General features: G+C 41.9%; 2 protein-coding genes across 3 annotated transcripts; both read right to left on the reverse strand.

Moving 5' to 3' along the window:
- Positions 1 to 5,093: 5,093 nt before the first annotated feature.
- Positions 5,094 to 30,113, reverse strand: LOC147640942 (PGR5-like protein 1B, chloroplastic). Of its 2 annotated transcripts, none has more exons than XR_015268628.1 (11): positions 29,553 to 30,112; positions 14,956 to 15,074; positions 14,664 to 14,760; positions 14,423 to 14,523; positions 14,203 to 14,259; positions 13,772 to 13,848; positions 13,570 to 13,621; positions 6,344 to 6,454; positions 6,158 to 6,255; positions 5,685 to 5,980; positions 5,094 to 5,612 (listed from the first exon to the last, which is right to left on the reverse strand). XR_015268628.1 is itself a non-coding variant. In XM_086816779.1 (11 exons), exons 1-11 carry the CDS (start codon positions 29,770 to 29,772, stop codon positions 5,568 to 5,570), a joined length of 1,062 nt encoding a protein of 353 aa, XP_086672905.1. In that variant the 5' UTR covers positions 29,773 to 30,113; the 3' UTR covers positions 5,094 to 5,567. The 2 variants fall into 2 exon arrangements, 1 of the variants encoding a protein (XP_086672905.1); XM_086816779.1 differs by having other exon boundaries at positions 5,896 to 5,980; positions 29,553 to 30,113.
- A 23,365-nt stretch (positions 30,114 to 53,478) lies between these two features.
- LOC147640943 (pentatricopeptide repeat-containing protein At1g11290, chloroplastic-like) lies at positions 53,479 to 58,483 on the reverse strand. The gene is made up of 2 exons (XM_086816788.1): positions 58,179 to 58,483; positions 53,479 to 57,894 (listed from the first exon to the last, which is right to left on the reverse strand). The coding sequence occupies exons 1-2, from the start codon at positions 58,331 to 58,333 to the stop codon at positions 55,119 to 55,121; spliced, it is 2,931 nt and encodes a 976-aa protein (XP_086672914.1). The 5' UTR covers positions 58,334 to 58,483; the 3' UTR covers positions 53,479 to 55,118.
- Positions 58,484 to 72,089: the final 13,606 nt, after the last annotated feature.

Here is a 72,089-nt window from a genome sequence, read left to right on the forward strand (position 1 = left end):
CGAGCATGTGTCACAATAGGGGTTTCAGCACGAGGCGATGCAAAAGCTTGCTAAAAGTGAGTTACACATTTGTGCTCAAGCTATAGTACATTTTGCATCCACTCTCCATTGCCCTTTTGCACTTATGAGATGCATTGTTTTTGTCTAGTTACATGTAAGCTTTTATAGAAGGCTTTAGATGAGCATACCTTATCTAGGATAGGCTTGTGTATGGATCCAGCTTGCCACTTTTGCAACTTTCTATAATTATTCACTTAAAGCTGATGCTTGGCATAACATATTTGGTCCTCTTCCTAAGGAGACAAGGGATGAACATGGCTAAATTCTCCAAGAGTTTGCAGGCTGATTTTTGGTTGAATCCTCTCTTCTCACCCATAAACCATTTGGCATAATCTGTAATCGCCCCTTACATTCGAGATGTAAAATGGTACCAAGTGATATATCCGTATCTTCATAAATTTCATATGTTGTCAAAGCAAGGAATATATGACTATATCAACAAACCATGCCTCTAAAATACTGATGCGTCAAAAAACTATTATTAATCAGGAGTACTATCTTAACTGATAGTTATAAATCATCTACTAGCATGTCAAAGAACAAACTCAGCTATATAGGAGCATGATCAGAGAGATGTAAAGAGTAATCCACCCACATTCTACATTATCAGAGAGCTATATAGGAGCATGATCAGAGAGATGTAAACAGTAATCCACCCACATTCTACATTATCAGAGAGCTATATATGAGCATGATGAGAGAGCTGTAAAGAGTAATCCACCCGCATTCTAGATGTAAAAGAATCAAATACCATCTGTCAAGCCTTGCGTTGTTAGTTGTATAAACATCATGATGAAAGATATACCCCTTCTTATTAGGGCACATGGTCATCTAAAGTCCAAGTGCATCCATGTGACTTATTGCATTTTACAAGGCAACTCTTTCAATTGTAATAATGTGTGAATTGCCATCAGTATTATCATCACTTATCAGAGAGTTATTAAAATTCCCACACATGAGAACATTTGTTAAACCAAGGGTAATGCTACAATTATGACCATTCTAGTCGGAGAGTTATTAAAATTCCCACACATTCATTAAACCAAGGGTAATGCTGCAATTATGACCACATTCTAGCTCTTTGTGCAAAAATTGTGGAAACATAAAAATATGCAAACTCATATGTCTCACCCATTGAGCATACACTGCACGATGAGTAATATGCCTTCCAAATCATTATAACTATTAGCTTCTTGTTTGACAAGAAAAGCAAACTAAAGAAAGTAGAACAACCAACATAATATGTACAATATCCATTAAAAAAAATCAAGTCTAGCTAGCCAAAGCATGTTGCTTATGTTCTTGAAGACATACTATGTCTAGCTTCATTTCATATATATAGTCGCACACCAACCTCCATTTATCCAAGTTGTTTAAACCCTACATTATATGACATGTATTTGAGGGGTGCCTTCATGATCATTTTTATTAAGAAGTTAAAATTAAGTGCAAGCCATATCAATGTCTTCTTACATATTTTGTGGCATATTCTATAAAGTTTGCATTTCACCTTGGATTATTACAGCCCAAAGCTTTCGTGTATCAACTTCTTTTGACGAGCAAGGTTTACTCTAGGAGGTAGATGTTTTGGTCCACATTCTGGACTAGTCAGGGTCTGACAGAAATAACATTTTTGGGGTTTAGGTTCTCCCAACCCTCCACATCTATCACATTCTCATCCTTATTTACAACATTTTTTCATAATTTAGTAAGTTCTAGTAGCAAGCAATGAGATTGATGCTTGCTCTTGCTCACCTGTGTTAGCAACATGCAATGTATTCACGGTTTTAGCTAGAGTAACCTTTGTCTTCCTTATTGATAATTCCATAATCAAAGCCAGGGGAATAGAATCATTAGGTGGTCGCAACGTAAGAGTGGGACAATCAAAGGCCAAATGTCTAAACATATGACATGTGTAGCATGCTCTTGCAAATACTCCCCATTTCAGTTCATAATATTTTTCTCCCATATTGACATCATCAACCTCCATTGCAATGGATGGTGAGGTGGATTTCTCTATATCCCATAAACTACAAAGTCCTTCTCTGTTACCCAATATATGTGGGGGAGATAGACGACAATGTCCAACATCGGAGCCAATTCTAGCAATGCATCAATGAAATCTATCGAGAAATTAACCACCTCAACCCATACTGGGCATTGATGCTATAAGAATACATGATATTCTTTCGTGTTTCCCATGAAAGCACATGCACCTTCTACTATCACGGTTATAGAGAACAGTGGGGATTTTTCTAATAATTGATGCTTGTATATTGGTTCTGAGAGCACCACTTCACGAAAGCCACGTGCAGCATAATGAACCCCATCGACATAGCATCCACCAAGCAAGTTCTTAACCCACTGAGCAACATCACTTGCACTAGGGATTTTCTTAGGAAAAAAACAAAAGGACCGCACATTCCAAAAATTTCTCAACTTTGGGCATAGTTTGCACCACTGAAATTTTGTATTTTAAGTTTATCCCACGTAGTCTAATTTCCTTAAAGTCCACCTTGGATCCAAAGAAACCATATCCTCCTTGGGGGGGTGTGCGGAAAGACTCACACAGAGCCACCCCATGGGACCGGTCTCTAGGTGGTACTCGACACTTGAATTCCACTCCAGAGGATGCTCTTGCAACAAATGCTCATAATGCTTCCCTAATACGACCGTTTTTGACTGGGCCCCTTTGGGCCGTCTCGCGTGTTGCTCTAGCAGAAGGCATCTGCGCTGTCCTCATTGTTGGGGGTAGGGTGTTGGGCATCTGCCGGGGGAGGTGGTGCTACTAAGGCATTTGGTCCGCTCTGTCGGGGGTTGGACCGACCTGTGGAGCTCACCTAGCCTCTGGAGGACAAGGCAAGCTCTGGCGAGGTGACCCATCTGCCACCAAATGAAGCATTGGCCTGGAAGGCCCGAGTACTACTGAAGAATGGGAGCTCACCTAGCCTCCCAAGGACAAGGGCAAGCTCTGGCGAGGTGACCCATCTACCACCAAATGAAGCATTGGCCTGGAAGGCCCGAGTACTACTCCACTCGCTGAAGAATGGGAGCTCACCTAGGACAAGGGCAAGCTCTGGCGAGGTGACCCATCTCCCACCAAATGAAGCAGTGGCCTGGAAGGCCCGAGTACTACTCCACTCGCTGAAGAATGGGATCCCCTCGGAGGCTTTGAAGCGACGTGACATGTGGCTATCTCTGGAGAGGAAATGCTAACGTGTTGAGTGAAGGAATCCCGACCACTCGTGCCAACATCGAGACGCTTGTCATTGCTTGGGATTCCAACACTTGCGTTATTGTTCTCCGAGCTATGCTCCAACAAAAGGGTATTTCATGAAAAGGGACCCTACTAGGCTGCTTGGTAGCAGAGAACATCACCACACCCACCTCCCCCAAACCAAAGTCTCACTCTCTTCCCAGCAATCGATAGTGGGGTTATGCCTATCAAAAACAGCAATGGGTCAGCCCAAGTTGAGAGTTTACATATTCCCAAGAAGTTTTATTTACCTCCTCCTCAGTAAAACCTAAAAACTTGAAGAAGACCACTCATTTATGTTTGCTAGATCCTTCTCACAGTTTTTTCTTTTCCATGGTTTGGTATTGTACTACCTTACTGTCTCATAGACCCTCTAGGCCTCTTGAAGATGTTATTTATCTCTCTACATATATACCTCAAACTAAGGAATGGGCTGGCTTGCTCATGATGTGTCCCAAGTAGGTAACAAAATAGGGTTGGTGGGTTTGGAAAGTATTTATGCTCTCTACATTAGGAATCAATATGCTCCTAATCAAAAATAGCAAAGCATTACATGGAGTCTTGAAAGCAAGTACCAGTATAACGTGTAAATGAGAGATGTGGCGCATTTACATGTACACTCTTGCAAGGAAAGTGTGCTGTAGCAACTTCATTTTGCTTATCATTTGCAAATGCCTTTGTTTTTTAAAAAGTATAATTATATAGGTTCCAAGGTTCAAACCCTAGACCTGCACATTAACAAGCCTAAGATGTTCACACTTGGGCTGTAGCCCACTGGCTACTGCAAAGCTACATTATGCTTGCATAGATAGGAAGAAAATTCCCCACGCCTGGAGACAAGATTGACTCCTTGTAGCCCTTGTAGGCAAACAACTGCCATTTTAGGAGGGCAATACTAATCATCAAACAATAGCATCTACTCTGTTTTGCAGATGCAACATTTGCACATTTTAGTGGTGCATACATAGGTGTTGCTACAGGCTTAAGAGGGATAGGTTAGAACTGTCCTCACCTGGAGAAATGAAACACTCAATTCTTCCCTACAAAGGAGACATCAACCTTGCCCCACCATGGTTTGGACCTTCTAGAGGTTTATTCTTTTGCTGTGACAGATCACCTTGTATCAAACTAGTTTGAGACATGCACACAATTCCTGCCCTCCAATCAGCAGAGTTTTACTGAAGGATACGTAACCCAATCAAAGTTTCTCAATGAAAGCTCAATAACAAGGCCTTCCTCTCCCCTGTGGACACAGGTTTTCACATGTGCGTATCCTTTGGGCAGTATTTTTATCTAATAGGGATTCAGACAAAAAAAAAATCCTAGTTTTACATCTGCTGGATAATTTTTTTCCATTTTCTTCTTTTTTTTTTTGGGGGGGGGGGGGGGGGGGAGGGGGGGGGAGGGGGGGGGGAGATGCTCACCCTTCCCCAAGCCCCAGCAGACTAAACTGATCTTTTTACTTCCATTTTCACCAAATTTGAATTCAAGCCTTGATAACTGTTTACACCACATTTTCATGGTGCACACAGCCTTGTTTACACTATGTTTACACCTCAACATTTTCTAGTGCGCACAGCCAATTCAAAATGCTACAAACATTTTCTAGTGCGCACAGCCAATTCAAAATGCTACAAACATTATCTAAAAACGGCAATGCAATTCATCTTGTTGGATATAATTGACATGGAAAAGATGCATGGATGAATGAATGGAGTTTACCTGAAAAGGATGGATGGGAGTCAGGATTGACCTGGAAACATGGACCCATTGCATATTAACAGAAACAGAAGGACCCACTTTAAAAGGAATCAGCTATGTGTATACACTTACCAATATATTCTCATGCATTTAGAAGCATGTCCTTAGAGTCAGTTACAAATGAAACTAAGTCCAAGCTTTTGCTTGCTGGATTAGCAATACAGAAAAGCAGACGAGATCATTTCACACGCACTTGCAAGTTTAACCAGATGGAAACATTGCGGGACCCCAAGGTGGCAAGATAATAAGCTTGTATGGCCCATTGTATGTCTACTCAGACCACTCTGCCTGCCATAACGCCGTTTTCTGTCAAAAATATGGCTAATATGGCAGGATACTGATACTTCATTGGCCCCCTATAGTACATTCACAGGTCCAACTCCCACCTTCAACTGTTTTAAGAAGATTTCCCAGAAACAGACCTTCAAATTCCAGCCTTCCAAAGCACTGGGTCTGATTCATCAGAAGAGAGTGTGGTATTAAATATGCTTCAGTTGGCATTTGCACTTGATACAGCCTTTTTTGGCTTTGGTTCCTGTCACAACCAACATGCATGCATAAGTTATATCCAAGGTCCCTAAATAGGGATCAACATGATGCTTCATACCTGCAGCTCACCCTTTCAAGTGCCCCAAGAAACTTTAGAGTCTTTACAGACATCTCCCCTGCTCATGGACAAGCGAGATGCCCCGCCCATGAGCGACGGTAGGTGGGTGAGATCTCCCCTTTTGACGGGTGGGTTTATGCCTGTAAAGCCCTTACAACCATAGAACCACAAAATCAGAATTTTAGAGTCAAAAGGAGGAGAGAGATTTTACTTTAGGCCCTTTTGATTTATCTGAAGCTGTGCTTTCTAGCGTGATCAAACGTGTGTTGAGTTCGAATTTCAGCATTGAACTACATCTGAAGCATGACATACAAAACAAGTCATGGCAAATTAGTGCAGTATCACAGAGCCTTGATGGTCAAATGCATCTTAGTGTGTCAAGGCTCCCTGAGCAAGGAAAAAAACATTCAAAAAACTTCAGAAAGACCACCTAAGAAAGACGTTTATCCCATTTGGAAACCCAGAATGCTTACTTATCACATTTGACGACATTGACATCACCTCCACTTGGTATTGTCAGAATTGTTCCAAAAAAGGAGTTGTTGGATGCTCCACAATTAGGACATGGACCCTGTAAAAGATGTAACAAGATCACTACAGGTATTTATGGCGACAATAAGAAAAATAATTGAGCAACTGACAATATCCTGAGCACTAACCTTGAGGATAAGAAAGTCTTTCAATATCACATTAGTTAGAAACTGAGCAGTGAAGAACGTAATAGGAAGCACCACAAACCAGGTGAAGATGAAGCTGAACGGCTCTGGCAACTGCATATGGAACCTAGGATTTGTCAGTACACATGTAAATCTGACACTGACAAAACTTCTTGTGAATGCAAGGAAATCACAAGGAGCAATGGAATAAAGGGCATTTGAAGCACACAGAAGAAGACTTGGGGCTGAAAAGTGAAAGATGCTTTTATTACCAAAAAACTAAGCCAGTCCACCCCATTTGAGCGTATTTCTCAAGCACCTTAGAAAGCAACTAAGACCATCGATGAAGTTTACGACGTAGTGTTTTCACATTGCAGAGTTAGTATGTCATGTTGCACTCCAGTCAGAGTATATATACGGCATTGATTGATCAAGACATCACACTCCTGATCCTGAGGAGAATCAGATTCAAGGTCTTCATTGTGTTTGAAACCTAGGAAGTCCTGAGGAGACCGATGAGGTCCTCTCCATCACATCTCTTCTCCAGAACATCACCACCCCTAGCCCCAGGAATTGAGACATCCTACCTGCCTACAGTATTTGAGTTTCAAATGAAGATCAGGTGATAGGATTTCTAAAATGTTTCTGTAAGAATAACTAGCATCTACATCCATCTATGTAGTTGAATCCTCTGATCTCTTTTTCCAAGGAAGAAGTGTGTTGACAATGTCTTCTGGAACACGAGGGAAAAGTCCTTTTGCAGGCATGTCCACGTTCATGGGCACTATCAATAGTGGCCTGCAATTAGTCTCCTTGTGCTTCCCATAAAAGGCAAACGCTTGTGCAATCTTTCTGTCTAGCAAGCCCTTCGTATTCTCCTTTGGCAAGCCCTTTGTTTTCTTTCAATAACCTTGTTTCCTTCAATGGACTACCTAGAGTCATAGGATACGAGTTCCAATGTATAGGCTTTGGTTTCTGGTTTCTACTTCATGGCAATCTGTTGCCCTCCACATAAATAGGGGCATGAAAAATCTCAACTTCCAGAACATTGATACAAAGTATGCAAACCCTAACTTCTTGGATGTGCTTTGTGTGAGGGAGAAAACAGGCGTCAGGCTCCTAATGCATGTCTTCTTGTGAAAGTTGCATGTCCATGTTCATGGGCACTATCGATCGTGGCCTGCAATTAGCCTCCTTGTGCATCCCATAAAGGGAAAACACTTATGGAATCTTTCTCTCTAGCAAGCCCTTTGTATTTTCCTCTAGCAAGCCCCTTGATTTCTTTGAGTAGCCTTTTTTTTGGTCTACCTAGAGCCATAGGATACAAGTTCCAATGTATAGCCTTTGGTTTCCGCTTTCTACTTCATGGCAACCTGTTGCCCTCCAAATAAATAGGGGCATGAAGAATCTCAACTTCCAGAGCATTGATCCAAAGGCATGCAAAGCCTAAATTCTTGGATGCACTTCGTATGAGGTGAGAAAACATGATTAGAGCAGTTTGTGACTGCCCAAACCCAGCTAATTAATGTTATCTACTAATCATCTTTAGGATTTTGCTTCTTGCTGCAAATAGGAAAGAAGACGCAATGAAGCTCCTCTACACTGAAGGCTCATAGTTCATCATAGACCAAGGCCGCCCTCACCTTGATCACCCTCAAGAAAATGGTTTACTTCATTCGCTTTGATTCCTCTTCTCCCTCGACTGGTAACGATTTTCTGGGCTGTTTGATTAGGTTTCCTCCTTCACAAGCTTGGAAGAGGGCACAATAAAGATGTGAGGTATTGGCTCCACACGATCTTCTTGATGCAATATGAGCTCTTCCCACTGCCTGCCACTGTTGCCATGTTGCTATGAAATGCCCTCTCAACCACTCACAATTAAAAGTATCCCCATTCAGTTAAAGGTTTGAGAAAAACAATTCTTGCTACATTGCTTGTAATCTTCTAGGAAAAGGCTTTCAGCAGATGTCACCATCCATTGTTGTATTTAAAGTGTTCACATTCATCAATAAGTGAGTGTGAACATCTTTGATGTGGACACCAGGTTGGTCAAGGCTGGGCACCCTCTACACTCATATGTACCCTGCGCCCCCTCTATGGCAATTATGGGGTACCCATGACCATTTGGGTAAGTGTAGGCACCTTGGTCTGCCCAAACACTAGGCAAGAGTTTCTCTTCATGGCTACCTACCACCCTCTCCAATCCTCTGCTGAACTAGGCACCACCCCCAATCAGCTGTACCTGCAGCATCATCGCCTGCTCTACGGCTGATATGGGGTACCCAAGACCATTTTTGGGTTACCTTGGTGAGCTGCCCACTCTTACCCACCTACCACCCTCTCCAATCCTCTGCTGGACTAGGCACCACCCCCAATCAGCTGTACCTGCACCATCATTACCTCCTCTATGCCCAATATGGGGTACACATGACCATTTTGGGTAGTATGGACACCTTTGTGAGTTGCCCGAATGCAAGGCAAGAGTTTCTCTTCATGGCCACCTACCTCACCTACCACCCACTCCAATCCTCTGCTGGACTAGGCACCGCCCCCTATCAGCTGTACCTGCACCAACATCACCTACTGTACGGCCAGCACGGCGCCCATACGAACTGTACGACACCTGAACAGAGGATAAGATCTCAGCACCTGTATGGCCTGTACCATTTGTCCCTGGTGCTGGTGACTTCATTTGTGGGTTCCCATGTGTCTAGTGGCTATAAAGATGTACATGTTGTGACTGCTGGTGGTGCCTGTTGTTGAAGACCACAGATCGTTTTGTCCCCAAGTGCATCCTTGCTCTGTGTGAGACTGGGCTTGGTCTCCATGTAGGAGTCTACGTGAGACTGGGCCCCACCCCCGAGATCCACAGAGGCTTCACAAGATCCCTTAGGGTTTGTGTGAAGCTGGAAGCACCCCGTGCTAAGTGACTTGCTGTTTGTGACTTGGGTAGAGGATTCCATTCCCTTGCTTAGTGGCTTGGGCCTGGGGTAACTGTTCTCTTGGATTTCACATTGTATTTAGAAAGATGGTGTTAGGCACACTATATCTTGTACCCAAATTGTTTATTGGAATAAAGAACTCCTTTTGGCCCCCCCAAAGGAGTTGTGTGGTGTACTCTCTCTAATTTGTGTTGTGTGAATTGGTTAAGTGTTGCCTGGTGTTATTCTCTCTAATAGTTATTTAACCACAAGATTGGGGCTCTTTATCTGCCACATTACATTGGTACCAGAGTCGAGGTTACCTTCCCACTCTGGTGGTGGTCTTATGGTAAGTAGCTATTAACGGGGTTAATTAAGGATGGCTAACCATTCACTTTCACATGTGAGTGCTTCTCCAAGGATTGCAAACCAATCACCATCTCAAGTGAGTGCTTCTCTTGAAGCTCACCTAGTGTTAACCATTTGGAGATGGACTCGCAACAAGCTATGGTGAATAAAAAGCAAGAGATAGAGAGAATCTAGAAGTAGATTGAGGAGCAAGAGACCATTGAAGGCAACCTGACTGTACAACCAGCCCTCGAAGGTAATCAAGTTGCTTCTCAGCTCAAGTTGATAAAGATTTCACCACATTTTCAGATTTGGCTAAGGGGATGAGAACAGTAGACACAAAAGAACTGTTTGAATAGGCCTCATCAAGAGAACCTCCTTTGATACCAATCGTAGGAGTGGAGATCAAAGTTACAATACACACATAGATGCAACAAGCAAGGAGAGATAGATGGAAGCACAACACTCAAAGTAATTGATGAGAATGAGTAAAGTACAAGTGAAGTGACATGATAAGGTCACTTACACACTCTCATAAGAGTGCGTACATATTCTTGGGGAGAAAAAACTCCTAAAGAAGGAAAAAGTGCTTCGGCCCATTATTAGCCTACGTCCACACATCACTACCATATAAATGGCTACAAGCGCGAGGATACATACAAAGAATAAAGGCAAGATGCATTTGCAGGATAAACACAAGATGCATATTGATGCCATGGACAGTGGTAAAGGTGGATGTTGTTGTACCTATGGATTGTGCCTATGATGGCAATAGGGGCAAGAGGAAGATGCCTATGTTGTAAAAGTAGGATCAGCCTAAGGATCTTCGACACTCTTCCAAGAAGCTTATGGAGTTCAAGACTGGGAATAAGCAGGTTAAATTTGCTGCTTATCATGGGGATTTGAAGGTAGATAAAGGTTTGGCATTCATCTCACAATTTGAGGTAGCCTTCTTGGAAGAAGACCACATGAAAAATTTAGATCTTAGGCAAGTGGCCCATCACCTCAAAGGCACCCCAAGCTCATGGTGGTGGTTGACAAAGAAGTTGCTTAGCAAAGCCCCAAAAACTTGGGAAGGGTTTAAAGCCAGTTTTCACAAGCACTTGTTTCCACCAAACTGTGAGAAAAAGATTCTCAAACAGTGGGAGGTCTTTGGTCAAAAAGAGCAGGAGAAAGTGTGGGTATATCATGCATGGTTTTGGAAAGTTCTCATGAAGGTTTTGCCTTTTGTGTCTCTAAGAAAGATGAGGAACTTTGAAGCTGGCCTCCAACTCATTTACCAAGATGGCTTGGAACTCATGCAACTTTTCAAGAGCTCTTTGCTTTAGCCCTCGCAGTTGAGAAGGTTTATGAGAAGAACCTCACCAAAAAGATTCAAGCAAGCTTGGAAAAGGACAAGAGCAAGGCTGGTTCGTATGTGCAGAAAGCTGGACAGCAGCAAAAGAGGGATTTTTGGGATGCCAAAGAGCCTACGAATGCTGAAAATGCAGGTGAGAAGAAGCCCAAGTCCAAGAAGGACAAGCTTGGTCTCACACGGCAAGAGAAATTCGAATATGTTAAGGAGGGCAAATGATTTAAGTGTGGGAGCAAAGATCACATCTTGAAAGGCTGTCTAGAATAGAGCAAAGAGAAGGGTGAAGCCCCTCAAGTCAATAATGCACGACAAGTATGCAAGGTATAGGGGCAGCTTAAAGATCAGCCAGCCCTCTTCCTTTTTGATGATCGCTCCACGGACAACGGACAACTATCTCGACCTAGATGGTTTCCGCCTTAAGTTTTGAAGATGCACGACATGGGAGTTGACATCAACGCAAATTCACCTTTGATAGATAAGCATGTGAAGGTTACTCCCATCATTGGAAAGCTTCGTATGCATATTCAGGGCTATATGAATCATAAAGATTTCTTGATAGCCCCTTTGCATGGATGTGTACTTTTGGGGAAGCTTTGGCATCCACACCTGAATCTGAGAAAGGATTACCAAAGCAAGAAGATTGTGTGTACTCATTGGCTTAAAGAGTATGTAATAAATGCACGCACTCTTGGGTATTGTACCCCTCTTGTATCCCACATTCAGATTAATAAAACTATGAAGAAGGGTGACGTTGTTGAGTGTGATAATGTGCATATGGATTCTCTTGATGCTAGTAGGCTGAATTTTCTTCATGAGTTTGGTGATTGTTTTGCCAAGTCATTGCCTGCTAGTGTGCCGCCGGGGCAAGGCCAGAAAATCATACCATTGATTTGATCCCTAGAATCTCACTACCTAACCAACCAACCTATCATTTAGTGCAAGCCAATAGGAGGAAATTATGGCACAAGTGAATGAGCTTCTTGAGAAGGGATTGGTGAGGCCTAGTTCTCACCCATGCCCCTTGTGCAAAAGAAAGATTTGCAGTGTGTTGACTATAGGGCCCTAAACAAGATCACCATCAAGAATCGGTTCCCCGTACCAAGATTGATGACATTTTGGATAAGTTGCAAAGTGTCTCATCCTTTATCACGATTGACCTAAAGAGTGGTTATCGCTAGGTGCGGGTGGTAGGCCTTTCCGCACCTCTATAAGTACACAATAATGCCGTTTGCGCTTACCAATGTACTTGCAACATTCAATAGGTTGATGGACAGGATATTCCGGGAACCCATGACGTTCACAAGAACCTTCTTTGATGATATTTTGGTGTTCTCCAAGATAGAAAGCATGTCACCATTGTGTTTGAAGAGCTGAGAAAACATAAGCTCTACAATTAAAAATACACTACCTTAGGCACATGTATCCAAGGATGGTGTATGCATGGACCCTACGAAGGTGCATGCTGTGAAAGAATGACCAAAGCCTAAAGAAGTGTGTAGCTTCCTCGGGCTATGTTCATTCTACAGGCGGCTTAGATGGCATTCTTCTCACTTGGCTTCTCCTTTGCATGCTCTTACAAAGAAGCATTTAAGTGGGCTACAGCTGAAAGTAATGCTTTCAAGGGACTGAAGGATGCCATTGCCTCAGGACAAAGGCTCATAGTGCCTGACCTTCACAAGCCATTTAGATGGAAGTGGAGACTGCATAGGTGCTGTCCTTTGTTGTTCAGCTTGTTTACATTGTTGTATGGCCTGTATCTATTTCATACTGCTGGTGACTTCATTGGTGGGTTCCCGTGTGGCTGGTGGCTATGAAGATGTACTTGTTTGCTTCTGCTGGTCCCCGGAGATGTTGAACACCAGGAATCCTTGTCCCTGGGTGCATCCTTGCTCTATGTGAGACTGTGCTTGGCCTGCGAGATCCACGTAGGAGTCTACATGAGACTGGGTCCTGCCTGCGAGATCCACACAGACTTGATGTGAAGCTGAAAGCACCCCTTGCTTAGTGGCTTGGGCGGGAGACTCTATTCCCTTGCTTAGTGTGTCTTGGACCTGGGGTGACTATTTTCTTGGATTTCATATTGTATTTGGAGATCTGGTGCTAGGCACCTTCTACCTTGTGCCCAAATTCTCTATTGCAATAAGCAAGTCCTTTGGGTGGCTGGACCATTCCAGCTTTAGTGTGGTGTTCTGTGTTTAATTTGTGTTGGGCAAATTGGTGAAGTGTTGTCTAGCATTGTTCTCTTGAATAGTTATTTAACCACAAGATTAGGGCTCTTAATCAACCACATTACATATTGTACATGGCCTCTACCTGAGGGAGGGAAAGAGCAGGTGGGCGGGAGGGGAAGGGGGGGGGGGTAGAGTTGTAAAAGGAGTCTTTCTGACCCAAGCATTTAAGACCGAGTTAATAAAAACAAGCAGAAGCAAATATAAGTAGCTCAAGTCCTATGAATGTTATCCTTCGTGGACATGAAATACTTAACCAAAATAGGGCAAATCAATAAAAACAAGCAGAAGCCAATATAAGTAGCTCAAGTCCTATGAATGTTATCCTTCATGGACACGAGTTACTTAACCAAAACAGGGCAAATCATCTTGTCTCACCTCTAATAAATATGTTATCTCAAATCCCGTCAAGTCGTCAAGAAAAAACACCCTGTTCCAAAACTGTTATTAGTAGAAAGAAAGGACTGCTACCCCAATCATCAGAACATAGATTCCGTAGCAGTGAAGAAATGTTCAAGTCTTTCTACAGACCACAAGAAAGTCTTCCAAAAACACACATTACTAAGCTGTGAGAACTTACAAGGTAAGAGCTATGAGAGCAGCGGGCACATTGAGCAAGAACATCTTCAAGTAGTCCACAGTGGAATCACTATACACCTGTAAGAAAATTTGAAGTCCCATATGTGGTAAGTTCAATGAACCTAAGAATCGTTTTCATGCATTGAACACACACACAACACACACACAAAGTGGCATCCCTAAGTTGGGAAACAGTCTTATACACATGGTCATGACACAAAATGCTCTAGCAAAAAGGCACATTAATCCTTGACATCTGATGGATCTGTCCATTTGCAAAGGATTACAGATAACAACAGGCACTTATTCTTCAAGGTATAAGAAGGAATGCATTTGATAGCAACGCATGACCCATTGCTACTTAGTACATAGTAGAAGCAAAAAAAAAGGTGGTGTCTTCTTCCACACACATCCAAATGCATTTTGTAGTACCTTCTTGCTTCGGAGGCTACAACGTGGTCCTTCAAGTGCCACTTTGCTGCCTGCTTTCTGGCAAAATATGAAAATACAGACTTTTACCACAAAATCAAATGATAAACTTGCATATCCATCCAGAAAAAGTGTGATTCCTGAACTACTTGTTTGCTCCAGTTTAGAAAAAAAACAAATCTGAAAAAGAATAATGGAAGTTAAATTTGACTACATCAGCCACCTTCAACTTGAACTTTAATTCATCATACTCATCATCTGACATGTTAGGTTTCCCAGCCGCATACGAAAGAGACGCTTCCATAAATTTCTGCTCATCAGGACCTGACATATCACCAGACATAGCCTCTGAACAATATCATACACTCAACCAAATGTTACAGGGCATGCTGTATACAGCAAGCTAACAACCGCAAACTCGCTTGTACTGTGGACACAAAAAAATTTAGATCGGTGAACCTTACTTAAAATAACGACACTGCTGCCCTCCCATATAAGCTCTTCTTTAAGATTATCGAACTCTTCATTGGACATTATAGGTTGCTTGTCATAATAAAATGACTGCCATGGAATCAATGCAGAAAATATCAATAATCTGACGGTCTGCTTGTATCAAGACAAAACTGGATAAAAAAGAGTATAGAGAGCAAGAGAAATCAAAGCTGCAGAATGAAGAGGCTTTCCATTTTCCATCACCTCCCAAATCAATCCAAGCTAAATCTCAAAGAGTGTACAGACTAGGCAATCAGTAATAACCTGAAGAGCTTCCAAAAATTCCTGCTCAAGTTCACCTAGTGAGCGCTTATCAGATTTTTTGTCAATGCTGCAGTACTGGAGAATCTTATTATCACTCACTTCCTCCTGAGCTACTTTGCCTGCACACATCATGACATTTGTGTTTTAAAAAGGGACAGCACAATCCAAAGGCATCCATTTTGGCTGTATAAGAAACCCAAAAAAGGGCTATTACTAGCGCACATAATGCACAAGTAATGCTATTTGCACTTAAGTTTTCAGGAAGAACAGGTTGACTAGCGGAGGACATGCCAAACTAACTCAGAAAACAGAAAGTACCCAGCCTAATGCAAGCATGGGTGTGCGTGTGCGTGCTCAACAACAAAATACAAGTTGCCTTACAATAGCTACTTAGAGGGCATTACCAAACCTCAATTAGCTAGATTGGGATGCAGTTAACTGAGGCTCTCTGTCATTCATGCAACTTTCCATGTGCTGCTTAGAGCTAATTCCAGATTTTCAGCATTACTTTTTCAACTTCACATCTTGGAGGTTCAGTTGAGGTTGTAGACGGCTAAGTTTCACTTGCACAGCCAGTCAGCTGAGTGGGTTTGCACACATCTTGCATTTTTTGGTTAAAGAACCATCACATCTAGGGAGAGGGGCTGCAAACTGATTACTTTGCAATACCAACGGCTACGCGAGAACCGGTGTCTATTTAATCAGAGAGGTTATTTCAATTACTCTTGGCCATAGTAAAATATGGCCTCCCTAACGGATCCATGGTAAGAGCAAATCTCCTTGAGGCTGCACCCACCAGGATTCTGTGGTCTAGCTCAACATTGAATACTAAAATATTAGCTAGGGGTAACTTTTGTCAAAATACGCAGCGGAGATGATAACAAAATCTGAGATCACAAGAGCAAGTAGAGTGCAGATAATAGACAGCACAAGAGAAGGAGAGAGATAGGCATGTAACTCTTCTCTATACACAAGATCCTGCAATGAAAACAAGATATAATAGGTGGGGGGCCATAGGGCCATTTTATATGGCCCCATGAGTGCAATCGGCCAGTAGATGGACAGCCGACTGGACATGAAATGCCCACGACCAGAAAAACATCAGTCGGCCAGCATATCATAGTCGGCCCTCACACGTGTGCAGTCGGCCAGCAGCAAAGAGCAACTGGGACTGCCTGTGACCAATCGGCTAGCATCTGGTACAGCCGACAGGTCCTACACTGCCTCCCACACCCTGGAAAAATAGGGAAAAATGGGGAAAAATACGGGGAGTGAGGAAAAATGATAAAACACCTACAAAGGGCGGGCACACCCACAACAAAGACCCTGGTGTCTGATAAAGACAGGAGATGACGTCTAACACCCCCTCTCAGCTCCTGGCTGTGAAATCAACCCGAGGGAGCTAGAGTGCCGCCTGAGCGTAGCCTGAGGTAGAGACTTCGTGAAGAGGTCCGCCGCATTGTCCTCCGTCGAACAATAAAGTAGCAAGATGTCACCAGCCAAGATCTTCTCACGTACAAAGTGATACTGTATCTCTATGTGCTTGATCCGGGCATGGAAGACCGGGTTCCGAGCAATAGCTATACAACTCTGGTTATCACACTGGATGAATGTGGGCTCCTTCTGTGGAAACCCAATCTCCCCTAGCAGCCTCCGCAGCCTTACAACCTCGCAAGTAGCACCACAAGCAGCCCGGTCCTTTGCCTCTGTCGAAGATAGGGCAATAGTTAGCTGCCTCTTACTCCTCCAAGAAACTGCTCCTGAGCCGAGGGTAAAACTGTAACCTGAAGTGGATCTCCTCGTGTCTTGATCTCCTCCCCAATCTGAGTCACTCCAACCTTGGAGTCTAACTCCATCCCCTCCTGTGTAGAAGAGTCCTAGATCCTTCGTACTCTGCAGATACCGCAAGATCCGCAATCCTGCGTCCCAATCAGACTTCAATGGCGTCTGCATAAAAGAGCTCAACAGCCCCACGGAGAAGCTCAAGTCCAATCTGGTGTTCAGCAACCAGATCAATCAACCAACCAACTTTCGATACTGCAAGGCATCAACTAGCTCACAAGGATCATTAACAGTTAACTTTGTGTTCGGGTCCATCGGCGAAGGAATAGGCTTGTAGTTCTCCATCCCAAAGGCCTCAAGCAACTCATGAACATACTGCTGTTGAGAGACAAAAAACCCCCACTGTTGAGAGACAAAAAACCCCCCCTGGGTTTGCCCAATCTCCAATCCCAAAAAGAAGTGGAGTAAGCCTAGGTCGGTCATCTCAAACTCCTTTGACAAGGCAGTCTTCGTCACGCCAATGTGCTCCACATGACCGCCGGAGAATGAGATCATCCACACATAAAGGATGATAATCGTAACCATGCCGCGTTCCCGAAAGAGATACAGGTTGGGATCTGCAGCCGATCTTTGAAAACCAGTCCGAACAAAGAAGGAATCAATCTTCTGATTCCAAGCCCTGGGAGCCTGCTTAAGACCATACAAGGCCTTACGTAACCTGTAAACCATCTCTTCTGATCCTCGAACAACAAAGCCTGGAGGCTGCTCAACATACACCTTCTCGTGCAGGTCATCATTAAGGAACGCAGATTTTACATCCATTTAATACACTGGCCACCTCTGAGAAGAAGCAAGGGCAAGAACGGTCCGAATCGTGGTCATCCGTGCTGTCGGTGCAAAGGTATTCTCGTAGTCGATGCCTAGCCGCTGAGCATAACCTTTAGCCACAAGTCTGGCTTTGTGTTTGTCCACCGACCCATCTAACGCATATTTGGTCTTAAAGACCCATTTGACACCAATGACTGACCGTTTCGACGGCCTCGGTACCAACTCCAATGTTTTGTTCTTCTCGATGGCATCAAGTTCCACCTGCATGGCTTTCCTCCAAGTATCCTGTGAAAGGGCTTCCTTAACGGAAGTGGGCTCCTTGTCCCGCATAATACGAGACATCAAAGCATAGTTTACCTGAAGAAGCTCCGCTGTATTGCTTTTGTCGGGGACTCTGTGCGATCTTCGAGGGCCATCCTCTTTGGTTCACTCGGAGGGTACCTGGGTACTCGAACAAATCGTGGAGCCTCCTGTTGTTGCGGGGGCTCTACTCCAGGTTCGGGCTCAACCTCCTGTGCAGACTGAGGTGGATCAACTGGAACAATGGTCTGGGAATCATCATCAGACTCTGCTGGATCTCCAAAGAAGTGGCGGCTCCTCAACAGTGGATACTGGAACATGCTCATCAAAGACCACATCCCGGCTGACAACAATCTCATTCCTATCTGGATCATACAATCAGTATCCCTTGGAAAGAGAATTATACCCCACAAATATAAGCTTGCGGGATTTGGAGTCAAGCTTCCCCCTCTGCTTCTTCGGAATATGTACATACGCATCACTCCCAAAAACACGGAAGTACGAGACATCAGGTTTCATGCCAAAATATGCCTCAAACGGAGTCGTATTAGGTACTGAAGCCGTCAGAGACCGGTTGAGGGTATGGACAGCCATTGCCACAGCCTCTCCCCAAAGTGGACGAGGAAGATCACGATGCTCCAGCATGGTCCTCGCCATCTCCACCACAGTCGTGTTTTTGCGTTCTACAACTCCATTCTCTAAAGGCGATCCTGTATTGGCCAGTTCCCTCTTGATGCCATGATCTGCACAAAATCTGAGAAATACATTCGAGGAGAATTCACCCCCTTTGTCAGCCCTGAGAGTCGTTACCTGCAATCCAGACTCTCTTTCCACCATCACATGCCAATCCTTGAACTGTGCAAAAGCTTGGTCCTTCTATGAAAGAAAGTAGACCCACGTGAATCTGGTACAGTATCAACAAGCACCATAAAATAGAGAGATCCTCCCACTGATGGTGTCTGCTGAGGTCCACACAAGTCAATGTGAATCAACTCCAATGGTTTTGAAGCCCGCCTAGAAGACTGCTTCGGAAAGGATTCCCTATGCTGCTTTCCATGTATGCAAGAACTGCAACGTCCTTGCCTACTGCCAACATCTGGCAAGCCAACCACCATCTGGTCCCGGAAAGCTCGCCGCAGTGCATCCACATTCAAGTGGCCAAAACGAAAGTGCCACAATTCTCCGACGTGAGAACCTGTCAATGAGGAGAGTGCAGAGAGCTTGTATATACCATTCTCCATACCACCTTCCCAAACAACCTGGCCAGTCTCACGGTCCCATAGAGCAACTGAATGCTCCTCAAATTCCACCCGAAAGCCAGTCTTGCATACTTCATGCACTGACAGAAGATGAAAACCAAGAGCAGGGACATAAAGAACACGGAAGCATGCTTGCCCCCCTTGCTATCGGGAATAATCTCCATCCGTCCCTCACTGTGAATCGGAATGGTGGAGTTGTTGCCAATGAAAATGCGACAGGACTGCTGTTTCACATCTAGAAAGAAGTCACGGGACAGAGTCATGTGCCAGGAAGCACCACTATCAAGAATCCATTCCCACGTATCCTTTGCAGTGAAGCCAACTACCTCCTCGCTCGAAGATGATGAAGCATCAAAGTCCCATCATCTCTAAGTGCGCAAATGCAAGAGTCTTTGCAGCTGAGACTGAAGAATCAACACTCTTCCCAGTCCGCTTAGGAAAATTTCCTCCAGGAGTGACCTTTCTCGCCACAATCATTGCAGGACCACTCGGCCTTCAGTTTCTCTCGTTCTCTTTCAGGCTTCTTCTCAAAAAGACTTCTCCGGTGAAGCCTTCCCTTTGCTCTTGTTGTTATTCCGGCCTTTCGGCCATTGGCCAACTAAGGCCTCTGAACCTCCACTGTGAGGAGGGTTCGTGAAACGTTCCTCCTGGTCTAGGACCATAGGCACAAGCTCCTCCCAAGTGATGGTGCTGAGCCTGCCACTAGTAATCAAAGAGGAGTAGAAAGCGGAATACTGAGCAGGCAAGTGGGACAACAAAGTAATGGCCATATCTTCTATTGATATCTCCTTCCCACCTCGGAGGACTTCCTGTTGAAGGGCCTGCAGCTTGTTAATGTACTCCCGCATCGTCGACGACTTTGCAGGGTTCATAACCCGCATCTACACTTCCAAGGAAATCCTCTTCATGGACGATACCCTGTTATAAAGAGAAGCCAAGTGCTGCCATATGCCTCTGGCCAGCGTCATATGCTTTACGTGATTGATTACTTATGGTGTGCAAGTGAGGAAGATAAATGACCGGACCCTGGCGTTGACACGATCCCACATCTGTGCCTGTGCCTCGCGGTCCTTCTTCATTGATAGTAACTCCCCTTCCTCTGCTTCCGGCCGTGGAACCCCAATAACAATGAAATCAACAAGGTCATATGACTCTAGCACAGACTCCATCATCACCTTCCAGATGCCGTAATTGTTCCCGTCCAACTGACGGTCCACTCGGAACGTGGGGAGAGTTGGGATCTTCACATGCTTCTCAGCCATCTCTAACAAATTTGCCATCAAGAATGTAACTGAAAAGGGTGGGTGCGTGGGAAAAAAAAACTTTAAACCTGCAAGTGGCTGTCCAGCAACTTAGCCCGCCTTCCTCTTGCTACTTCTCTTCTTGAACAGTCCCTAACAGTCCACCAATCAGCAACGTAACAATCCCCCTCTTGCTCAGAAAACTCCCAAGATCTTTCAAGAGCCTAGGGCTCTGATACCATGTCAAAATGCGCAGCGGAGATGATAACAAAATCTGAGATCACAAGAGCAAGTAGAGTGCAAAAAATAGACAGCACAAGAGAAGGAGAGAGATAGGCGTGTAACTCTTCTCTATACACAAGATCCCGCAATGAAAACAAGATATAATAGGTGGGGGACCATGGGGCCATTTTATATGGCCCCATGAGTGCAGTCGGCCAGTAGATGGACAGCCGACTGGACATGAAATGCCCACGACCAGAAAAACATCAGTCGGCCAGCATATCATAGTCAGCCCTCACACGTGTGCAGTCGGCCAGCAACAGAGAGCAACTGGGACTGCATGTGACCAGTCGGCTCTAGTACAACCGACAGGTCCTACACTGCCTCCCACACCCTGGAAAAATAGGAAAAAATGGGAAAAAAATACGAGTGAGGAAAAATGATAAAACACCTACAAAGGGCGGGCACACCCACAACAGAGGCCCTAGTGTCTGATAAAGACAGGAGATGACATCTAACAACTTCCACAGATATAAATTATTTTTAGAAGGACAAACGAATTGCAAGTCACATGGCTCTTTATCTACCACTTTTAACCTTCTTTAAAAACCCTTAGGCCCATTTCTACCACATTTCATCACGTAAACAGCTGCTGCTTTCTCTCACAAGACGTCCTCATTCTCTAATCTCCAAGCCCTCTTTCTGTCAACTCCAAATTTGTTAAAGTTCATGGTGGCTCAAACACAAGCATTATCATGGTGGATTAAGCCCAAGCAAGCACATGATCAAGTGATTAACAATAAGCAAAGCAATTAACATAGAACCAATATAATAACATAAAGCATGAGGATTATTTATTCATGAATATGAGCCTCATTATATAGGCTTTGAGTACATCTGATTAGGTGACCCTAATCTTGCTTAAGATACTAATGAGATGGTCCCATATTCTCTCCATGATTCCAGCCCATAAACTGAGCTATCAATCAGCTACATTCCCTCACCCTGATTTCTCTCCTACTTAATTCCATGCCGAGTTGCGCCGAGTTGCTTTTGAGAGTTTATTGCTTGGTGACTACAGATTTGACCTTTGCATCTATTTCCCTAAGGTTATGCTTCATATATTATCCCTCATTCCCATGTATACATCAATTTTATCCAACAATCCCCCCCTCAAATTGATGACCCTCAACCCTGGCAGTAGTACCATGGGAAGCTACATAGCTTGATCACACCTGTACCAACTCCTATGCCCCCAACCTTGTACTCACCCCAGTTGCATTGGCAGTAGACTCATTTGGTCACCCTAGCCCCAACATGATCTCACTCCAAATTTGGTCTATTGGTTTGCAAAATGAGAGGATTCAATTAGCATATATGATTTACATATGAGTTAGGATCCATATGAGCACTTAGGAGGGCCCAATCAATGTCAAAAAAAATGGCCTCATGAGAGGGCACAACATCAGCTGGCTCTTCTTCATCTTCATCCTCCACCAAGTTTGCAGACACCCTTTTCTTGGTGTAGCAATCTTTCTCAAAGTATCCACGCTTACCACAAAATTGGTACTTATTCTCTCCTTTGTCTTTGAATGTTCGCTTTGATGTAGATCCTTTGTTGAAGTGCATCTTTGTGAAGTAGGCCTCATCTTGAAACATGGTGGTGTTTTGCCTTTTGATCTTCTTTTCCTCTTCCAAAAGAGCTACAATGATGTCAACTAGTGTTCGAGAAGGCAAGTTGGTGAGGATAGTGACTATGTTGCCATAGTCCTCATGGAACCAACTTTTTAACAATAATGCAATGCATAGATCTTCTTCCATATTTATTTAAGTAAATCCTTGCAGGCTGTGTGGTTAGGTTTCTCATCAAATTTAGGCGAGAGACAAGAGGCTCTCCCCTATTTAACTTAAGTTCAAAGAATTGAATTAGAAGAGTGATCTTGGAGCTATTAGCTTGAGCACTAAACAATGTATCCAACTCTTCCCAAGCTTCATTTAAAGTGCTTCTTCCATCTATGTGATGGATAAACTAATCACTTAAGCCCAATGCTATGATGGTAAGAGCTTTTTCATCTTTACTAACCCACAATGCTTCTCCCTCCTTGGAAGTAGGCTTTTTCTTCTTTCCATTGTTCACAACCTTCATCAATGTAAATTTAAACTTAATCTGCCATGTACGAAAGCTTGTTCCTTGAAATTTATCTACCGTGGTGGCCATTAGGAGAGGTCTTACCTCACAGAGAGGCAGTGTCTAGTCCCTTTACAAGAAACTAAATGATTAATGTAAAGATTAATCCCAAATGATTTAAATAATGAGCCCTCACAAAATTAGATATGCATGAGAATAAATGTGGAAACAAATATAATTCTGATAGCTAATTTAGATAGTTGACTTAAACAACTGACTCTGACAGCTGACTCAGGTAGCTGACTCCAAAATCTCACTCAGATAGTTGACTCAAAGAGCTGACTTCGAGAGTCTAACTTCAATAGCTAATTCAACCAGCGGACTCCGAGAGTTGATTCAGCCAGCTGATGCAGATGGCCAACTCTGAGAGCTGATGCAGATGGCTGACTCGGTCAGTCTAACTTAGATAGTTGACTTAGACATCTAATTCAAAGAAAGTAAACCCCGCCAAAAAAAAGGTAGAGCCAAAAAAGTAAACATGGCCGAAAAAGTAAACCTAGCGAAGAAAGTCAGTGTCAGCAGCAGCAGGTCGTGATTGTCAGCAAAGGTCGTCTAGCTGTCAGCAGCAACAGCGGCAACAGCAGGTCGTCGGATTGTCAACAACAGGAAACGCAGCACCATTCAGCATTCAGCCACTTCAGAACCCAGCGTTTTCAGAATATACACAGTTTTCCGCATTCATACATTCACCATTTTGCTACAGCCCTTCTGGTGAAGGTAAAACGCATTCATACACTCATTTTCAGCATTCATTCACAACCTAGAAATAGTCCCAAAGAAGCCCATCTCTCAGCCTCAGATTTGCAGCCTTCCTACATTCCATTGGAAGAGTGCATAGGCTTGAGATCGGTCATCCATGGTGCTTCTACAGCCGTGTACAGTTCAGCCCGACTCTTGGTCTTTCAGAGATCTCGTGTTTGGCTTATCTACAATCCAAAGTTAGTCCTCAGTCATTCTCTTCAAAGATAATAAAGCAAATACTCCTAGCAATAGCAAGAGGCCCTTCAGTGGGTAATTTGGGACCCAATACGGTGTACAGTTCTATCTTTCTCTCTCTCTCTCTCTAATCTCTTAAAGTTTGAAGTGCTAAAAGTGGATTGCTAAAGACTCGCGAAACTTAGAATAAAGAAGGCGGTTTGAGACTCGGAGGCAACAGTAGCAAAACCCACTCCTCTAGTTACCCCCCACTTCGTCACTCTCTTCTTTCAGATGGAACAACAAAGACAAGAGGATGAAGCCAGATGGCGAGAAAGCGCGCACACAGGATTATGAGGAAGCCCAACGCACAATTGACGAAGACCGGCGTCAGGCTGAACTCGCCACGTGGGAGCACCAACGAGAGCTTGATCGAGAGTGCATGTTTACTCGAACACCAAAGGGAAAAGGAGGCCATACATCTGAAGTATTAGCACCTCTTCAGTTTTCCCACCCATGGGTGCCACTAGCTAGAATCCCGCGATATCGACTACCGTAACCCAAACTCAACCGAGCTTTAGTAAGTATGATGGTAAGTGTGATCATTTAGCAGTTAATCAATTTATTCATCAATTTAATGCTCATTTTCCTTTAGCTAGGATCACAAATCCTCAGGATAGAGTCCACATAGCGGCTCCCCACCTTGCGGACGAGGTAGTCACTTGGTGGCAGCATTGGTCTAGTCTTCATACAAACCCAACCACAGGTGTCACAGCTTTTAGCTGCGATATGTTTGTCCATGACCTAAAGACCAAATTTCTCCCTCCCCAGTATTTGACCAACCTGGCATATGAATTCTATGGACTTGGATAGAACGGATCACCCGTGCTTCAATTTTCTGGTAAGGTTATAACTTTAGCACAATAGTTAGGGTTATCTGAGTAAGCCAAGATGGATCAATTCATTCATGGATTAGATCCTAACATCCGGTTCACATTTCGTAACTTTGAACCGAGCACATATGACCGAGCTTTGATTCTAGCTCAAAATGAAAAAATGAAGACGAACGAAGGCAAGCCTAAGCAACCACAGTCTAGTACCAAACCCCAGCGGAGCAATCTGCTGCGTAGCCAGGGAAAGGTAATGCGTCTTCTAAAGATGCTAAGAAGGACAGCAGTTCTAGCTCTGGTTCAGGGGGGTAAGAAGGATAAGGAATCCAAGCCTAAGAAAACCCCTGAGGAAAAGGCTAAAGCATGCATCACTGGAGGCTATCTTCCTCCAGAGGAGCAAAGGAAGTATCAATGGAGAACATATGTTTTTTCTATCATACCATTGGGCATGGTAAAAAGGGTTGTCCGAAATGGCAAACGGAGCAAGCCTCCAAAGCACCTTCTTCCACAGTTCCACAGCATCTCTTGCTCCTCCAATCCCACCTACTACCACAAACGCAGCTTTTACCTTCTATGCATCCTATGCCATCCATGGTATTTGATGCTAAGCAAGAGGGTGAGAGCAATGCTGCACAGAAAAGCCTCATCCGAGCTTATGGCTCTGCCAAGGGCCGCCAGTTTGTAGTCCTATTTGACATGAGTAATTCTGAGGACGCCATCTCTCCCCAGTTGGCTACTAAAATGAGATGTGCATTAGTGTCATATCATTTGGATGTGGACGGGTTCACACCTAGCCTCCGCATCCACATATCTCAAAAGGCACAGCAGTTTGCCTTTGTAGTTCAAAAGGCCTCATTCCAACGAGATTTCATTGTCTCGCCTCTGTTGGGGTGTGACATGATCTTAGAAATCCAGTGGTTTTGTCAATATGAGCCTATTCCCGATTGGGGACATGACACTTTTACTATCTGTAAAGGTTTTCTTGAGCCCTTCATGATTCGTGGGGATAGAAGCATTTTTGGCACCCCATTGATTTCTCATCTCCAGGCTTAACGAGCTATCCACAAGGGAGCGGAAGGAGCATTGCTTAACGTTCGTGCTCAAATAGCCTCTACCTCTTCGATAGCGGCTATCTCATCTTCATCCCCCGTCCCACAATTAGCAGACCTCCTGTCTAGACACCAGGCCATTATGCTTCGGGACGATCTCCCGCCCAGTCTCCCCCCCATCCCGTCTTGAGAGGACCATCATAATGATTTGGTCCCTGAATCAGAACCTCCTAGTAGGTTTCCCTATCGTCTTTCCAAGACTTTAGAGGGCGAGCTAGAAAAGCAGTTATCTGACTCCTCCGTGCCAGATTCGTTCGGCCATCTTCCTCCCCATTTGCAACACCCATCCTATTTGTCCAAAAGAAGAACACGTCTGCACGCCTTTGTGTAGACTACAAGGCATTAAACAAACTCACCATTAAGAATAAGTTTCATATGCCAAGGATTGAGTACATTTTGAAGTTTAGACGGTGCAAAATTTTTCACTAGCATCGACCTCAAGAGTGGTTACCATCGGACATTTTTGAAGCTGACATTCCAAAAACAACTTTCCGAACAAAGCGTGGTCACTACGAGTTCGCACTCATACCCTTTGGGCTTACCAATGCACCCGCAACATTCAATAAAATGATGTCCAAGATTTTCGCAGTCCTCATTGGTAAGTGTGTTTTCATATTTCTTGATTACATACTTATATTCTCAGCCGCTGCGGAGCAGCATGAGAAAGATGTGGAGAAAGTCTTGCAACTTTTGCGAGATAATGGGCTCTACATAAACACCAAAAAGTCTATCTTCGGCGTTACAGAGGTTCAATACTTGGGCTATATCATCAGATCCATTGGGATTCGATTGGACCCCTCAAAGGTTCAAGAGATCTTGGATTGGGACATCCCTCAAACTGCCCAAGAGATCCATTCTTTCGTAGGTCTTTGCGAGACCTACAGCACTCATGTTCACCAGTTTTTCAACTCTCACCAACTTACTCAAGGGGGTGAAGACTCGTAGACAAAAAGTCAATCACAGACAAGGCGCTTGATGCATTCCGTGCACTCCAGAAAGCAACCTCAAAAGTGCATGTTCTGAAGTTAGCATCTAGGGATGAACCTTTCGAGGTCATTACCGATGCCAGCAATGTAGCCATAGGTGCAGTTGTTCAGCAGGACAATAGACCTGTGGCCTACTACAATAGAAAGTTGGATGTCGCCGAAAAGAATCATTCGGTATATGACAAAGAGCTTTTGGGTGTGATCACAACGCTCAAACATTGAAAGCCTTTTCTTTATGGACAAGTTCACATTCAAAACCGACCACCAAGCACTTAAGTGGCTTCATACCATACCAAGTGCCCAGTGGAGTGATCGGAAAGCCAGTGAAGTCAGATCTTCCAACAATTTCGAGGAATGATCGAGTACATCCCTGGTAAGCATAACCCAAGCGCAGATGCTTTTAGTCGAAAGGCCAACATCTAGGCCATGCAGGAGTCTACCATTCTCAAAATCACTTGGAAAGACTTAGATAGCATGAAAGATCAGTATGTCGACTCTCTTGAGCCTACAGTTTGGCCCTCACGTCTGAGCCTGGCCATTACTCAGTGTAGAACGGTTGATTGTTCTACAAGAAACGTCTTTGTGTCATTCAGGAAAAGCAAGTAGCTCTTCTCCATGATGCTCGTGACTCCTTAGTTGGAGAACATAGAGGTATCAACAGTACCCTCGAGAAATTGGAACGGTCCTTTTATTGGCCAAAAATGACGTGTGATGTTTATTCACATGTTCAAGCCTGTAAGATTTATCAAAAAGTTAAAGTTCCACATACGAAAAAGGCTGGATTACTTCAGCCTTTGCCTATCCTCGACGGACCTTTCATCGACATTTCTATGGACTTTGTAGAGCCTCTACTAACATCCACCGGATCTCATAACACTCAGTGTTTTACCATTGTGGATCACTTCAGTAAGTTTTGCATGCTCATCCCATGCAAGCATACGACCATAGTCGAGGACGTACCCCACCTTTTTCTCAAGCGTTCATATCCCATTTGTGATTTGCCTAGCACCATTACATCAGACAAGGATTCCAAGTTTACCTCACATTTTTGGAGGACATTATTCGAGAACTTTGGAACCAAGTTACAATTATCTAGTACATTCCATCCACAGACAGATGGCCAAATAGAAATCTATAACCAATTGGCCTTTGATGTTCTCAAGTCATATTGTAGTAGTCCAAATGGGAACATTATCTTCCATTGGTCCAAGCCATCTTGAACGATACTCAGTCATCCAATGTCGGACGGACTCCATACAAGACAACCTTTGGTCACCATTTCTCTTGCATTCAGCCACTTCAGAACCCAACATTTTCAGCATATACACAGTATTCAACATTCATACATTCATCGTTTTGTTACAGCCCTTCCGATGAAGGTAAAACGCAGTCATACAATCATGTTCAGCATTCATTCACAGCCTAGAAACAATCCCAAAGCTGCCCATCTCTCAGGCTCAGATTTGCAGCCTTCCTACATTCCATTGGAAGCGTGCATAGGCTTGAGATCGGTCATCATTGGTGCTTCTACAGACGTGTACAGTTCAGCCTGACTCTTGGTCTTTCAGAGATCTTGTGTTTGGCTTATCTACAGTCCTCAATCATTCTCTTCAAAGATAATAAAGCAAATACTCCTAGCGATAGGAGGGGGCCCATCAATGGGTAACTTGGGACCCAATACGGTGTACACTTCTATCTCTCTCTCTCTAATCTCTTAAAGTTTGAAGTGCTAAAAGTGGATTGCTAAAGACTCGCGAAACTCAGGATAAAGAAGGCGGTGTGAGACTTGTGTGACAGGATCCCTTATTACGCATAATTCCACTGCATGTTACAATGCTGATGTAGCTCATGAGGGAGCCAGTGTGCTCCGTGACGTGTTGCGCAACAGCAAATGCGAATAGAGCGTGCTGCAAGAGGTTGTCGAGGAAGAGCGGTAGCGTTTGTGGCCGGCCAGTAGGCAGAAGGACTCAACGTAGTCGTCAGTACGTGGTCACTGCAGCAGATCGTGAGAGACTGCAGCAAGCGAGAGGAGACTACAGCAGTGATGCGCAGATCTAGTCGACAGCAGCAGGCGGAAGACAGAATGAATAACAAGGCTCTAATACCAAGTTTAAGTTCATCGTGGATCAAACACAAGCATTATCCCACTCGGATAATTACTACTCAATATGTAAGGGGCGGGATTTGCGGATAAAAATTGGCAAGATAATTATCACGGTCTTCCACACAAGTTATTAAAGGTTGCAAAGGACACTTTTAATTTCTGGGGCCAGGAAGTGGACTTAGTGGGAGAAAACACATACCCAAGAGAGGTACTCAAGCCCAAACTCCATGTCACCAACAAAAGAGACATACATACTGAGGTACACCACTTTGAAACTACAACAGAGGATAGAAAGATCTCAGCGGCTTGTCTTCATCCTTGTGTCTAGCATCACAAGGGGGGTCAAGAATTAATGGTATGGCAAAGCGATGGGATGGATGACAACAAATGGTCCCTCGAATCATGCTTTTGCCACCATTTCAATACCCTGGATAGACTCATGCATTATTAAGTCAAAATAAACTCATTGATCCAGCCAACCACATAAAAATAAAACCCAGGCATGGTTGAATTCTGGCAATATTATCCTTTGAAGATGGCCAAATACTCAAGAAACTGAACTGTGGCATTGGTAATGGGTCATAGTGCACCATAGTGATATGGATCTATGTTATCAATAATATGGGTCACAGAGCGGTACAGCACCAGTGACGGGTCTCCGGGTCGTAACAGCTGAGAGATGGATAGAATCAGGTACGACCATTGAGAATTGAAGGAAGTGGACACAATCTGAAAAAGAAAAGCATGCATTAGCGTGAGATATTAAAAAGTACCTTGATTGTCCACAGCTTTCATGACAATGGTGATTCTTCTGGATTCCCAATGCCCAACAGACTGCCTCCATTCTTTCTCTTTAGTTCCAGTGAGCCTGGCTGGGACAATAGTTCTCTTTCTAAGGTTAGATCTTGTAGTGATGAAGTAAGAGGAAGGCAGAGGGTAGAAAGAAGGTAGGCAAGCAGGAGGAGTGACAGCCATCTTCTTTGCAAGTCCCATGAGACCCTTTATGAAAAACCCAATACTCTACGACCGAAATCCAATACTGATGTAGGGTTGGAAGCCAGGAATTGTGTGTGGGCACTTAGGATTAGGTTTGCTATAACATGACAAGGAAACAGGGCACATAAGCACTTGCATCCGTGAGCTTCTCTCGAACGCCAGCAGAGCGGACAGAAGCAACTTAGAGATCAAAGAGCAGAGACAGTGAGAGAGAGAGAGAGAGAGAGACAGAAACAGAGACAGAGAATGGTGTCAAGAGGGACAAACAGACTGAGGCCGCTTATCAGCAATCGAGTGGCTAGGAAAAATGAGCGCTTCGACAATGACAATGAAAAATAGCTTGCACTAACACCACCCATTGCTTTATTATTATGGACTGTGACCCCCTACCACCTCCCAAACCTCTCAATTCTTTTTTTTAAATGCAAAGTAAGATTTTATTAGTATCCAAAATGAGTGGATACACCACCCAGGGGTTACATCTTAGCTGATGCTAATTTTTTAATCAAAGTTCTAGCAATTACTGCTCTCTTGTAACCACCATTACGGCTTGCTAACTGACAAGCTTGTATTAGAATATCCCTTACCTTCCCCTGACTATATTCCATGACTCTTTTGAAACCCTCGTGGGCTATGGTATTCCTGAGTTCCCAGATAGATTAGCTAGTACATAGGCCCTTATAGTATGCTAAATTTTGTATAGAGCAGGGTTCATCCTACCCTTACATCCAATCAGCACCTGTCTCCAATGTAACTTGTCCACCACACCACATTCATTCAGGAGTTTGCCTATCTTAACCCAGATAGGATGGACTTCCTTACATTCCCAAAGTGCATGCTTTAATTTCTCCTTATGGTTTTTACATCTTGGGCACCATGGGTTACCATCACTCCATTTAGCAATCATCTCTCTGATAGGAAGTTTCTGGTATAAGATTCTTCACAAGAATAGGTTCAGCCTGCTAATGCCAGTGGATTTCCAAGTCTTTATTGTTATCTTTTTACAATATTTATGGGTAATTTTGCACCCAGATTTATCCCAATTTCTCACAGCCTTGTCTATCCATACCCCAGTTTGTTTGGGCACTCTCCTTCCTTTTCTAGTTTTTCCCTTATGAAGTTTCCATTCCTTTAAGGACTGCTCTGAAGTAACAAATAGGGCAGTTGGCTAGGTGGACTTGATTCTACTAATGGTATCAGATAGAAACAACCTTTCACTTCTGCCTAGTGCTTGCCATGTCTCTATTGGGATGATCCACTCTTGTGATCCAGGATCCCAAATGTCCTTAAACTGTCTTAGACCCTTGCTAACCTTTTGTTTTTTCTGAGGATGGCAGGGGTGTCATCTTTCATTGTAGCTTTGCTGCACCATATACTTGAGCTAGGGAGGAGGAATCATCCCTTCCATTTCCTCTCCATAGGAAGCTGAGTTCAGTAGCCTTTTCCAGCTATTGACCAGTTGTTGAAGGTGTTCAGAGTTCCCAACTTTGATAGGACAGAAGCAACTTGTCTATCCAGTGGACTTCCTCCAACATCTCCCATCTATCTCAGCCTTCTCAATTTTGTATCTGGTAATGCATGCCCCATGGTTAATTAGATTCCAAGTGGCCAACCCATTTTACAAGTAGTTGGCTTGCTTTATCAGCTATGTTGGGGATGCCCCAACCCCATCCTCCTTCCTTGAACACACCTGATCCCAAGAGATACACGACCATGTCTTGCTATCTGCAAAGGACCATAGAAAGTTCCCGAACAATTTATTTACTTTGCCCCAATCAAAGTCAAAGAATTTGATTAAAGTGGCAATGTAGACTAGCAGAGCCAACAAAATATGCCTCAGTGCAATCAACTTACTAGCCAGGCTTAGTCTAAGTTGTGCTCTCACCCTAACTTTTTGCTCTATCCTACTTTGTAACCAACCAAAACATTGATGAGCAGTTACTCCAAGCCCCATTGGGCATCCCAGGTATCTGATGATCTTACCTGTGCCTATATCTTTGAGGTTGAACTATGATAAGACATCCTCCTGCTGGTTATAGCTCAAGACCAAGCTCTCAGTCTTGTTAGGAGCTATCTGTGAGCCTGAGACAAAGCAAAAGTCATTGTACACCTCCATCCGTTTTTGGATGCTTTCTCTCTCACATCTTGTTATGTTGCAGTTGTCATCAACAAACAATTGACAGGCAAAGGGCTTGCCATTGGGTAGTGGAAGAGGCTTCAAGGTGCCTTTCTGTACTTGAAGATCCACATTCCTGAGTAAAGGGTCTATAACCAGTGCAAACAGCAAAGGGGCTAAGGGGAACCCTTGCGCCTAACTGGAACTTTCTTGATATATAGCCATTCACCTGTACTGCAGTAAATGCTTGGAAAATAAAGCTTTAACCATATGACAAAACATATTCCCAAATCCCATCTTATCTATTACTACAAGGATGAATTCCCATTCAACCCTGTCATACGCTTTCTCAAGGTCCATATTAATCATCACATATTGTTCATCTTGTTCAGCTGCCCAGTCTGTTGCAGTGATAGCATTAAGAATTGCTTCATGAATGCTCTTGCCCTAAACAAAACCATATTGCATTGGGTGTACCCTCTAACTGACAAGAGTTTTAATCCTCAAAGCAAGTGCTTTAGCGATCACCTTGTATACTATATTTAGCATTGTTAGGGGCTTGTAACTCTTTGTATCCAACCTGTCACCAGTTTTAGGGATAAGTTTGATCATGCCAATGTTGATGGTGGCAGGGAGTTGACCATCCCTTCTGCAAGCATTCAAAAGATCACAAAGATCCTTCCCTACAACTTCAAACATCTCTTGCACCTCAGCCTGCATCCCATCAGGGCTAGGGGCCTTTTCCTTTTTGAGTGTGTTAACCACATATCTAATGTCATTCATTGAGAAGGGTCTCCCCAACAAGAGTCTCTTCTCCTCAGAGATAGCATTCTCAACTCGTTCCAAAAATGCTTGGAGTCTCTCTTCATAAGCTCCTGATGTATCAAGAGGGGAACTGACAATGTTAGAGAGATTGGCTACAAAAACATCACTGATATCATCATCTGAGGTGGCCAAGCTACCATCCATCTTCCTGATAGCACTTATGTGCTCAGTGTCCTTCTTGATCCTTAATGCTTTGAAGAAAACTGCATTGGGCATGTCACCCACTTGCAACCAGTACCAGACCAGCCTGTACCCTAGCAGCCTCTACTCTCTTAAGTTCCACCCACTTGGAGTGATCCTCTAGTATCTTCAGTAAATGAAACATGCAGGGGTCACCCTCACCCTGATCACAAAACCCAAGGCATAGTCTAGGTTGCTTCCTTCCTTCCTCCTCTCTTTTGCTCTCTTTTTCCCTTCCTGCTTGTTGGCAGCTACAATGATGGCTTCACAACCTTCTTCCCATCTCAAGTATGGATTTGACTGCATTGTGCTTGCTTGAATCCATGCATCCTTCAGTTTCTTGCAGAACTCTTTGTCCTTAAGAAATGATACATTAAACTTAAAGGGGGGAGGGCCCTTATAAGCCCTCCTCAGGACTTTACACCTAAGCCCTCCTCGGGACTTTACACCTGAAGGCTATCATCAAAGGGGTGTGATCTGAAACAGTGTGTCTGTACAGCAGGGAGCCTTCACAATCATGCCCTAACCAAGTTCCCATGTCAGAAACATAGATTCTGAGGAGGGCCCTTATAAGCCCTCCTCAGGACTTTACACCTAAGCCCTCCTCGGGACTTTACACCTGAAGGCTATTATCAAAGGGGTGTGATCTAAAACAGTGTGTCTGTACAGCAGGGAGCCTTCACAATCATGCCCTAACCAAGTTCCCATGTCAGAAACATAGATTCTGTCCAGTCTCTTAGAGCGGTAGGCACCTTGATACTGCCTATTGTTCCAAGTGGGGTTCAGTAGATCAGAACAACTCTCCATAGCAGCCATATCCTTAATGTCATACTTGACCTTCCACTTCTTCCATTGTTGAGAGATCTCACTCTGCACCTCTTTAAAATTCCAGTCACCACCAAAGGGTGGTTGCAAGATGAGGTTATCTAGTTTCACTTTTAGTGGGCACCCTTGGCTTTAGCTTGAAAACATGCATTTTTCCAAGAAGAATAGCCAATCTCTCCTAGTTAGCCCAAGGAGTTTCACTTCAAGGTAATGAAACATCATATGCAAAGTTGGGCACCTAAAACTATAATCTGATCGAATATCCAATAATTGCAAATCCCCTTTTCTTTGGGAACTAAAATTGTATACAGGCCCTGTCGGAGGTTTAGATAGGTACATTGAATGTGAATAAATTGCCTATACTTTTACATTATTACTCATATGATGTTCCCACTTTTTGCATATCACAAATTTAAATAGCATAGAGCTTAACTTGATTTATCGAGTAATTTTTGATGTGTTCTATTATTTTCTATATTATTTAAAAGGCATTAGAATTGTTAAAAAAAATAGACTATTTTGTCCTTCCACCACATCTACCATTTAAAATGCTCAATTTGTATGGATCTAGTGATGATTAGATTGGGGAAGATTAGTAGAATGTGGGTATAAGGTAAAATTACAAATCTAATAGTTAGATTTTTGTAGATTTACTTTGGAAAATTTGTTATAACTGTTAGAGGCCCATTAAATCAATTGTAATTTAATTCTAGAAAACCAAATAATGGATCTTTCAATTTAAAAACTCTAGGGATCAATATACTTGTTGCCACGAATTAATTTAAAAATTTTTGGCTTAATTTGAGTATAGGAAGGTCCATTTTCAATCCTCCCAAATGAAAATTCCCATATTGTGTCCACTCTCCCCTTTTTAAGTCTAAAACCAATCCTAGTTAGGTTTGGAAATCTAGGCTTAGTAAAATTCAAAGCCTAGATATCATTCCATGTGTGAGGCTTGGGCAGGCACAAATCTTATATATGCATGCCACTTTATGTCCACATCAGCTTCGAGAAGATCCACATAAGCAGCTTGCCACCTCACCTTGCTACCTCCACCCTCCATGTCAACATGGTCAACCTAGTTGACTCCCCACCTCATCATCCTAGTAATCATTAATGCCACATTTGCATGCCACCTCGCACTTGGTCATGACATGGCATGCCACATCATGGAATTGCCAAATCAGCCACCATAATAGTGCCACATGTCAAGAAAATGCCATGTGTCATGCACGCATGTGACACATGGCACCTCATTCCCACCTCCCCATTTTTTTTTTCAAAAACATATTTTTGAAAAAGTTAATTTAGTAATTTAGAGAAATAAAATATAAAATTTTAAATATTAAAATATATATAACTTATTAATATAAAAGAATTTAAAATCACTAATTTTAAAGGATTATATTTTGGAATTAGATAAATAATATTATTTTTAAAGTTCATGTTATTTAATTGAAAAATAATAATTTTTAAAATTTTATATTTCTTGAAAATATTTATGTGTACGATAAACCTTTGAATAAAATTTGAAAAAAATACATTATAAAAGAAAATGTAGTTATATAATTATAAAACAAAAGATAAATTTAAAGATGTATTTATATATCTAGTAATGATAAATATTTAGACTTGTTAATAAATATTATTAATAATATTAATTTTTAAGTGGATAATAGTTTATCTAATTATCTTTATGCTTATCTTAATTATCCAACCAATCTTAGATAGGAAATCCAATGAGATTTGAAGTGGATAACCTATTTTTCCTATATAATCACACATCTCTAGTACTATCCCACACTTATCTCTAGTACTATCCCACCATTGAGTCTTCATAATTTTTACTCTTAGCTTCCTTGGGTTCTCAAAGTCGTAGGAGTCAAAAACGTAGACTCTCCCCCGTCCATTGAGTTCAAGAAGAGGAGGAGAGGAAAAGGGTAGCTCGTGAGAGAAAGAGAGAGTGGAGGGCATGTCAACGAGCAACACCTTCCGTTGGAGATGATCCAAGCCTTGATTCTCCTCTTCCACTTCCTCTCCCTCCGCCCTCTTCCCCCCCACTACCCCTTAGTTTAGATAATCCACATGAACCCACCCTTCCTGAGCCCCCTTCTCTTCCACAAGAACTGACCCCCCTCCTTTGGGCGCCCATAGTGTGGATAGGAAAGAACTATCAAAGTCAGGGGCGCATCGTCGTGCCCATGCAATCTTCCATTCCTATTTCAAAGACCTCACGCCTTCATCACACAGGCATGGGTGCTTGATGCTTTGATCGATCTACCCAACATGGCCAATTGCAGGGCACTTTCTAACATTGGAGGCCGAAAGAGAGAGGAGAGCTGGCATGGCAGTGCTACAAAGTGTTCGTCGTTTCTATACAGTTAACAAGAAGAGGAACTATGCGGACACTTTAGCTGCTCGATGGGCTATTGTGGCAGTCATAATAAGTAGCTCCCAAATGAAGGGTAAGGTGAGTGCCGCATCTCGCATCCTTTCCATAGCACCACACACACTTAGAGTTGGGTCTATTAGACGGCAAAGTTTAGATGCCAATGAGATTGGTGCTTTGTGGGCGAGTAGTGGTCGTGTAGCTAGGCATGATCGCCTACTAGATGAAACCACTAGAGCCTTGATAGAAAGTTTTTGGGAGGAGGATTGTCGTGCCTCGCCAGTTTTCAAGAAAGCTTTGCGTAAAAGAGTGACAAGAGGAGTGTTCATTAAGCACAGTGCTGCTTGCTTTCTTGAAATGACCCAAACAGAGTTGTATTCTCAGTTTGTGGCATCATATCTAGAGCTTAAAATTGGGCAAAGGTCATTTGAGGGGTGTAAGCCTTGGTTTGTGAGGTACTCACGTCAGTGTGACACATGTTGTCGCTACCATGTTGAGTTCAAACTTTTTTATGATGTGTTCTATTCTCTTAGTGGGCATAAAGAGTTGCCTCGTAGTCCTCGTGATTTCATCCACTCTCTTTTGTGTGCATGCACGGAGGATGCCCAGTTCCATAGGATGCCTTGTGTGGATAGCAATTGCACATCATGTGGTTCACTTGCACATCTACAGATGGTAGATCTTGATGCAAGTGACCAAGAGATAGTGCCATGGCAATGTTATGAGTATGTGACACACCAGCTCCAGAGTGGTGGGCAGTCTAGGAAGTTGCAGCTCTCGTGGACAAACATACACCATGTTGTCACTTCATAGCCAAATTTTGGAAGCAGATCTACCCCTATATATGGCACAGTCATTGTGCCAAGTGGCAAGATCGTCAGTTTCGAGCATGCCTAGCAGAGTTTCCTATTGGTGTGGTCGTCTCTGTGATTGATTTTGCAAATGTGTAAATACCTCGATATCTGTCGTCGGTATCGATCGTTTTTTAGAACAAGCACATCACGTACTGGATGCTCTCCATGGTACTCCGTAAGTCGATGCCAACCTGGGTGCTAAGAGCCTCGACCGTCAACATAGGCACAAACGTCGGATCTGACACAAAGGGCTGGTGGAGGCCGCCTACCCTGATCCTGGAGACGGCCTTGGCCAGCACCACCACCAGGCCGATGGCTAGTGTAATCCACCTCCTCCGCTAAGACAAACTCCGCATATAATTGCTTTGCGAAGTATATAGGAATCTGGTGGTTGTTCGGCATCATCCCATATGCGGCAACATATCGACTATAGATATGTGCCGCCATACGAGAATGCGGACATCGTGAAATAGTAAGGGGCTTGTCCACCCTCGGCCTCATCCCACGGCTATCGAGGAAAAGATCTAAGTAGGCTCTATCCCTAATCGGACCAAGATCACAGACCTGACGATATGTCAAGCCATGTGACATAGGAGTAGTGCGATGGTGGGCTATCCACTCATCTACATAAATAATATCGTGAAGGCTACGAAGGGACGATAACATCGCACGCCTCCAAGTTTGCCACGATATGTAATGTAGACGGTGTGTCTCTAGCACTCCTACGGATAGTCGCTAACTCGTGGTCTATCTCCGCTGATGAGGTCCACAATAGATGAGCGGCCCTCCTCGCGTGACTCCATGCTAAAACCTAAGCCTACTAACACAAACGGGCAATGTGTAAGGTCCAATGTGAAAGATCTAATGCTTAGTGCTAAGTAGTACTAATGAAGCTATAAAAGAATGCTAATGGGCCCACTAATGCTAATCCAAATCAAGAGAGCAAGGAGAGTGAAAACGACTTGTGAAAATGAGGCAAAAAAAATAAAATCGATTTTATAACCTCAAACGAGGAGGTTCGGTGGCATCATGCACTTTAGGCTTTGCAAGATGTACACTCTGGATTTTAGGGTTAGTGAGACAAACGACCAAGATATGCACTTAATTTTAGGGTTGGTGAAGGATCGACGATTGCGATTTGAATTCAGTATCTTGTTCAAGGTATATGGATGGCTTAGATTTTAAGTCATTACCACGATCGAGGTATGTTTGATGGTCCAGATTCATTTAATACCTCGATCGAGATATTTAAACGGTTGGGATCGCATCTTCAAATGTGTGCAAATGGACGGGTCGAATTTTGTAGACGTACCTCGTTCGAGGTTTTTAAACGGTCTCGATTTCATCTCTATACCTCTAATGAGATATGTGGACAGATGAGATTGCATCTCTATACCTCGAACGAGGTCTCGATTGCATCTCTATACCTCGAACGAGGTATTTCAATGGTTGAGATTATATTTCAATATCTCGTTCGAGATATGTGGAGACGGTGGAGATGGACTGATTAAATATGTTGAATGTACATTTGAGCGGGATGTCTAGGGGGATCCACTATGGCATTGATGTGGATCTGAGTGGCATGAATATCTCGATCGAGATAGTCTGGTGGCGGTGACCTGTACTGGTGACATGGATGGTGACTTGAAACCTGGACCTGCTAGCGTGGCATTAGTTGGTATCTCATTTGAGATATGTCGCTTTAGGCTTGGGAGACACGTGTCATGTTTTAAATGATGGCGATATCACGATCGAGGTACTTCACCCGAGATGCGTCGATGTCCCAATTTTAGAGAGAGTGAACGAAAGTGAGTACCCTCATCTTGCAATCACCCCAAAAATCAGGGATACATCCCAATCCATACTAGAAAGGCTTTCCCATATTGTTCTCCTTTCAGCTTCCCCATTTGGGGCACACACAAATTAGACCCAACAAAGAGCCTTCTATCTCTACCTTGCATGCAACATATCTCCCATTAGGGTCCTTCAGAACATCTTGATCTTTGAGCTCCTTTTTGGACAAGGATCATGCATCCTCTAGCCCCTCTATAAGAGTTACTAGTGATGTAATCATAGTCTTTGACATGCAGCTGAGAACATCCACTTTTGGTTTCCTACAGCAAAAGGGCATCAATCTTCTCTGCTGCAATATTTCTTATGACATAAGCTTGTCTGTTTGTAGAACATAGACCTCTTATGTTCCAAGAGACCAGCCTGCTAACCTTAGAATACATGTTATGCATTGTCATCAGTGTGACCGTAGCATGCATCCAGGGAATGGGTGAAAGTGTACAACAATCTCAACTTTGCACCTTGCCATATCCATTTCCAAGTAATCTGGGGTTTCTTGCCTTCTCTCCTAGAGAATGTAAGCTTTCATAGTTGCTCAACCTTCTTGCACACCGGATTTTGGTACATGCAGCACTCTTTCTAAACCACTTGCAATTTCCTTGACTTGCTCCCAAAAGTAATAGGGGAGTCCTTGAAAGTCAACCCATACTGGACAACGCTGATATTGAAGAACCTCCTCATGTCAGAATACAGGGGACCAAGGGATAACATGTATGATATTTCCCTTGAATGCAGCCACAATACCCAATACAATTTCCCGTTGAGCCTCAGTTTCCCTTGAATATGCAGCCACAATACCCAATACAGTTTCCCGTTGAGCCTCAGTTTCCACCATGGCTTGGTAAAAACCCTTGCTAGTAAAATGATATTTACATAACTTGACTTTTGTAGCACAATACCCAATACAGTTTCCCGTTGGAGCCTCAGTTTCCACCATGGCTTGGTAAAAACCCTTGCCAGTAAAATAATATTTACATAGCTTGACTTTTGTAGCATACACCTCCCCAAACCATCTCTGGAACTCCTCATCTGGGGGGGGTTTCCCATGAAATAGAAGAAAACCTGCTGATCGCTTATGAGAGAGAGAGAGAGAGAGAGAGAGAGAGAGAGAGAGAGATATATATATATATATATATATATATATATATATATACAAAAGCATACATGCCCACGTGCACATGAGGCATGACTCTATTATTTTAATTGGATTTCAAAAGATTTGTTTCTAAAATAGGTCTTTCAACTTTTAAAAATATGTTCAAACTTTTTTTTTTCTAAGGTTAAATGAAACAAGATTTTAGGACACTAGCATTATTTATTTTAAAAAAACATTGTGGGTACTTATAGAGCTACAGAGATGAAAGAGACACTTGTTGGCCTTTTAGGGTGTCCTAAGACTAAACCATAGGGGTTATATGATTTAATTAAGGTTTATGTATATTCTTTTTTTTGGAGTGTACTTGAAAAATTGTAGAAAACTACATACACATCCGACTTGTGTATAAACTCACACACACCACCATCGACTCAAGGGTCAAGGGGTACACACATCAATGATGCTCGAACCCCGTACCTCTAGGAAATCACTTGGCCTCTTTAACCACTAGACTACATTCGTTGGGTAGGTTTATGTATATACACAAAATCTTTCCATTTTAGAAGATGAAACTTTTCTTTAATGCTAGGTCTAGGTGAGCTAGATATACATAGGCCTCTCTCTCTCTCTCTCTCTCTCTCTCTCTCTCTCTCTCTTTATATATATAAAGAGAGAGAGAGAGAGAGAGAGAGAGAGAGAGAGAGAGAGAGAGAGAGAGAGAGAGAGAGAGAGAGAGAGGCCTATGTATATATATATATATATACTCGCAATCTCTAGATGGCATGACTCTATGTGTCTCTTTCTATCTTAGTCAATGCAGTGATAAAAGCGAGATAGAAGGTTGTGGAGAGCGCCACAGTAAGCCGGTAGGAAAAACAATCACAAATGGCCTAGGGAGGGGTAAGGGCGAAAATGGAGGAAGAGGTCTAGCTGATGTAGGGGAAGATGGAATGGGAGGCGAAAGAGGCACTCTCATCATTATGATATTAGTACTTTGCTCTTGCTCAAGGTTTGTTTAGTAGCTTATTAGTTTGGATTAATGGTGATTAGGAGGAGCCTCATGTAGCTCTCTAAAAATAATCCACCCCACCCTTATTAGTTTGGATTAATGGTGATGCCTCATGTAGCTCTCTAAAACTAATCCACCCCAACCTTGTCCGCCACCATCGTTGAGAGCCCATCATGATTGCTTCAGAGCACGAGCTTCTCCACTCCCGCTGTAGCCGTATTGTCGCCAACATGCTCGAAGTTTGCCTAGCCTCACTCGGCGCCATGGAAGAACCTCCCTTCACCAATTTAAGAATGTGGGCATCTCAAATCATAGCATAAATCCTTCAATGATGAGATTTTGACCTACATTTGAAGATGGGTAGAGAATGGTGAAAAATGGATTAGGAGAGTGATAGGTCTTAATTACAAATAACTAATAGAGATGATTAGATGCTTTAGCTTGAAGAGGGGATGGTGGAGGCTCTACTACCATGTGGAAATCCAACATGGGTGCGAACTATGGAGTGTGAAATCATGGTATTAGCATAATAGAGGCTTAATGATAACTAGCATTTAGATTTGAAAAAAAATAAGGCAATGATATAAGATGAACATACACAAATTGCATTCGATGGGTGCCTCTTAAATATATTGAGAATGCATCATCATTAGCACTAATTTGGTTCCATAATCATTAGCCACTAATTTGGTTCCATAATCATGCTTAATCAAGCCTCCACCACTAATTAAGGGCCACCTCCATTATATCCTAAGGTTGCATACCCTTAGTGCCAAGTTATTGCACCCTTTATCACATGTGTTTAATAACAAAACCCTATTTTTCTTGGCTATTTGCATGATTGTTAGGTCCACAAAAAGACTTGAAATTCCTTGCATTAAGCCAAGAGGTTGCTTAGCAATTATGATTAGGAGTGACATCCACTCCAAATATATTGGCTATAAGCTCCACTTGTGTGGATTAGAGTGTGGAATTTCTTTTCTTATTTATGCATTCGGTAGTATTAGAGCACATTAAATCAACAAAAAAAAACATTAAAAGATTCATTTGGTAGTATTAGAGCACATAAAATCAACAAAAAAACAACCATTAAAGATTCACTTGCATAAACCCCCTTAATCAGGATTAGAAATAGTAATCATCCCTATAAAAGTCCAAAAGACCAAGAAAAACTAGTGTAGAATTTAATTTCTTGTTTAGCATTTGGTAGTATTATAGCGTATAAAATCAATAATAAAAAAACCATTAAAGATTCACTTGCATAAACCCCCTTAATTAGGATTAAAAATAATAATCATCCCCATACAAGTCCAAGAGACCAAGAAAAACTAGACCTAAATAGCTCTTGGGTGGGAATGTGAGCCCGTAGTCACATGAAAAGCAAAGGTGATGTGTGACATGAGCCCAACAAGGCATAAGGTGAGCCTCTAGGGATGTGCTACCTGTTATATGTACATTATGTGTGCTATGTTATATGCACATTATGTGTGCATATACTAGGAGGCTAACCCACATTAGGCTTGGGAGCATGGGAGCATGGGAACAAGCTCTAGTGGAGTATGGGTTAGGACTAACCTTAAGGGTTAAGGTTAGGGTCAGGCATCCAAGGGTCACACATGGGAAATGGAAAGTCAAGAGTCACTTGAGGGCCCTCCTATATAATAGGGACATGGGGCACACTCAAGGGGGGCTGAGAGGCTTGGGGTTTGTAGGCTTAGGCTATGGTCTCTTGTGTAGAGGTCTATATCTACTCACCTACCATTTCACACTATAGCTACATGCTATTGGATTGGAGTTATACCTCTTGATGGTATGGGACATCAAGGTAGAGGTATGATGTATTTCATTTATAAGTCACGTGTGCATCCCTTGGGCTCGGGGGTGGTTGGGTGGTTGAGTTTATGCCTGATTTATGTATGTTTATGCATAACAATTATCTAGAGAGATCTTAGGATTTTAACACTACCTAAATGTGGTGTGAGCCCACCCAGGCATGTGACTAGGGGTAGTTGTACCTAATATTGTATCTGACAGTTAAAACCACCTTAAAGACTTGTAAAAGGTCAGCCCACCCAGGCATGTGACTAGGGGTAGTTGTACCTAATATTGTATCTGACAGTTAAAACCACCTTAAAGACTTGTAAAAGGTCATACCTACCCATGTCATCCCAAAACGATTTTCCAGTCAAAAAAATGATATCAACCTCAATTTTTAACAAAAATTATTGTTCTTGTCCATTATTGAGAATTAAGGCCCAATTATTATGCTCAATACCAACTCTATCAATAGGCACGGGGTCCCACTTGTAACTTGGCTCACCAGACCCATATGAGCTTATTTCATACAAAATCAATTAAGTTTATCTATACAAATCCATGTGAACCCACTAGATGTGAGCCCCGAAATGTGACATGATCCAAGCTTACAAAATCGCATGAGCCTATTTCATGCAAAACTTCCCAAGTCACATTTTGACTGATGTGAATCTAACTAGATGTGATTTTCACTTGACAAAATCACATGAGCCAAGTTGCTCCAAATTCGTGCAAGCCACATGAGCCCACCAGAAGTGATGAGAGTCCCGCAGATCACATTCAATACGTACAGAAGTTTGATCAAGTTTGCAAAGCCATGGGAAGGATTGATGATCCCACCAAGATATTCTCATTCGGACTTTCCCTTGAAGGAAAAACACTAAACTACTGGCCTACACTATGACTTGAGATAGGGCACTAAACCTCATAAAAAAATGAAAATTATGCCTTGAGATACACTTTCATTATGAGAATTTCACCGAGTCACATGAAGGCCCATCGCTCACATTTATATCCTTAAGTAGAGTCACATGTAGCACCCATACCTTAAATCTATATCCTCAAGAGGAAGGAGAAACCATATGGGACTACATTATTAGAGCCAAATATCTCAATATGAGATGTAATCCTAGAGAAAATCAATTGACTACAATAACCTCCCTAAGAAATTGAACCCCTTGTTGTTGGAGAGGGAGCAAGTGAAACAAGTTGCCCAAGATCTTATGAGGAAGGTGTAGGCCATCCTTGGGCAAGTGGTCGAGTACAAACTATTAACTCCACTTGAGCATATCCCCAAACCCAATTCAAGAACTAAGCATGGAACTAGTAGCCAAAATCCTTAACCAAACCTATGACCATTCTCAAAGGGCTAGAGAAAGAGCTAGTTTTGGAGCCCCTAGCTTCATAACCCAATTTAACGGGCCCCACATTTCTAGAAGTAGTCAACAAGGACTAATAGGAAGGACATAATTTTTTAACTTCAATGGGTCATCACAATATTTTCTTTGAGGTGATTGGTGAGACGATTTCATTTCATTCCCTTTAGAGGCACTACCTCTTGAGGAAGGCTTAGTGTACATTCCCTACATGATTATAGGTCTTACACCTCCAAGTGAGTGTAAATATTATATGTGAAACATAGCAAGCCTCACAACTTTCTTGTCCTTGGAAGTTTGAGTCTCAATATGCTCTATCTTGTAAGGAATTTCTCAACTTTAGGAGAGACATATCTCTGACTAGATGAGTGGGAAACATAGCAAGTCTCACAACCTTCTTGATCATAGTCATCACATGTATCATCAACACATGAGTCATCATCCCTTGTGTCAACAACAACAATTGTATGCACATCCAAAACATCCTCAATGATCATGTCTTCACGATCTTGCAGCATCATATCATGAGCTAAAAATGCATCAATCAAAGCACTTATGAAAGCAGTGCAAACATTTCCATTTTTCAGCTTTTGTATTCCCATTGACCATGGACACATTGGTGGGTGGTGACTTGTCGAAAAAGGACCGACATCAAGGTATCCTCATTTACTTGCTATCCACAAATTACATCAACTTTCTAGTCCACTTCAACACCCACAATGTGTGCATACAGACCCACATAGTCATACTCTATGCATTGACCACATGGGATAGTGAATTGAAGTCCTCTTTTGCATTTTCTCAAGCCCAAATCTTGCAACATTGAGTGCATAGTAGATCTTCTATCCCAAAATGGAGTCAATCCAAGGTCTTGATCACTCTCCCATGCCAAGAAAGAATACAGCCTCTATACTGCCTTGTTATGTGTCACATGCACTTTGCACTACTGTAGTGCATCATTGTACATCAATAGGACCCTTTAAAATATGATTTTATCGTATGCCCCCCATTGTGAGCCCCAGTCCGGGATATGTCAGGCATGAGCTGCGTAGGTCTTTCCTCAGCCTTAGAGTGTCAGTCAGACAGTCAAGTCCCTTAACCCACTTGAAGAGAATCATTCATGCATGTAGAAGTTAGGAGAAGCCTTAGGTTTTGCATTAGAGAGCATTCATGGCATTGCATAAGCATATAATCCATTACATAAGCCTTAGAATATTATTATCCATTATTAACATCCAATCGGCAACATTTAATATCAAGTCAGCCAACTTATTTAGCATAATATTCAGCATATATCACATAAATACAAGTCGTGTAGCAATTGGCCATCTCTGTAGCCAGCTGACCAACACTAGACACCCATATAAATAGCAAGCGTCACATCTCCTTGTTCATCTTAGCATTCAGCAAGTCATTGATCATCGTTTTCAGCATACAAGCACTCATCAAGCAGAAACGCAACAGTGTGAAGAAGCGCTCCAGCCCTTATCAACCTACACCAGGTTTCAACATTCATCATCATTTTCTCCATTCTTCCGGGTGAAGGAAAATGCAGCATATTCAGTCATCGTTCTTACATATTCACAGCATAGAGAGAGTCCCAATTTAAACCCTTTCTTAGCCACAGTTTTTTGCAGCCTTCTTACAACCCCTTTGAAGAGTGCATTGGCATCAAGATTGGTCATCATTGGTGCTTCTATAACAGTGTACAGTCAGCCCGACTCTTGGTCTTCCGAAAGTCATGTGTTTGGCTTTTATCTACAGCCTAAAGTCAGTCATTCTCTACAAATTAATAAAGCAAATACTCCTAGCAATAGTAGGGGGCCCTTCAATGGGGGTAGTTTGGGACCCAATAAGGTGTACAAATCTTTCTCTCTCTCTCTCTCTCTCTCTCTCTCTCTCTCTCTCTCCCTCTCTCTCTCTCTCTCTCTCTTTCGTCTCTTAAAGTGTGAAGTGATAAAGTGGCTTGCTAAAGACTCAAGAAACTCATGATAAATAAGGCGATGTGAGACATTGTGTGACAGGATTCTACATCTACGCGTAATTCCGCTGCATGTTACATTGGTATCAGATTCATCTTGTCCACACACACCACATCCTAGTGTGAGAGAATCCTTGAATGGTCATACTTCTCTCCGGCACAACCACTGACTTCAAAAAAATGTCTATAGTGAGAGAGTACACATCAATAGGAAGAGGTCTCGCTCGAACGAGACCATGCTCTTCCACCAGTAGCAGATACCATATCTCTACTCTAAGCTCAAAACCAACTTCTCATGGAGCATCTCCAACTCTTGAAGGCTACCGCAACAAAACCCACTCCACTAGCTACCCCCGACTTCATCTCCCTCTTCTTTTAGATGGAACAACAAAGACGAGAAGATGAGGCCAGACATCAGGAAGAAAAAGCTAAAGCAAAAGAAAGAAAGCAACAAGAAAAAGTAGACAGATGGGACTATGAGAAAGCTCAACGAAGGCTTGAAGAAGACCGGTGTTAGGCTGACCTCGCGCAGCTCGGGAGAACCAACGAGAGCTCGATCAAGAGAGAATGATACTCGAACAAAAGAGAAAAAGGGAGGCCATGCATCTGCAATTTCAACACACCCTCTCTTCAGTCTCTTTGCCTATAGGTGCCACCAGCCAGACTCCTGCAACATCAAGGACCGTCATTTGGACTCAGCCAAACTTTAGTAAGTATGATGGTAAGTGTGATCATTTAGCTTTTAATCAATTTATTCATTAGTTTAATGCATATTTTCTGTTAGCAAAGCTAACATATCTGAAAGACAAAGTACACGTAGTGGCTCCCCACCTTATAGGTGAGGCAGTCACTTGGTGGTAGCATTGGTCTAGTTTACATACATACCCGACCCCACAGGTGTAACAGCTTTTCATTGGGATGCCTTCATCCCCATGACCTAAAGACCAGATTTCTCCTTCCCTAGTATATGACCAACATGGCAGATGAGTTCTATGGACTCCAATAGAACGGGTCACTCGTGCTTCAGTTTTCCGACAAGGTTATCACTTTAGCACAAGGTTATCACTTTAGCGCGCAACAATTAGGGTTATCTGAGCGGGCCACGATGGATCAATTCATTCGTGGATTGGATCCTAACATTCAGTTCATAGTTTGCAACTTTGAACCTAGCACATATGACCGGGCTTTGACTCTCGCTCAAAATGAAGAAATGAAGATGAACGGAGGCAAGCCAAAACAACCGCAGTCTAGTACTAAGCCCTAGCAGTAGCAATTTGCTTCACAATCGGGGAAGGGTAATCCGTCTTCTAAAGAGAGTAAGAAGGACAACAATTCCAGCTCTAGTTCAAGGGGTAAGAAGGATAAGGAATCCAAACCTAAGAAAACCCCCGAGGAAAAGGCTAAAGCAGACATCATTGGAGGCTATCTTCCTCCAAAGGAGCAAAGGAAGTACTAATCAAAAAACCGATGTTTTTATTGTCATACCGATGGGCATGGTACGAAGGATTGTTAGAAATGGCAAGCAGAGCAAGCCTCCAACCTACCTTCTTCCACAGTTGTCACAACATCTCCTGCTCCTCCAGCACCACTTACTACCACCAACATGGTTTAACTCTTACCTTCTATGCATCCTATGCCATCAGTGTTATTTGATGCTAAGCAAGAGGTGAGGGTGATGCTGCATAGAAAAGCATGATCCAAGCTTATGGCTTTGCCAAGGGCCGCCAGTTTGTAGTCCTATTTGACATGGGCACTTCTGAGGACGCCATCTCTCCCTAGCTGGCTACCAAAATGAGTTGAACATTAGTGCCCTATCATTTGGATGTGGATGGGTTTACACCTGATCTCTGCACCCACATATCTCAAAAGGCATAGTAGTTTTCTTTTCAAGTTCAAAAGGCCTTATTCCAGCAAGATTTCGTTGTCTTGCCTCTTTTGGGGTGGTGTGACATGATCTTAGGAATCCAGTGGTTTCACTAGTATGAACCTATTCCCGATTGGGGGTAGGACACTTTTACTATCTGTAAAGGTTTTCTTGAGCTTGTCATGATTCGTGGGGATCGAAGCATTTTTGGCATTCCTTTGATTTGTCATCTCCAGGCCCGACGAGCTATCTACAAGGGGGCAGAAGGAGCGTTGCTTTATGTTTGTGCTCAAACAGCTTCTCAGTTGGTTGGCAGACCTCATGTCTCGACACCAGGACATTATGCTTAGGGACAATCTCCCACCCTCTCGTCCCTGAGGATCATCATATCAACTTGGTCCCTAGGAAAAAACCTCATAGCAAGTTTCCCTCTACCGTCTTTCCAAGACGTTAGAGGGCAAGCTAGAAAAGCAGTTATTTGAGCTCCTTCAAGCCAGATTCGTTCAGCCATCTTCCTCACCATTGGTTGCACCCATCCTATTTGTCCAAAAGAAGGACAAGTCTGCATGCCTTTGTGTAGATTACAAGGTATTAAACAAACTCACCATTAAGAATAATTTTCCTATGCCCAGGATTGAATACATTTTGGAACATTTAGATGGTGTAAAATTTTCACACGATCGATCTCAAGAGTGATTACCATCAGGTCCACATTTTTGAAGCTGACATTCCAAAAACAACTTTTCGGACAGAGCGTGGCCACCATGAGTTTGCAGTCATGCCATTTGGGCTTACCAATGCACCAGCAACCTTCAGTAAAATGATGTCCAGGATTTTCGCAGTATTCATTGGTAAGTGTTTTTTCATATTTCTTGATGACATACTTATATTCTCAGCCACTGCAGAGCAACATGAGAAAGATGTGGAGAAAGTCTTGCAACTCTTGCGAGATAATGGGCTCTACATAAACGTCAAAAAGTCTATCTTCAGCATTACAGAGGTTCACTACTTGGGCTACATCATCGGTTCCTCCGAGATTCGATTGAACCCCTCAAAGGTTCAAGAGATCTTGGATTGGGATATCCCTAAGACTTCCCAAGATATCCGTTCATTCGTAGGTCTTTGCCAAGCCTACAGTACGCATGTTCACCAGTTTTCCAACCTTGCAGCACCTCTCACTAGCTTGCTCAAGGGGGTGAAAACCCATCGACAAAAAGTCACAGTTACAGGCAAGGCACTTGATGCATTCCGTGCACTCCAAAAAGCAGCCTCAGAAGCGTATGTTTTGAAGTTAGCATCTTGGGATTAAGTTTTTGAGGTCATTATTGATGCCAACAATGTCGCCATAGGCGCTGTTCTTCAATACCCGTGGCCTACTGAAGTCGAAAGTTGGATGTCACCAAAAGGAATTATTCGGTTTATGACGACAGAGAACTTTTGTGATCACAGTGCTCCATAGTCACAAGAAACGTTTCGAGGTTTTTTTTTTGTTTTTTTGAGGTTTTTGGGGTTTGGTTTTGAAAGGTCCCTCGGCTAAGAAACCGCGAGGTTTCAAAAAATCAATATTTTCATAAAGTATAAATACTTAAAGAACTTATAGTAGCCATCTAAAAACATAGTGTAATGATGGAAAAACGGTGTCTTTCTCACACATCTCGGGGAAGCATCCTTATTTTAGTGAAGCATTATGGTGATTTTGCTTGATTAGATGCCACAAGTGGTTCAATCAAGGACTCTTAAGAAATTGAAGAAGAGAAGGTAGAAATTGGGAAAGATTTAAGACATTGAAGGATAGTGTATGAAGAAAAAGGGAAAAGAAGAGAGGAGGAGAAGAGAAAAGGAGAAGAAGAGCAAGGGAGTAGAAGATGAGAGAAGAAGAGAAAGAAAGATGAAGAGGAGAGAAGAAGAGAATGAAGGAAGGAGAAGTAGAGGTGAAAGAAGTAGCACAAGATGGAAAAGGGAAGGAGGGAGGTAGGAGAAGAAAAGGGAAGGAAGGTGATGAGGAGGATATGGAAGAAAAACAAAAGTAAAAAATCCCCAAAAAAATCGGGGCGCGAGGGGGAGGGGGAGGAAACTAAACCTAAAATTTGGAAGAAACTGCTGGAGAGGTTTCGAGGTTTTTAAAAACCGTTTTGAAGTTTCAAGGTTTCGAAGGCTAGAAACAGGTTTTTTTGTTACTATGCAGCGCTCAAACATTGGAAGCCTTTTCTTTTATAGATAGGTTTTCACAGTCAAAACAGACCACCAAGCACTTAAGTGGCTCCAGACTTTGCCAAGGGCTCCAGTGGAGTGATCAACAAGTCAGATGGAGTCAAATCTTTTAACAATTTAGAGGAATGATAGAGTACATCCCTGGTAATCATAATCCAGTTGTTGCAGATGCTCTTAGTCGAAAGACCAGCATCCAGATCATGCAAGAGTCTACCATTCTCGAAATCACTGGAAAAGACTTGGATAGCATGAAAGATCAGTATATCAATTCTGTAGAGTTTGGTACTCAATATAGTTTGGCCCTCAATTCTGAGCTCGGCCATTATTTAGTGCAGAGCGGTTGATTGTTCTACAAGAACCACCCCTGTGTCATTCGAGAAAAGCGAGCGGCTCTTGTCCATGATGCCCATGATTGTTTAGTTGGAGACTATAGAGGTATCAACAGTACCCTCAAGAAATTGGAATGTCGTTTTATTGGCAAAAAATGAGGTGTGATATTTATTCACTGTCAAAGAGTAAAGGTTCCACATACGAAAAAGACTGGTTTACTTCAACCTTTGTCTATCCCCGACAGACCTTTCATCGACATTTCTATGGACTTTACAGGGCCTCTACCAGCATCCGTCGGATCAGGCAACACTCAATGTTTTACCATTGTGGATCGCTTTGGTAATTTTTGCATGCTCATCCATGCAAGCATACGACCACAACTGAGGATGTAGCCCGCCTTTTTCTCAAACATTGGTACCCAAGTTCACCTCGCATTTTTTGGAGGGCATTATTCGAGAACTTTGGGACTAAGTTATAGTTGTCTAGTGCATTCCATTCATAGACAGATTGGTCAGACATAAATTTATAACCTATTGGCCTTTGATGTTCTCAAGTCATACTGTCATGACCAATAGTCCAAATGGGAACATTATCTTCCATTGATCCAAGCTATCTTAAATGATATTAGTGTCGGACATACTTCGTATGAGGCAGCCTTTGGTTATTGTTTCTCCTCTTTTGACAAGAATGGTGTCTCCATCTCTTTAAGCTAACAAAACGACGGAAGCATTCTTTGAAATTATTAAGTCAATTAAAGATTGCTTGACCAAAGCCCAAGAAGCTTACAACAGACATGCAAATAAGTCTAGACGAGATGTCCACTTCAGGGAAGGGGATTGGGTCTATTTGCGTATTATAAAACAAGTGGGCAAACGTTGTCCCAAGCTTTCTTTCCATAGTTTTGAACCTTTTTCTATAGTTAAGAAGCTCAGTGATGTCTCCATGAAGTTAAAGTTGCCTAATAATTGGACGATGCATGATGTTTTCTATGTTTCTTGGCTAATACTATATGTTGGACTAAGAGTTTTTGATGTTTCATCAGCTAGACGTGGTTGACGAAGCAAAAGTCATTAGGCCTGAGAAAATCCTTCTTCATCGTTGGAAGCATGGTTCCGATCGACGACTCCGTCAGTTCTACACGAAGTTTCGAGATCGAGGTACCCACGAAGCCGTTTGGCTAGACAAGGAGTTTTTTCAAGAGCACTCCCAGTTGTTGGCGGACTACTTGGAAGCCATTAACCTGCCGCCAAGCTAAGCATGAAGGAATGTCACATACAATCTACACTGTAGTGCATGGTGTCAAGATGGCTCATCATCAGTGCATCATTGTACAACAAAAGGACCCTGTAGGGTATAAGCCATGGCCCCATTGTAAGCTCCAGTCTGGGATATGTCAGGTACGAGCTACGTAGGTCTTTCCTCATCCTTAGAGTGTTAAACAGTCAGTCAAGTCCCTTAACCCACTTGAAGAGAATCATTCATGCATGTAGAAGTCAATAGAAGCCATTAGAGAGCATTCATGGCATTGCATAAGCATATAATGCATTGCATAAGCCATATTATTATCCATTTTATCCATTATTAACATCCAGACGGTAGCATTTAATATCAAGTCGGCCAGCTTATTTAGGATAATATTCAGCATATACAAGTTGTGCAGCAGTCGGCCAGCTATGTAGCCAACCGACCGGCACTAGAAACCCATATAAATAGCACGCATTGAATCTCATCATTCATCTCAGCATTCCAGAAACAAAAACGCAACAGTGTGAAGAAACACTCCAGCCCTTCACAGTCCACAACAGGTTTCAGCATTCATCATCATTTTCTCCATCCTCCCAGGTGAAGGAAACCACAGCATATTCAGTCATCGGTCTTGCATATTCACAGCATAGAGACAATCCCTATTCAGCCCCTTTCTTGGCCACAAGTTGCAGCCTTCCTACAACCACAGGTTACAACCTTCCTACAGCCACTTGGAAGAGTGCATTGGCATCAAGATTGGTCATCATTGGTGCTTCTACAGCAGTGTACAGTCAGCCCGACTCTTGGTCTTCCGAAGGTCTTGCGTTTGTCTTATCTACAGCCCATAGTCAGTCATTCTCTTCAAAGTAATAACACAAATACTCCTAGCAATAGGAGGGGACCCTTCAGTGGGTAATCTGAGACTCAATAATAAGTACAAATCTCTCTCTCTCTCTCTCTCTCATCTCTTAAACTATGAAGTGATAAAAGTGGATTGCTAAAGACTCGCAAAACTCAAGATATAGAAGGCAGTGTGTGATAGGATTCTACATCTACACATAATTCAGCTGCATGTTACATTATGTCCAAGCACGGGACATAGCACCTCCCGCCCCAAATGATGTGACTGGCCTCTATATAGTGACTACCTTGAGTAGCTCCCTTTCTGGACTCATGTGAGTCTCTGTACAAAAAATGATATCCCTTCCTAGCCACTTGGGTTGTGGGCCATTGCAATTCCATATGGCTAGTAAAGTGTGTCTGTGGTCTCATAGACCCAGCGCCCTCATGTGGGATGTCTCTTTGTAATAATGACCCGGCCATCGTGATAGGCAACCCATTTCCCTGCTTTGCGTGCCTCCATGACCTAAACCATTCCCATTTCCACCTGAATGGTGTGAGGTTGTCACCAAGATATATCTTGGTCAGAGGGTGTTCCTCTTTGCCAAGAAATCCAGTCTAGACTCCATATCTCTAAAATTGAGAAGCAAGGGCCCCTCTCTATTTGGATCCTTCCCTGCCATCCATGCATCTATTGATTGAGAGAGAGAGAGAGAGAGAGAGAGAGAGGGGGGGGGGGGGATGTGTAGAGAAAGAATGAAAGTTAAATTAAAGGTCTGAACAATACCCAAAGGGTGTATGAGACCATAAAAGCGTTAAAATGGTTCCATGTGACTAAGTCATGGAAATTAAAAAGAAAAACTAGCTACCTCAACATTAGAGATTACAGGAAAGTAAGAGATAGTCATGTGAATACAAGGTGATCATGTGAAAAATACAAGGTAGCCACCAGACAAATGAAAACACCCACATCATCCATTCAAGGTGGAGTCACTGTGTCAGGACTGCATCTATGACCCCGTATAAGCTCTCTATGTTCACTGCCTATGGAGGTTCCTCCCTTTGTCCCCAGAGAATCTCACGAATCTGGAGCTGCCACATGGAGAGTTGCCTCAGGCCAGTGGGCCGGGGAAATACAGTGCACTGCAACTGGTGTGCTCTATCCAGGGTGACTCGGGAAAGTCCTAGTGGCTTGGGAGGCTGCCTTGTGTGCTGTCTGGTCTGCCTGGAAGGATCCTTCCAAAAAAACTGAATGTATTGAGTGCCATTCATGCTTACTTATAAGCCGCATTGTTGTCCCCAATTTGGGCACATTAAGGAGGTATCCACACCCTTTTACCAAAGCGTAAAATTAATTTAGAAACTGGGAAGGTGGTCAGGGAACGAAGTATAGAACCCCTCTTAGTTGCACCACTTTAAAGGAACATGGAGGGAACAGGAAGAGAAAGGAGCGTGAAGGCGAAGATGCAATCATTTTACACTTCAGCTTTTTATAGAGACAAATGGTCCATGTATCCATGTCAAACAAAACTATTCACATGGCTATTGTAAATCTTTGTATGCATCACATCTGTTTCTCAATGCTGGCACCCATGGGAAAATGCCCCAAGAAAGAGCAGCCAGAGGGAGGCAACTCCAAATTGAAACTAGCGAAACTGGAAGCTAGTTTTCACAGGGCCGCAATCACTCACATATTTCTCTTGAAGACTTACCTGTGTGTTGGGGCTGAGCTCTTTTCTCTGATAGTACTGCAGAATAAGGCTCGGCAACACATTCTCTTCAATAGGTTCACCTAATGCACAGAAACTGCTTATATTCTGATCACAAAGCATCTCTTGTATGGACTGCTTTGATCAAAGGATCTTGCTGCAAGGTTAAGTTTGGAGCATGAGAATGGTAGGCAGTGACATCATGCAGAAACAACATCAACTAACATAATCCCCTTGTCATTACATGAATAATAAGTCCTTTTATTGAAGCATCAGCAGAAAGGCTGCTGATGAAGCCTCTTTCATGCTTCTGTACATTTTCCTATAGCATCAAGATTCGTTCTTCTTATCACAACCTGCACCCTCATGTTCTGCTGCCTGACCACTGAACCATGATGAATTTGTCGTGAGCCAAATGCCTGTGTAGGGGATGGCTGCACGTGGTCCATCCAACAAGGTAAAATCAACAGTGTGATGCGCATCCTGGTAGTGAGGCAAGTCATGTGTATGGAACATGTTTTGTAACCATAAGTGTGCCTGAACAAGGGCTATTTGAGCCCTATGTCAGCCCTTACAGAGTTGCAACATGAGCGAATCATTTCAATGGCACAGTTTTTGCATTTGGAGAGGTGCATGAACCATCAGAGTTTGGCATTGAGGGTGGAGTCACCCCTACTACGTGAGCGAATTGGACTCCAGAGACCAATCATGATCTTCACTTATAAGGACTTGAAGTGCAGTCTCTATGGATTGATAAACTCGTGTGCATGAAATGTCCAACTTGCTTTCCATGAATAACTGCCTAAATGTAGCAAGAAACCATCCCATCAGTAGAAGTCCTTACATGAGCAATCCCCTCCCTGGAAACGATGAATGCGATATGCATCCATGATAAAAATTTCCCGTTTTTCAATCTTGGATACAACCTTGGTGGCATTATGGCAATCAGAACAAACTCGGAGATTCTTTGACACCCGTATAGTCGTGCCTTCAGCTGTATTCAGAAGCCCAAATGCTATGGCTAGTTTCTCACAGTGTCCACATAAAGCAGTTTCCTTTTCTGCATCTGAGATTGACTGATTCCCAAAGTTCAACTGTGGTATATAACCCTCCATTTTCATTTGTGGAGCTAGTTCTTTTAGCTTGGCATATACAGCAACACTTTGTGGATGGCATGTCCCTCCTACAATGAATTCGTGTACCTTATTTCCAATCTCAATAAAGGCCTTTCCTGGCTTCTTTAGAGCACCAGTTGTGCCTTTTCTAAGCTCCTCCAGCCTTTCAGCAACATCCCACATGCCTGCATGGGCATAGATGCTGGACATCAGCACATAACCAGAGGCGTTTTCACAATCCAAAGTAACAACAATATTGAAGCAACGCTGTCCGAGATCAACATTGCCATGTTGCTTGCAGTGTGTAAGCAAAGACATCCATCCCGCAAAGTCAGTTTGGCAGGGCATAGTTTGAAGCAAGTCCTCCGCCTCACTCAAAAACCCCGCTCGGCCGGTGAGATCGACCATCAAGTTGTAATGATCGATCTTGGGCACAATGCCATAGACTCCTTTCATCAGCTTAAAGTAGTGGTAGCCTTCCTTGACTAACCCATCATGACTGCATGCTGACAGAAGACACATGAAAGTCACATCATCCACCTTCATGCTATTCTTTTGCATTTGTTCAAAAAGAAGAAGGGCTTGCTTAGCATGCCCATTCAAACCAAAACCTTCAATCATTACATTCAATGTGACAGTATCACGCATGGGTAGTCTGTTAAACAGACAGCAGGCATTATCAAGGCTGCCACACTTGGCATACATGTTAATCAGAGTGTTTCCAACTAAAACATCCAACTCAAGCCCACTTTCAACAACAAGGGCATGAATCAGGCTGCCCTGATTCAGAGCAGACAAGCTGGAACAAACTTTGAGAATGCTAATAAATGTGACTTGGTCTGGCTCCACAGCTTCTGCAAGCATTTGCTGAAAAACTGTGAGGGCCTTCTGGCCATGCACATGCTCATGCTGATTCAGTGCTAACCCTGAAATCAGTGCATTCCATGTCATGGTATTTCTATTTGGCAGCCTGTTGAACAGCAGGCATGCATCATTTATGCTTCCGCAAGTGGCATACATGCTGGTGAGAGCATTACCAACCACTGTATCACATTCAAAATCGCACTCAAGGGCAAGCACATGAAATGTATGACCCTGCTCTAGGGATGATAAGCTAGTACATGCTTTCAAAAAGCTGATGAGGATGGCCTGGTCAAGCTCAACTCCCACCTCTTGCATCTGTTGAAAAAGCAGAAAAGCTTCCATAGCGAGTCCACACTGAGCATACCCTCCAATCATCGCCCCCCATGTCACAGCATTTTTGCTTGGTAGTTTCTCAAACACGGCACGTGCATCCTGGAGGTACCCACATTTGGCATAGATGTCAATCAAGGTGCTGCCAACATACACATCTGATTCGAAACCGCACTGAGTAGCATCTGCATGAATCAGCCTTCCCTCATCTATGGCCACATAGTCTGCACATGCTTTCAAGATGTTTACAAATGTGACCTGTCCTGGCTTTACACCTTCACATTGCATGTGATGGAACAGATAGGCAGCCTCTTCTAATCTCCCATGCTGTGTGCAGGCTCCAATCATCACATTCCATGTGCTCACATCCCTAGCTTGCAGTCTGTCAAAGACAATCTTTGCATCCTCAAAGGATCCACATTTGGCATACATGTCAACAAGAGTATTGACAAGATACACATTTGTTTCAAAACCTCTGTAAATGATAGAGGCATGAGTCAGCTGACCTTGGTCTAATGATGGTATGCTGGAGCAAGCTTTGAGAACACTTGTGAATGTAATATGGCCAGGCTTGAAGCCCTCTTCTTGCATGTGGTGAAACAATTCAAGAGCTTCTTGGCCATGACCATGTCGGGCATAGCCTGCCAACATGCTCGACCATGTTACTAAATCTTGCTCAGGCAAATCTGCAAACACCCCATGTGCATCATCTAGGCACCCACATTTACAATACATGTCAACTAGGGCACTACCCACAAAAATATTACACTCAATGGCGCATTCGATCATGTGAACATGAATAATCCTTCCATCTATGAGGGCTGCAGCGTTGGCACAAGCCTTTAGGACCACCCTGAAGACATGGCCATCCAGTTCAATGGCGGACTGATGCATTTGGTAATATATACTAATAGCCTGTTTTTCTTGCCCATTCTCGGTATAGGCTGAGAGGATTGCACACCATGCAAAGACATCTGGGTCGGGCAGTTTGATGAATACTCTAATGGCTTCCAGCAAACTTCCAGTCTCAGACAACATGCTTATGAGGCGGTTTCCCAAAAAATTATCAAACTCGAGTCCATTTCTGCAGACAAGACAATAGGCTTCCTTACATGCTGCAAGGTCAATTCTGGGAAGACATTGCTGGACAAAGTCATAAAGTTCAACAGCAGTAAGGAACCCTTCTTGGTTTAGAAGGTCCTTTTGCTGAAGTGCTGCAATCGAGCAATGGCCATTCTCACCAAAAAATTGTAAGGTCTCTGCATGCCCTAATGAGTATTCATCTTCAACAGCCCTGCATGCACAAGTCGAGGCAATATGCATGTCACAAGCCTACTTGGTTATTAATTCTTCACAGAACCAAATCATAGAAGCACAGCCCATTCGCGGAAAATCATGTAATCATGTGATAGAGGTGGGGCCCATGCACAAAGGCTTACAATGGCCATGCCATCATGGAGGTGGGGCCCATTCACATGAAAGAAATCTTTATTACCACTTAGCCTACAATGGCCTGTTTAATCCTAGAATTGGACCCGAAATTAACAAAAAAAAATCATACAAATGGAATGAGCATACCGTCCTGGAGCTGTTAAGCAGAGATCCTGCGGAGATGGTCTGGCATAGTACTTCTGGGAATGCGTTGAGTGCAGATTTGCGCTTATGAGGGGTTTGTGGTGAGGCAGCTGTGGAGGAGGGAGGAGCGCATTGCTTTGGATTGAACACGGTTGCATTTTCCTGCTGCTGGGGCGATGCCGACTACATTGCGCTGTACAAGAGCACGTACACCCGTTTCGAGCCTTCCATTTATATTCCACAAATAAGGTTTTTGGCTTCCCTTTTTTTTTAATAAATAAAAAAATAAATATCTATCGATCTATTACAAGATAAAGGAAGATTCCCCACCCTGAAAGGAGACGCTAATTTTTGAAAAGTAGAAAGGAGAAGAGAAGACAAGTGTTTGGGGGTTTCTTTCCCATAGGCCTAGATGCATTGGGGCTCACAATTAGTCGTCACCATCAAACCATTTACTCATTTTCTTATATATATATATATATATATAATATATTAAAAAGCAAATTCCCCACGCTTCCTCCACTCACACACATACATATCTTTTAATATTATATTATGTGTATGTGTAAGAGAGAGAATATACATACACACATATATATTATGTGCATGTGTAAGAGAGAGAATATACATACACATACGTATATATATATTATGTATGTATGTGTATCTATAGGTATCTAAGCATGTATGTATATATAAATACATTTATATATATGTCGACGCACACACATGTATGTTAATGCACACACAGACACAAGTACCTGATACGTGCACACCAGCATACATACACACACTCGCACGCATGGACACACATGCAACATATAGAGATATGCACACTTGCATACATACTCAAACTTGCATATACATGTACACAAGCACATAAATACACTCACATACACAACTACATGTGCACACACATGGACATGCACACACTCACACACACATGCACTTGCACGTGCACACATAGATGTACACACGAGCATATTCACATGCTCATACACACGTACATGTAGACACTCGGATATATATAAATAAAAACATACACACCATGTGCACACACACACAACAAATATAGACTAACACACACACAATCAAGACACTTGCACGACACATGCACGCGTGAAGACAATATATAATCACACATGCGTGTGTATGTGCACACACAATCACACATACATGTATGCAAAAGAGAAGACAAAAGACATTGTATATAAGATACACTTATTTAAGAGTGAACACACCTCATCGTGCATCCCCACGTATTAAATTTTAATATTAATTAAAAATATATGTGTATATGTATTTATTTATTTTATAAATGCACATGTATATATAGGTATACGTCTCTAAATATAATAAAACATAATATTATAGATAATATATATTTACATATGGGTGCATGTGAGAGAGAGAGAGAGAGAGAGAGAGTGTGTGTGTGTGCGCATGAGAAAGAAGTATGTTTGTGTGTGTGCATGAATGTATGTAAGCGAGAGAGAGAGAGAGAGAGAGAGAGAGAGAGAGTTTCTATATATGGGAGAGTGTGTGTGAGAAGAGAGATAGCGTGTGTATGTGTGTGTGTGTGTGTGGAGGGGGGAGAGAGAGAGAGAGAGAAACAGAGAGAGAGAGAGACAGAGACAGAGACATGGAAGTCTATGTGTGAGATCTTTAGGAACTTTTAAATAAACCAACGCTCCTGGTTCAAAAGACTGAGATGAGCATCCCCTATCAGCATAAAACCGTGCCCTATCTTGAGCACTCCTAATAGAATCCCGAGCTTCGGTCAGCATTTCCTGCATATCACACAAGAAATCCCTCAATGCAGCTCGATGTCCTTAAGACCGACATCAATAGGTGCCCTAGGTTGATACCCATACATAAGTATACACAGACTAAAACCAATAGCCATATATTTAAAACTCTTATAGGCAAATTCCATCATTGAAAGATATTTTTCCCAATTTGATGATTTTCTAGAGATATATGCACGAAGCATATACTCTACAATCTGATTCATACGCTCTGTTTGCCCATCAGACTGCGGATGATCAGAGCAATTCACATTCAAAGTAACTTTCTCGTTGTAAACCATTCGGAATAAAGTAGGAAAACATGGCATTATAGCAGCAGAAACCAGGGATTCATCGGGGCCCCGACATACCCACATCTGCATATGGAATAATCGATATCCCGAGTTACCCATATCGACATTAGAGAGTCATCAGCGTCTCGATGAGTCACATATGTTCATCCATAATCCAGTTGACTATATAAATCACCTAAAGTACGGAACTAGAGAAAGAAATGCCCACAAAGGAAAAATCCAAATTTTCTTCATCCGAACACAACAAGAAACTCGTTGAACTCTAAAGAAAGAGATTCCAACAAGTTAATATGCTGACGAGATTTTTCTCATCAAAACATGCAGGCTGTAGATAAATATAACTTCTAGTGAATTTAGAAAATGAGATTGTCTTTTAATGTTGAGGTCAACATGCTAAGTGATGTAAGCAAAGCAACAATCTTGAGCCCAAATTATCCCATAAGATAATAAATGTGAGGGATCACTCTAGCATCCCATACCACCATGATACCACCTAAACATACCTTAACAATTTGAAACTCCCTAGTATGCCGTCTAGGAAAATATGAATAAAATCCTGTATAAAAGGAATAAGATGGCCATATCCAGACTTTCACATACTAAAACCAGTCTCTATATACCTGAGACTACATCAAGGAATAACTCTTTCCGAGTACATCATTAGAAAAGAAATTGAATTATTGGTGCCATGATAGAATTTGTCTTAGGCTTAAGAAATTAAGCACAAACCACACTTAAATAAGTGCAAAATAAATTATCATGGAAAGGTGTCAAAGGTGAAACACACTTTGAACGCAGATTATAGCCATTAAAAGAAATTAAGGAACATGTCCAAAAAGAATGGCTAAATAATGGTAAAAAATCACGAAAACATCGTTTAAAATTAATCCAAACAAAAATATCCATTAATACGAGGTATAATCATATTAATAATATGCAAATAACCTGCATCTATCTAATGTCAGCACGTGAAAATGTACTTCAACATTAAATAACCCTCGAAAATATTAAATTCTCGAGAAAAAGAATTATCACGATTTTTTTTCAACTTTTCCTAATTTTCTAGGACCTCAAAATATGATAATTTTGAATTCCACCAAACCTATCTTATGGCATTTCAAACCTATATTTTTCTAAAAAAAAATTAGCAATTAAATTTACCAAAATACCATTGATATTTTAAAAATACCAATTTCTAGGATTTCTAAAAATAATTTTTAGAATATTCTTAATTTTTTCTGAGAATCCCATCATTCATGAAATTTCCAATTCCGCCCGACAATTCTCAAATTGTAAGGTTTCCCCCCTTCCAAAATAGGAGAAACACTTAAGATAGTCCACTAAGTCTTATCTTGGAGAAAATTTCCTACTCATCGACACCTTGACCATGCAGAGATTCAAGGATACGATTCATAGGTAAGACCTAGTTCTATCCCGCACAGGGGGAGCGTGGTCTTCTAAAAATAAAATCACCCATAGGGTAATTGATCATAATTTGGACAACTACTAGTCTTGATTCCTAGAGACAATACTTTTTTCCTCATACATGCAAGGCACAGTCGCTAGCCTATCTTCTAGAATAGAATTGCCCGAGAATCTATTTATCTAGCGTAGGGCTTTCACCTTAATAATTTGAAAAGCTACCCGACTAATCAGGTCCACCCGTTTGTAGGATGGTGCCATCGGGGCATTCGATCCTCCCACTTTCCACCCTACTCACGCCGCATCAATTTATTTTCTAATTAACCTACCACACTGTTTGACATAAATAAACATGTTCCTTAATTAAGGTCCTTTACAAGGTTTGTTAAAACAGCCTTTTTCCACAATACAATAATGCCAAACACAAGGTTTATAAAAAAAGTTTATATATGAATTAATTCCATACAAGCCAAACCATCTCTCTTATTCTTTTCCTTTATACTGTCGATGATCTAGAATTCGGCCTTCCAGCCTCTACATGCTGGGCAAAACCCTACGGGACCATACACCTCATCGTCGACTACTGGCGAGGACTCAAGCCGGCATGTCGCCCCCTCAGGCTCCATTGCTCGATTCTCCTGCCCCTCAGAGGGATGTCTACGCACTAGGGTGGGCTAATTCACCGCACTAGCCTGGGCCCTCAGAACTAGGCAGCATCACAATCACTCGCCTCAATCGGCGAACCTCATTCTCCCAATGGTATGAGGGATACTATGGGCCAACTCCGGGCCTTACTAATGTCTCCACTGTCCAGCTATACAAGCACAAGAACAGGGCTGCGTCAAGGCAGGGAGAGTTGTACCTGTACCTTAATTTAACCAAGATAACAATCCATTTACTCAACTAAACCATAGGACTAGAATCCATGTTACCTTCTTAAGAAAACAATCATTTTCACAAAGATTTTAGTATTTCAACTTGAGATTGTGATAAGACATTCTTTATTAAGGCATATGCTGTTGTTTAAAAGAATATAAACTTTAACTAGTAAATCAATCAAATAGATCACTATTAACAATTAATAGAGAAGCCGGGGCCATACCTCAACCCCTAAGAATGATATATAATTGAAAAAAACAAAAAAAATATCTTATAGAAATTTGTCGTTTATCGTTGTCTTTGCTCGTTTTAATAAGAGTTTTAGAACTTGATATATGAGAATAGAGAGTCTTCTAATACCTTCTCTTACGATTGAAATCATCCGATCATCCCCAAGATTTATCTCCTCTTACTCGTACTCTGACTTTTCTCTCTTTCGAAGGTCTATGGCAAAATAGCCTTCTCTTGCAGGGCTACGGTATACTATTCTTTATTTAAAAGAAAAGCTATGGAGTTTTGGTCTCTTCCTCTGAAAGACCATAGCAATCTAACCTTCTCTTCTAAGATATTAAATAAGAATGAAGGGATATATACATCTCAAGCTCTAAGATTGCCTTGAGGCTACTTGCTGCCTTCTTACAGTTTTCCCTGTGTAGAGACCCTGACAGAATCAGCAAATTGTTTTGGCCATAACTCTCTGATAAAAACTCAGAATATGGTTGTATAACCAATGAAAAGAACTGGAAGCTATCTATTCTACAAGCCTACATGGGTAGAATAGGCAAAAACGTTTGTATATAGCTGAAAACGTACCATCTTTAGAAACGCGTTGCTTTTCCACATTTTTAGTATGCATGGACTCTAAATAAGTAAAAGTACTCTAAATATGACCTCTTATCACCTAAATTCGAATTTCTATTTTTGGAGATACTTATCTCTTAATAGAACTATTCTTGTCTTCTTATTTCTTTTAGGATTTTTGGAGCTAATATTTTTATTCTAACACTTTCCTAATGTTTCTAGCCTTATTGTCTCACTCTTCTCTAAGTACACTCTCTTTCCTTATTGAAATCTATATTAAAAGAGACACATACATGGCTTGGGAGAGACCTTACACAAATCTAATGAAAATTTATAATTTTCATGGATTTTTTAATTTTTTGGGTCAAAAAATATATTTTTAAATGAATTTGAATGGTCACGGGCACCCGAATGGACACACCACATTCCAAACACCAACCCCACATTTTTTTGAAATTTAAAATAACCTTTGTCTAATTTTTCACTAATTTTTAAGAATTTTTTGAAATTTTTAATTAACCCCGAACGCATTTAGAATACGAACGGTCAAAAAATTTCAGAATTCCAATGGTTTTCTCGGAATACGGAAAGCCAAAAGTTTCGGGAAAATGAAAAGACAAAAAAAATTGTAATGTGAAAGGTCAAAAGTTTTCGGAAAATAGAAGGTTAAAAATTTTCCAGAATTCGAAAAGCCAAAAGGTTTCGGAAAAGTGGAAAGCCAAGAGGTTTCCCGGAAGATGAAAGCCAAAAAAGCTTGAAGAGAAAATTTTAGGAAAAACCAGAGATTTTTTTCCTTAAATTTATATTTTTTCCAAGCTTTGAAAAGCTTTTTTTACAGATAAAAAACTCTTTTTTAAAAAAATAAAAAATATAATTAAAGCTTTTAAGCTTTAATTATAGCTTTGGACAATTTTTTTTGGAGGGGGGGAACGTTTTTCGCAAGCGGTTGCTGTCCCCCTCCCCCCCCACTTGTGCGTCGACATGAGAATGGTCACTTTCCTCCTCTCCCCTCTCTCCTTTGTTAACAGAGAGGATCCTTAATCTTTAATTAAAGATTTAATTAATCATAATTAATATTAATTATGATTTTAATTTTAAAAATCCCTTTTAAAAGGAGTTTACACGAGCGGGAGGAAAATAGACGAGAAAAATCAGATTTGAGAGGCAAAGAGGGTCCTACGCACACGGGAGAGCATTTCATACATCAATATGCTGCCCCCTACTAGATTTCAGCAAAAAATTGGTAGAAATTTGATCGCATACCCACGGAAAAACCCACAAAAATGTATAAAAAAATACATTTTGACCATAAAAATGCTCAAAAAATTTCTAAAAAGTTAGGAAAAAATTCCTAAAAATTATAGAAATTTAGGGAATGCATTCTACCAAAAATATCCACAATAAAATATGAGGTATTTTTGTAAATTTTTTTAAATGCTTATTTTAAACCATAAAAAATAGAAAAAAATAGCATTAAACTCACGGAATTCCCCCGTAATGTCGATTCATCCACCATTGAATTGTAGTAACACACATTCCAATTGTCATATCGATGATCCACGTGCAAATCATCAGTACAAATCAACAAAATAACATTTTTATTAGTAAATATTAAAATTTACTTCAAAAAATATAAAAAATTATAAAAAATCAACAACAATTAACTAGAGATTGCTCTGATACCACTGTTAAAACCCTAAGATCTCTCTAGATAATTGTTATGCATAAACATGCATAAATGAGACATGAACTCATCCACCCAACCACCCCTAAGCCCAAGGGATGCACACATGAATTATAAATGAAATACATCATACCTTTACCTTGATGTCCCATACCATCAAGAGGTATAACTCCGATCCAATAGCATGTAGCTATAGTGTGAAATGGTAGGTGAGTAGATATGGACCTCTACACAAGAGACTATAGCCTAAGCCTCCAAGCCTCCAAGCCCGCCTTGAGTGTGCCCCATGTCCCTATTATATAGGAGGGCCCTCAAGTGACTCTTGACTCTCCATTTCCCATGTGTGACCCTTGGATGCCTGACCCTAACCTTAACCCTTAAGGTTAGTCCTAACCCATGCTCCACTAGAGCTTGTTCCCATGCTCCCATGCTCACATGCCTAATGTGGGTTAGCCTCCTAGTATATGCACATATAATGTGCATATAACATAGCACACATAATGTACATATAACAGGTGCCTTGTATGCATAATGGGGATTGGGATGGTCATAGTGATGATTGCACTTAACACAAGGCATATCACTCCTCACTTGTAGAGGCATTAAGGATGTTTGGCTTTGAAGGATTTCATCCTCTCCTAGAGATGTCAATTGAAAGCTTTTAAGCAAGGCTGCATAGAATTCGGGGAGTGACAATTCTGAGATCAATCTTTCTTTTGCCATTGCTTCACTTGGTTGTGAGAACATGATCATCTTCCAGCATGCTATCATCTAAACGTACTTCTTCTTTACAACATTGATCGAATGTTTTCGAGTTGGATACAATGATCAAGTTGTATAAGCTGTTATTCTTTAAGCCCATCATAAAACATCTCTTCAATTGAGAATCGTTTAATTTTTCTTGTGACTCACATCGTGAGTCACAAGAGTTTTATCCGAAGGATAAAGTCTCTAATTGTTTCAATGGTTTACGCTCGATTGAATAGAGTTCTTTTGCTACACTCCACCGATCACCTTGTCTTGAAAAGCCATGGATAAAGACTGACTTCAAGGTTTTGAAGTTGGTCTTGATTGCTAACATTAATGTGAGGAACCATCGACTAGCCTTTCCCACTAAGCATAGGTTCAACACACGTACCTTGGTGGGGCAGTTAGGATTTCCAAAGGCTTCACATCGTTGTTTAAACATTTGTATGAATTGAATAGGATCAGTTGTTCTGTCTTATTTGCCCATAATTGTGGAAATCTGTACGGCCGTATTTCTGTATGAGTCACTAAGGCCGTATGTGAGTGCTCTTGTGGGTAGGGACTCACTCAGTCCTTGGGAAACCCCCCTTCCTAGACTAGTCAGTATGTCCAAGGTGCAGGCATCCACCAGGGGTTGGAAAGGATTGGTACACCTATAGGATTTGTGGAAATGTTAGGTAAAGGACCAAAGCCCGGTGGGATTGAAGTGACAAGGGGTGCAAACCCCGATGACACGCTTGTTGTTAGCACGGCAAATGGTATTCAGAGTTACCCTTAATATGCAAGCACATGTGTTTTTTTTTTCTTTTTATATTTTGTCACAGGCTCAAGAGGCCTAGCGTACTCTTCGTTGGGTCAAACGAGTGTCTGTTTACCCTAGTTAGCTTGGACGCTACACGCACGTAAACGACCTTAGGGATATTTTTACAAAAAAAGTGCATGCTAGTAACTTCCCAAATGGAAGAGGAGGTCCTAAAACCTACTTTCCATCACTATCTCAAATCTCAAAATGAAAAAAAAAATTCAAGAATTTTTTCCCTGTTTTGTAGCACGTTTTTTAAGGTGTTCTAAAAGGAATTTGGAGAAACTCTATATGAGAGAGTAGTATTTTTGGAGTACAACTTTGTCTCTCTGAGTCGTTTGTGATTTTGTCGTTTAGATCCTCAAAATGTAGCCCAAACATGGTTTGAAGTCGTTTTCGCGTTGTTTTTTGCGATTTTATTACTTTTCGGGCTATTTTTGCCTCGATTTTTGGGTCAAATATTGAGGCTACTGGTCAGAGGCCAAAACGATCGATTTTGACTTCGAACGGCCAAGACCAAATTTGAAGAGCTCAATGTCGGCTTTCTGATGAGCACTAGAGCTCAATGTCGGTTTAGGAGATACGAGCCTCCAAACAGGGGTGTTTTCCAGAGTACTTTAAAAAAAAATCGACGGACCCCCGTTCATGTCGTGAACTAGCAGGATGTAGCTCACGGCATGAAAAGACCATGAATTTTATCAATTTTGATTTTTTTTCTGTTTCACGTCTCGTGAGATGCTAGTACTTTACGCCATGAAATGCTTAGTGTTTCACGCCGTGAACCGGACTTCATGAGAAAAATTAAATTTGATTTTTTTTTTTGGACACGGGAGTTTCACGCTGTGAAACACTTAAGGGTTCACGTCGTGAACCACTTAGGACATGAACCGATTTTCAATTATTATTTTTTTGGGCACGAATCCTTAGGCCGTGAGACCTTAAGGCGTGAGTGTGCAGAAAATGGTTCACGCATGAATCATTTTTTCGATTATTTTTTTTGGCACGGAAGCGTTGGGAGGATATTTTTTGAATTTAAAATTAAGGAGATATGGGCATTTTTCCCAAAAAGGTAAGTGGGAATAAAAAAAGTCAACCTTTTTATGACACCCCTTACACCCTTCATAAATGACCCCCAAAATGGACAATTTGACAACTCATGAGCATCTACTCATTGAATGCTCATTAGCCTTAATGAGTTATGTAAAAAAAAGTGATTAAGAATTAATCAAAGATTAATCCTTGCACTAATCTTTTCCTCATGTAAAAAATGATTAAGAATTAATCAAAGATTAATCCTTTTACTAATCTTTTTCTCTTTTACACTAATCAAAGACTCTAACTAACTACTAATTCTTAATTAATTCATGCAATTGAGCATATCATTGGATAGAGCAAGGGAATGCTAAGCTATGTGCATCAATAAATGTGTAAATTAATCTAAAATAGGAGATTAATTAGACTCTTAATTTTGGTCTCTTCTTTTAAGGTAAAATTAAGCAAAAGAGAGTCAAATTCCTTTTATTGAAGAAGTTGATGTGCTCTCAAAACACTCAAAATGACTAATTTCAACAACTTGTATGATCAATTTGGACCCCAATTAACAAATTTTCTAATTTTTTACCTCTTGAACAAGATTAATCACCCTTAATGACAAAAAGCAATCCATTAAGAGAAATTAGTCGAATTCAAGGATTTTTTTATGGTTTTGAGAAATTTTTGGAAGGATTAAGCTACTCCTAATGCTTGCTAACACTCTAATGCAAACAATTTCAACAAAAAACACACAAATTAAGCTAAAATTAATGATTTTTTAGTTCTATGTTTAACACTAAAAAGAGAGCTAACATTCACTAAAAATTACATTCTATTGATCTGTTTGATGTAATGGATGCAAACTAAGCCTAATACAAACTATGTGCAAGCCCTAAGAACATTTAAAACCACATTAACAACAATAAAAACAACAAATTAAGCTAAAAATTAAGCAAAAAGCATTCTTTACAAAAACAAAAAAGAGAGCTATTCTACACTAAAAAGAGAGCTATTCTACACTAAATCACATACAAATCACCATCAAATCCACATATTTTTCATGGGAAACCATTAATTAAGATAATCGACAGTGGATAATGCGTAGATTAGAGGAAAAATAATGGAAAAAGCCAAGGGATGGCTCCCTGGCAATGGCGTCAAAAATGTTATGGCTCACCCTAACCCTCCTTGAAACACATCCAACAAGAGATTACCTAGTGAACCGCAACTAACGTGGGGATCTTTCCAATAGCCAAGCTCATAATCCTTCAGGTCTCTAAGCTCTACAACTCCTTGAGAAGCAATTCCACCGTGCCTCCCCCACGAGCGTTGTCACACCGTTGCGTTGCACTATGGGTACTCGTCCCTCCTCTCACCTCACTTCACTCACACACACACACACACACACACACTAGCATGCATTAGAGAGAGAGAGAGAGAGAGAGAGAGAGAGAGAGAGAGAGAGAGAGAGAGAGAGAGATTAGCAATAAGATTAGTAAGAGCAAGACTCAATTGCACAATGGGAGAGTATGTTGTATTATGAGAGAAATTCACTTATATATATGGCCATAAGTGTTCACACTTACTTAAACTATGGGGCCGACCGGGCACTTTAGGCTCATAAGAGGCCTAATGCTATTACAATAACTACTCTCATAATATATCCATGAGGTACATCACTTGGGGCTTCATCCTACATGCTATTGAAGCGGGAATTGCCATAAATACTCTGTCACACCATTACGGGTGCCCGTCCAAATTGCAGATTTGGACACCATTGTTTCATATCTTGAATGTATGACCCTTTGGTGTATCTACCTTAACTCCTTGATGTAAGATAATGATGGTAGTTCTTGTTAACCCTAGGAATGGGTTAACAATGTAAATTGCCTCTTTATCCTATGCTCTCTCAAGTAGTCATTGAATCCATTGGATAAATATTCTCCCCCACCATCTGAACTTATGAATTTTATGTGCATGTCTCTACCTTAGGTTTGAACACTTGAAAGTGAGTAAAACGCTTCTCTTTTCTCTTTCATGAAACACACATACACACTTTCCTAGTGTGATCATTAATAAAAGATTCATAATCAAGGCATCCTCTGATTGATGCCATCTTTGTTGGTATCAAAACATTAGAATGCACAACATCCAAAGGTCTTTGTTGATGCCATCTCTATTGGTTCCAAAACATCAAAATGCACCACATTTAAAGATCTTTGTTGATGACATTTTTTGGTCCCTAAAACATCAGAATGCACCACATCCATAGGTCTTTGTTTGATGTCATTTTTATTGGTCCCAAAACATCAAAATATACAAGATCCAAAGGTCTTTAACTTGATTGGATGAGAATGAGAGTTTATATGAAATGAATGTGGATTAAGTAATGTTGATTAATGTGGAAAGACGAGAGTTCGTTATAGAAATTGTATTTATGACCTGTTTTTAAATGACTGTTTTATGTCAAGAATGCTGGGGAAGCATTTTGACCGTCTTGTGAATGAGGTCGTGGAGACCTAGCTGATAAAGTTGCAATAGCCGGAGAGTCAACAGAGGACGTCTCGCGTAGCAAGGTCGGCCGAGGTCTTGATAAGCCTCGTTTCAATTTAAATGGTGAGCTTCCGGTACGGTGGATGAGGGACCAAGGAAGCGGCCTATGAGTGAAGCACTAGGTCACCTGCGAGAGCGAAGGATCCTAGAGGGTGCTGACCATACGGTGCTCGGGCTCTAGGTCACCGACGATATCCACACGTGCATCGTGGAAGATATTGGAAGAACACGGAGTAAGAGTTGTTTTCTGAATTCGGGCATGGATCTGGTTGATTGACCTTGTTGGTCCTCAACAGATGAGTCCATGAATGGCTCTTTTATATGGATCCGTTGGTTGATCTTGCTGATCTTCAACGGAGATTCCATTTTTGATATGTGAATATATTACCGGTTACTATGAGCTAGGAACTATCGAAAAGGCCCCTGAGTGGTCAGGTGGTGAGCGTTCTGGTTACCAATGATGCCATAGGTACACCGATGATAAGGATTCAACCAAGGATTTTGAGGATTATGATCAGTGACACAAGGGTTTCATTAAATGATTGTTTTTAAAGATAGATGATGCTGAGAAAAAAAAAGGCAATTTCATATTGGGTGTGTAAGTGGTGTGACTAGTTTTAAGTTTGCATGAATATCCGGCTAGGGGGCCTAGAAACTCTTTTCCCTGGTACCCGGGACAAAACCTAACCAAATTCTTAATTGGATCTCATCACTACAACGGTTGGGCGGTTGGCTGACCCATGGGACTGGCTGGACTGATGGATCCCTAAAATTAGACTAAAATTCTGTTGGTACAATAGATGAAGTAAATCCCGGATAAAAATTGTTCTATGGAAAAGAATCAATGGCTGTGCCTCTCAATGAGGAAAAAAGCATTGGTCTCTATGATCCAAGTGTAATCTTTCCCTTGATCTGACTATGGGACTGGGTTCGGTCATATTAGTTCATATGGAAATTTAAATCCCCTTGATCTGACTGTTCAGATGGAAATTTCGGTCTAATAGACCATTATTGTGTTTAAGATTGAATGATATGTTCTGAATGAATTGTTATCTGATAATACGAGTATCGGTCTAATAGATCATTATTGTGTTAGAGATATGAATGATATGTTTTGAATGAATTGTTATCTGATAATGCGAGTATCTTTATCCCACGATTCTGTGGGGAGCCGACCTATCTAAAAAATCCCAGAATCAGATGAATCAAAAATCGGATTTGAATCATAAATAAAGGGACTTAACAAGATGTTTCGTATTGATAGGAACATGGATTGAGGTCGTCGTGGTAGAAATGATAACCCCCAACTCGATGAGGAAGAGCTTGACTTGGATGTTCGTAAAACTCTTCATAGCTCGCAGCCTAGGCCTTTCAAGAGTGAAGGGAAAAACTTGGGAGAGACTGCAGAGAAGTGGATTGAAGCATGGAAGAATACTTTGATGTCACCGGGTACAATGAGAAGAGCAAAATGGCTCTTGCAAGGCTGACGATAGTAGAAACCGCCAGAGTGGCATGGAGAAACCACTGCAAGACAAACCGTTTGGATGATCGGAATACCCAGACATGGAATGATCTCAAAATTTACCTAAAGAGGATGAGGTTCTGTCCCCCCGACTTTTTGGAAACAAAGATGAACGAATTCTTAGAGTTAACCCAGGGGAGCAGAACTACTAAATTAAGTATATCACCAAGCATTCGCTCTCCTCCTCAAATACTTGCCACCGCTGAATGAAGAACAACTGATGGCTAGGTTCATTCGGGGACTGAACGAACCTTTGAATATTTTGGTGAAGAACGCCAAGCCAGTTTCCATGGCTGAAGCAGTGCAGATGGTGAAGGATTTCTCCAAGATCTTTGATGTCAAGGTCCCTCCATAGCCAGCAACATCACCTT

Source organism: Cibotium barometz, chromosome 2, assembly GCF_041138505.1.
Source record: "Cibotium barometz isolate CiBa-2024 chromosome 2, ASM4113850v1, whole genome shotgun sequence".
In the NCBI taxonomy this organism is placed as follows: domain Eukaryota; kingdom Viridiplantae; phylum Streptophyta; class Polypodiopsida; order Cyatheales; family Cibotiaceae; genus Cibotium; species Cibotium barometz.

What these genes read in the sequence shown, in the direction of transcription:
- LOC147640942 (XM_086816779.1), bottom strand. Translation starts at nt 29,772, where the DNA reads ATGGGACTTGCAAAGAAGATGGCTGTCACTCCTCCTGCTTGCCTACCT. An exon ending in AGATAACATATTTATTAGAG is followed by an intron (nt 6,455 to 13,569) that starts GTGAGACAAGAT and finishes TTCCATATGCAG; the next exon opens with TTGCCAGAGCCGTTCAGCTT. An exon ending in ATAAATCAAAAGGGCCTAAA is followed by an intron (nt 5,613 to 5,895) that starts GTAAAATCTCTC and finishes TGGTTGTGACAG; the next exon opens with GAACCAAAGCCAAAAAAGGC.
- LOC147640943 (XM_086816788.1), bottom strand. Translation starts at nt 58,333, where the DNA reads ATGCAACCGTGTTCAATCCAAAGCAATGCGCTCCTCCCTCCTCCACAG. An exon ending in TGCTTAACAGCTCCAGGACG is followed by an intron (nt 57,895 to 58,178) that starts GTATGCTCATTC and finishes TTGTGCATGCAG; the next exon opens with GGCTGTTGAAGATGAATACT.